The 63,006-nt window shown below is 46.0% G+C and overlaps 1 protein-coding gene across 1 annotated transcript; it reads left to right on the top strand.

The window, feature by feature from the left end:
• The first annotated feature begins 17,326 nt into the window (after nt 1-17,326).
• On the top strand, nt 17,327-54,486 carry MREG (melanoregulin). The gene is made up of 5 exons (XM_065413758.1): nt 17,327-17,415; nt 27,214-27,370; nt 50,785-50,875; nt 53,829-53,992; nt 54,352-54,486. Exons 1-5 carry the CDS (start codon nt 17,327-17,329, stop codon nt 54,484-54,486), a joined length of 636 nt encoding a protein of 211 aa, XP_065269830.1.
• The last annotated feature ends 8,520 nt before the right edge of the window (nt 54,487-63,006 follow it).

Genomic DNA, 63,006 nt, shown 5'->3' with positions numbered 1-63,006 from the left:
CAGGAAACTACAGCTGTTTGGATATTATTTCCTTGTTCCCGCCCTGTCTCAATCATCTCTCACACCTTTTCAGCAAGGTGCCATCATAGATCAAGGACAATGCCTAGATTAGAGTCCTTGGGCCAAATACTCAGCTGACGTAAATCACCATAGTTTCATTGACAGTAAATGCTATTCTGATTTACACCCACAGAGAACGTTCCTTTCGATTCTTAGGACACTACCATAAATTGAGCCAATGAATCCAAGTAGGGGGCTTGTATTGAACTGCGTAAGCTTGGCTTAGTGCATTACATTCTAGAATTTCTGTGAAGCAGACCCGCTCTATGAATGTCTGTCTTTAATCAACAACTAAATATAAAAGCCAGGTCTTTAAATTTGATCAGCAGAATGGATTGGCCCCAGGGTCCAGTATAGTTCATCTGCTGTGCACCCTCCAACCAGACATACGGCTCAATTTCTAACAACTACCAGCCATACCACTTTGTCCATTTTTATGGCTAAGACCCGCAGCAAAGATTTTTACATTAAGCTGCAGTATTCAGATTGGTCTGAACAGTGTAGAGTTCGTCAGAATTGACAGTCCACTTGGGATTTAACTGCATTTATTGCCTCTTTAATTTTAAAATGAATATATTCATGGGGTTGGACGCTCAGCTGATGTAAATTGGCATATGCCTTCCAATGAATCATGTTTACTCCTTATAAAAAGAAAATTAATTCTCATATATTGTATTTGACTATGGCTGTGCTATAAGCCCATAGGCTATCATTCTTCCGGTTTGTCAGTTACCTCATAGGGGTGCCTTAAAAGTCTTAACGAGTTTTCCATTCTCTCTAATCCTGAGACATTTAATCTTCTTCTAATCAAAGCTCTCTTTAATAAAGTTGCAGGGCCTGACTGACCACTGAGTTACAGCCGTTTATACCATTGCACCGTCACTGAGACTGAAGCATCCACTGGAGATGCACAAGTTTTATGCTAGTGTTTCTATAGATTCAAACATTCTGAGGCTAGAAGGGGCCATTTTGATTATCTGACCTCCCCTAGCATTGTCTGACCTCCGGCATCTCATAGGTCACAGAATTTCACCCAGTGATTCCTGCATTAAGCCCAACAACACAGGGCAGGACTAAAGAATGTCTTTTAGAAAGACATCAATTTTTGATTTAAAGTCTCTAAGTGATGGAGAAATGACCCATCCCTTGGAAAGGTGTTCCAATGGTTAATTACCCTCTCTGTGGTAAATCAGGCCCTTAGGTTGTATTCAGACATTGCTCTGTCTGGGTCACTTTTTCATACAAGCTTATTCAAAATGTTTCCAGTAGCCTGCTGCAGACCTAAAAAACAAATGCCAAAATTAGATACACAAGTTCTGAAACCATTTGATTAACTATGTTTTATAATGGAGACTGTTTTTATAGAAAAAAGTGTAAATGGATGAACACCATTCAACTAGTCCCCTGTACACACATGCATAAGGGCATCAAGACCTACCTTTCCAGAAGTCACCAAGAAGATGTACCAGTTCTGTTCCTCTTGGAAGAGGAAACTCAGAGGCTGTGGCCTTCATCCTCCGGTATATTCGGGCTTAAGAACATACAAACATAAGAGCGGCCCTACTGGGTCAGACCAAAGGTCTATCTAGCCCAGTATCCTGTCTTTCGACAGTGGCCAATGCCAGGTGCCCCAGAGGGAATAAACAGAACAGGTAATCATCAAGTGATCGATCCCCTGTCGCCCATTCCCAGCTTCTGGCAAACAGAGGCTAGAGACACCATCTCTGCCCTCCCTGGCCAATAGCCATTGATGGACCTATCCTCCATGAACTTATCTAGTTCTTTTTTGAACCCTGTTATAGTCTTGGCCTTCACAACATCCTCTGGCAAAGAGTTCCACAGACTGACTGTGCGTTGTGTGAAGAAATACTTCCTTTTGTTTGTTTTAAACCTGCTGCCTATTAATTTCATTTGGTGACCCCTAGTTCTTGTGTTATGAGAAGGAGGAAATAACACTTCCTTATCTACTTTCTCTATACCAGTCATGATTTTAGAGACCTCATTCATATCCCCCCTTAGTCGTCTCTTTTCCAAACTGAAAAGTCCCAATCTTATTAATCTCTCTTCAAATGGAAGCCGTTCCATACCCCTAATCATTTTTGATTCTTGGTCAACTGGATAGATAAAGAAACATTTTTCAGCGAAAGATGTTCAGAATCCATGCCTAGATTCCTCAGCTGCAGCAGAAGAGCATTTGGGGGCAGCTGAAGGGTTGTGTGCCCTAAACTATCTTTAACGGGCCTTTGCTCCTTGCCCTGATCCTAGAGGAGCTCTAACTGGACCACTGTTAAAAACTAGAGCACCCTCAAAGCTGCTCTAATTTGTGCTGGCTGCCAATATCCTCACGGGACCATTGTGCCAGCAGCAGGGATGTCAGGGCACAGAGCTGATCTGGCCATGGCCCCTGCATCAGCAACCAAAGAAGGGAAAGCGGAGTAGAAGGCATTACCTGGGAGCTGCATCACTGAGGATGCATACGACGTACCCTTAGACAGTTACCAAGAGTCACAACGACACAGCTCCTTGGTGCCTCTTATTCCCAGCGTCATCTTGTTCTACTTCTCAGGGATTTATGTTCCCAGATTAACATAACAACCAGGTCAATTTGGGCTCCTTATTTAAGATTTAATTATAAAACTGAGTTCTCTCCATGTTTTACATAGGTCCCTGTCATTTCCATTTTCTTTTCCATGACAGCAATGGATTGTTGGATAGAATCCATTGTTTTATTCATGGCAAACATATTCCTGAGAGCTTCAAAATTTCTCCACATGGCAGTGGAGCTGTCACACCAGACAATGGTTGCCTCAAGTTTCATACTTTCCCCCAGTTCCTCCAGGACAAGATGTTTAGAAGCTTGGAGCTTTGCCCTTTGTGATCAGGGCCCCAACACTGGGGAAAAGGTTGAATATAAACAATGAAAGCAAAATGAGATGAAGCTATTTTCCATCTCTGACTTCTGTGATTCTAAGTCACGGAGTACAGGGCTGTCACGCTGGCTGGAGTGGTCACAGCTGTGAGTGCCAACCTCAGGGTAGGCTGTCAAAAAGCAGGACAGATGCCCCAGTCGTTCTATAATTAGATTTCACCAACCCGGTAACAAATGTGAACTCCTGAAGCACTATAACAGTCTTACCCTGGAATCACAGACAGTCCCCTTGGGCACTCCAGTCTATTTTGCCATCCAGGCAAGCTGGACTTAGTGATAGTTGGCTGCCATACACCAAAGATCACAAAAGATTCAGATTGCTTCCAGTCCCAAGAGACCCCGGTCACTTAGCCCAGGTCAATGTGTACCTCAGATCTCCCACCAATAACAATGCTTGTAGCCAATCCTATAGTAAGCTAACTAACTGGTAACATCTATACACAAATGAGTTACAGTCTGTGGTCCCAAATGGTGACAGAGTTGCAGTAATCTGTTGGCACTGAATGTCTTTTAGGACTAACCCAGGTTGACCCTGGTGTTTCTGCTCCTGTCTCCTAGCTCCAGCCCGGTGAGAGTCCAAACAGCAAAGAAAGACCCAGTTTCTCCTCGTCAGGGATTTTTATCTTCTCCACCCCACCGTCCAAACTGATGGGATGAGTTCACATAGGTCTCTCCTTGCTGGAGGGAGTTAGGAAAGCAGTCAACGGGACCTCTGTCCTTTTATGCTACACAATGCCTTCTTTACCTTCAGTGGGCCATCCTGTGTGCAGGATGAGCACTTTACCTTAATTGATGCCTCTTTTCCTGTTTGGTAAATTACGTAATTACAGAGGTTTACAATGCAAACCCTCAGTATAACTTTATACCCTGGACTATAGAAGTTTTAATGAGATCAATACATGCCGCATTCTACAAGCATTTCATAAAGTCTAAACATTCTTATCAACTTACCATCCAATACGTATTTTGAGAATGCTAACACCCAGGGGAGCTGGTGTGGTTTCCAGCTATGAATTTGCCAGTGCTCAGCTGATGCCTACAGCCTTGGCAAGAGCTGGCACCTGGTCTGCCAGAATCACCAGGGCATACACAACTCCTTCTAAGACTCTATACTTTGTATGGGATTGGAGCAAGTAGAGATGAGCAGCAGGGTGGGATGGTGATAGGGCATGGGCGGGGGGTTGGGAGAGAGAGCTGAATCTTTGTTTTTGGTTCAGGTGATGTCTTAGTATAGCTGTAGTTTGGGCCAAACTCACTGCCAACATAAATGGGCACATCTCCATCAAAATCAATTGAGGTGCTTTAGTTTATGCCAGCTATGAATTTATCCTTAGGAAAAGTCATCTGTTTAGCCAGACATTAAAGACAAGCTCACACTATATTTCCCGAAAAGCCAGGTGACTCTGTAAATTTGTTTGACAACTGTAGCCCCTTTCACGCTTCAGGAATGATCCATGAACAGATGTGTGAGACGGGGAAATCTTTCATTACAAGAGAGCTGCCCTAATATACTTATTCATTCTTTTTTCTCTCTAATATTCTATCATTCTAGAAGACAGTGTTGACCAAAAAAAAAAAAAAGGGGTGGGGGGGAAATAATTGTGATCTCCCCTCCCCTGATTTCTTTTGAAATTCAAAATTACATTTTTTTTCTAAATGTAAAAATTTTTTGATCCTCTAATAATTGGTCAAAAAACAGGTTGGTCAAAAAAAAAACCATTGAAGGTTTAACAGAATTTTTTCAAATGATAAATCCCTCATATTGACTTCAGTGGGAGCAACGTTAGGCCAATGCTGAGTGCTTTTAACAATGCCCCTTATCATCTCTTATATTTACCAAAATGACTGGTGTGTGTCTATATTTCTCTAAGAATGTGCTGTGTGTTTTAGCTGCTGCATATGTACCCTGGGATAGAGGAGTTTTGATATTAAACAGCAAAAGGCTCTAGTAAAACCAGTTCAACTTGTTGCCCGATAAATTTTTGTTGCTTCTGGACACACCCATGTCTAAACATCCCTATCTGCCATATGATAATAAGTCTCTCTCACACACACTGCAGTGTATCTTTGCAATCAAACACAGGGATTATTCTGTGATACTACATGAGTTATAAGTGGCATTGATTGGACTAACACCTTGTTCCTTGTATTGCAATTAATTGCAAGGGGATAGGATTTGGAGACTGAGGAATGCTCTTAATCAGTGGTATTATCTCAGTTTGCCAATGCTGGAAAATATTTACGGAGGTTTTAAATGAATACACTGGCTGTATATCTCTTCCTTAATTCTCAGTCCTCAAAAATCAAGGTGAACTGAACGATCATTACTGTACAGAGGACAGTAAATCTAGGGAGAAAACCCAGTGGGACAGAATGGAAGGGCCCGGCAGTAATGCTAGACATGAACCCTTCACCTTTATAGTCCCCCACCCTTGCCGAGAATGGTTCTAGATAGCAACATGACTGGTGACTTCCATTCAGCGATCCTCTAATCAGGGGCAGCTCTATGGTTTTTGCCTCCCCAAGCACGGCAGTCAGGTGGCTTTCGGCGGCACGCCTGCGGGCGGTCCGCTGGCCAAGCGGATTCGGCAGCATGCCTGCGGGAGGTCCGCCGGTGCCGCGCCTTCAGCATACCCGCCGCTGAATTACTGCCGAAGCCGCGGGACCAACAGACCTCCCGCAGGCATGCCGCTGAAGGCAGCCTGACGGCCGCCCTCAGAGCAACCGGCGGGCCGCCCCCCGCGGCTTGCCGCCCCAGGCACGCGCTTGCTGCGCTGGTGCCTGGAGCCGCCCCTGCCTCTAATCCCCACAGCTGGACACAGGATACTGGGCTAAGTGATCTGATATACTGCGCCTATTCTAAATTCCTATATTTATATAATCTTCTCTGAGATGTTTGATTTTTTACTCCAGGGCATGTTCCTAAAAGCTTAGTTCACATTTTAGTAACGCTACTGCATATGTCACTGCCTATTTGTGCATCGGTGCATGATTCTTCAAGGCTGTGCTTTGCATGGTCTATCAAGAACGGCTATCAGCCGGTGTAAATGTGGCATCCCAGGTTTCCTATTGATTGTTTTAAAATGCACAGCACCAGAACGTTTCCACTTATTTCCCCCAACAAGAGTTAGCCTTAGTTATAAATTTCACCCCCATTCCTCCTAAAAGCCTTTAGCAAGGCTGTATAAACATTGACCAGAACTAGATAAATTCATGGAAGATAGCCACTGATGAATCCTCCTATCCTATCCTATTAGCCAGGATGGTCAGGGATGGTGTCCCTGTTTGCCAGAAGCTGAGAATGGGTGACAGGGGACGTATCACTTGATGATTACCTGTTCTGTTCATTCCCTCTGGGGCACCTGGCATTGGCCACCATCGGAAGACAGGATACTGGGCTAGATGGACCTTTGGTCTGACCCAGTATGGCCGTTCTTATGTTCTAATTGTATTTCATGGGTGGGGGGGGGGGAGTATTTCCTTTCATTAGTATTAAATTTGTGCCTCACAATTAAAATTTGCTCTTTCACTCAGGTCAATTATTCAGTGCACATGGAAGATTTGCTAGAGCATGTTGCATTTTAACGAAAGAGGTTGCAAAAGGGTTAGTGGCTTGGCATAAGGAGGTATCTGACTCTGCTCTCACTGCACCATACTGAAAGAAACAGGCAGCACACTGCTACAAGAGAAAATGTGAGGCTTGCTGCAAGAATCTTCCAGAGGGCAGTTACTATAAAATATCCGCTTGCATCTGAAGAAGTGAGGTTCTTACCCACGAAAGCTTATGCTCCCAATACTTCTGTTAGTCTTAAAGGTGCCACAGGACCCTCTGTTGCTTTATAAAATATCCATCTTCCTACAGCATGAATCACAATCCCTGCTTTCCAGATGCTTCAAGAGCCAACGCGGAGGTTACCAGCTGCATCCCTCTGCTGTTCACTGCCTCCAGACTTTGAGAACTAGTCTGGCAGCTTGAGCCACACAATTAGTTAATCAATTTACTGCTTGGTTTGGTGGGAAAAGTAAGGACCTGATCCAAAGTCAGTGGGAGTCTTACCACTGACTTCACTGGCCTTTAGAGTCGGCTCTAGTGCATCAGCACAGGAAACACTGGTTCAAGGGTGACACTGATGACTGGGCCCTTCCTATCCGCGGCCACAGAAGGTTAGAGGAGACACATTTATACTTCAGTGATATGAGGGGGGGGGGGAATGAAGAGGGTATAAACACAGCCCCCAACTGGGAAAAGGTCTCTTGAATCAGTAAAAGTATTACAAGTGTCTCTGGTCTGCGCTCTTCCTGAAAGATGAGCCATCAAAATTATTTACACTGCAAAGTGATGAGGCCATATAGCGTGCAATAAAAAGGAGGAAATGGTAAAAGTTTGTTCACCTCATGCATCATTTGCAGATGGGCAGAAGCACCCTGTGGGTCATTTACAGCATATCTTTATTATTTGCTTTTATGATCCCACTATGGCTTATACGTGGTTCTTCTGAGACCGCTACCTTTTTCTTTTGTTCTTGAACAGGGAAAAAAACAAACACCTAGGAAGATTTATTAGCATGAGAAAGCAAAGGAATTTGAAACATCTCATTTTAGTTGGGTATTTTTATATAGTTCAGTTTCCGTCTAAAGGGTTTAAATTAATAGAGAATAGATTCCCCAGGTTCCTGAGCACTGTTAAAGACTTCTGCAATGGTGGAAAGTCTCCTTGGCAGAGAAACGAATCAACAAATCAAGGATCTTTCTGTTCGCTAGAGCCCATTCAATTGTTATTATTTGTATTACAATAGTGCCCAGATGTCTGAACTGTCAAGGCTGGGTATACACACACATACTAAGAGACAGGCCCTGCCCCAATGAGTCCATAATCTAAATACACAACACACAACTGGTGTGTGTGTTGGGGGAATCAGAGGCACAGACAAGCCATGAGACTTGCCCGTGGCCACACAGCAGGTCAGTGGCCATGAACAGAACCACGGTGTCTCAAGTCCTGGTCCAGTGTCGTGTCTGTTGGACCATACTGCCTCCAATTATTCACTGCAAGTAAATTATTATTGTTCATTCTGTATATTACAGTAGCACCTAGGAGCCAAACCTGAGATAAAAGCCTCTGTACTAGGTGCTGTACAAACACTAGGTAAGAAACAGTCCCTGCCCCAAAATGGGAGGTCATATTACCTCTGTAGTTGGCACTGGTGGAGTACGGTGTCCAGTTCTGGGGTTCACAATTCAAGAAGGATGCTGATCAACTGGAGAGGGTTCAGAGAAGAGCCAGAAGAATGATTAAAGAATTGGAAAACATGCCTGATAGTGATAGGCTCCAAGAACTCATCTGGTTTAGCTTCACAAAGAGCAGATCTAAACAGGTGGTTGATCACAGTCTAAGTACCTATAATGGGAACAAATGTTTAATAACGGGGCCTTCAATCTAGCAAAGATATAACAAGATTGAATGGCTGGAAATTGAAGCTAGACAAATTCAGATGGAAATGAAGTGCCAATATTTAGCAATGAGGGTAATTAACCATTAGAACTTACCAGGGGTAGTGGTGGAGGATTTGCCATCACTGGTCATTTTAAAATGAAGATTGGAAGTTTTTTTAAAGAATATGCTCTAGTTCAAACAGGAATCAATTCAGGGAAGTTCTATGGCCTTTGTAATGGAGGTGGTCACACTCGATGATCCATGAGGTCTGTTACAGAACCAGAAATTGAGCCTAAATCTCCCAAGTTCCAGTCCTCTGCTTTAACCCTCAAGAGTAACCCTCCTCTCTGTTACCTAACACATTTAGTCTCTTTATCTGTTTATGAATGTGTCGCGAGCTGCTTACAATTTTCATTTGATATTTGAAGTTATCCGCTGAATAATTTTTGCAATTCATTGTGACTATTTGATGCCCCAAACTGGACACCTAGATCACATGTTACTGCCTCGTTTCCCTCATGGGATGAACGTGTCTCCTCGAATTATGCTTCCAGTACAAATACTCACATTTGCCTTCCTAGTCTGTCAATCTAGTACTTCTCTAGTGCTTAGCTGATTCCTGCCACTCACGCTCCAACTGTGATGCAGAAGATATTTCATTGCGTGCATATCCCTTATTGATCCCAATGGGCCAGATTCTGATACCTGTTGTATTAATTTAGATGGAATACATGGGCCCAAAGAGTCAAAATTGTTAACATGACTGTGAAACTTTAAAACATTAAACAGTTTTAAACAAAATTTGGGGTTGGGTAGACAGAGAGCTCAGCTTGCTTAGTACCAAGGCAAACTCCATTAAAAATCCTTTTTAACCTTTAATTAAATATACAGAAAAGAAAGATAAACAGCTACAGTATCTGAAGTATAAACTATTAAGTAAGGCTTTCATTGTAACAACATCCCTTGTTCCCTTTAGAAGGAAAAAAAAAACCCTTGTTTAACAGTCTTTTAGGTGGTATTGGAGATGATAATAATAAGTGTCTTTTCTGGGGAAAAGAGAAGATAGTTGAGATGGGCTGAGCTGTCGTTACCCTAACTCATGTTGGGTAGCACCATACTCAGTAGTCCAGTAACTTCAGTAGGATTATTTGTGGCACAACATCCTGTTTAACATGAGTTGGGGTATCAGAACCTGCCCCTTACACTGCAAAGAAGAGTGAATAGGACTGGCTGTTTCTTATGCTGTATGCACAGAGTATGCAGTCTATGGACGTTACCTTGGAAACGTGTGAGCTTTGAAGTTTCTCTTATGTGCGGCACTGTTTGCAGTCTTGTCACTTGAGTTTGCATAACAAGAATCCCTGTCCATAATTCCTGTCTCGGCAGCGCGGAGACAGAACTGGGTCTGTGAAGCAAGTGAAGAGCGCAGACACTGCAAAGCACTTCACGGTGACTCACAGCCCATCCATAGCTTAACAGCCATATTTTCATCTGCTTACCATAAACATTTATACTGTATTTAGAAATCCGAGCCGGCTCCGATCTTCTTGCTTAGGTTTATTCAGATGATACCCTGGATTCAGAGACTAGCCTCCCTCATTTAGGCCCTGTCTGTCACAGGGTAGCTGGTCCCTGCAGATAGACCAAGCCCAGTGCCGCTGGACCAGAGCAGGTGAATCCAATCCAGCCAATTAAAGAGGGCCAAGCTACACCTGGGCCTATAAAGGGCTGCTGGGCCAGAGGAAGGACTGAGACAGGCCAAGCCCCTGGGAGCAAAGACCACAGCAGAGCAGAGCAGAGCAGAGCGAGCTCCTGTTGTGGGTCCCTGGGGCCAGAGGCTCAGGGAAGCAGCCCTGTGGCTGCTGCTTCAGGAAGGGAACAGAGCCAGCAGAGGGCTGGGAAGCTGCCAGGAGCAGGAATGCCAGAGACTCCTGGGAGGGCTGGCCCTGAAACCTGGGGCCGAGGACGGAGTTAAGACTGTTTTCTGCTTGTTCGATAACCTCTGCTAAAGAAATAAACCTCCTTGACTGAGACTGGGTGTGGCAGTGCATGCTTTGGAGCCAGGGAGAAGCTCCAGCCCTGGTGACCGGCCCAAACCCTGTAAACTTTGAAAGCCCAGCTCTGCACCTCTTCGGGAAAACGGAACCACCTGCGCCCTCGCTGCAGCTCTGCCATGTGTTGTTAAAGAATCACCTGGCTTCATTTATACATCTTCTGGGGTCTGCCTTGTTAGTCCTCTACACAGCGCCAAGGTCATCTGGTCACCATGTCTAGCTGAACTGAAGGGCCTGTTTTCCATTCTCACCTTCTGCAGGGCCTGTCTGCTGCCTGTGAGACAGTATCACCCCTCCTTCTAGACTCTCTCTTTCCTAAGACTTCCAAGACGGTGTATTCTTCTCAGGGTCGGCTCTAGGCACCAGCGCTCCAAGCATGTGCTTGGGGCAGCACTTTCCAAGGGGCGGCACTCTGCCCCCCCCCCTTTTTTTTTTTTTGCTTGGGACGGCAAAAAGCCGGGAGCCGGCCCTGGCCAAAGCCCTGCCGCTGGAGAGCCAGAGCATCGTCCCCTGGAGCCGAGCCCAGGCTGCGGTGGCGAGAGGGGCTCCCGGAGTGTGTGAGGAGCTGGGAAGGGAGGGAAGTGGGGCCCGGGATGCAGGGAGGGAGGAGGGATCCTGCTGTCACCACCGCTGCTGCTCTGAGTCTCCCCAGGGCAGCGCGGCGTTTCCCCGCCCGAGTGGCCTGGGCAGGGCACTGCCGGGCTGGGCAGGGGGCGTGGATCCCGGCTCGCGCGCTGATGGGGTGAGTGGCTGGGCAGCCGGAGCTGCCAGGGAGCTGCCCCCGGACCCAGCCCGCTACGCACCTCCCCCACCTCAGCCCTGAGCTCTTGTCCCGGGCCCCCACAGTGCCAGGGGCGGGGAGAGGCAGAGCCCGGCTCCGAGCAGGGCAGCGGGGGATACTGCCCCGCCAGGGGACCCCCGCGGCTCGGGCACCTGGGGGTCAGTGTCTGTCCTCTCGGCTTTGCCTGCATGGGGCTGGGGAAGCAGCTGTCAGCGCCTGCCGCTCGCAGCCTCTTCACTTGTACCTCCCCCCATCGCTCCTTCGCCGCACCCCTTCCCCTTGTACTCTCCCTTCACCCGCACCTCCCCCCTTGTACCCTCCCGCACCTCCCCCTTCCCCTACACCTCTTCTCCCGCAACCTCCTGATACCCCCTTTCCTCCTCCACCCTCCTCCGCGAGTACATCACACCCCGCTTCTCTGCCAGTGTAGAGCCCCCAAGCACCCCCACACCCGCTCCTCTGCCTGAACCCTCTTTACTAGATCCCCATCCCTTTCCGGGTACAAGGTTTGAGGGTTAGTCCCTATGCCTTCCATGTGCATTTGGAGCACTAAAGATGGGGTGACGGGGTGGGGAATTTATACTAAAGTGAAATAAAAATAGGAGAAACGGTTTGATCCCCACTGAAAGTGTAAACGGGGCTTGCTGTGATGAATGAGGCGGTCACGTTTTCGGGGGGGAGCCCAGGGCTGGGGTGGCAGGGGGTGCAGGTGGGGGAGGGTACTGGTGGTGGGGGGGAGAGCCCAGGGCTGGGGTGGGGGGGCAGCCACAAATTTTTTTGCTTGGGGTGGCAAAAAACCTAGAGCCGGCCCTGATTCTTCTGATTCACCTCCTTCTTCTTCCACTATTTCTCCATTGCCTCCTTTGGGGACTCTTTCTCCACTGCTCTCCCACTCCCTGCAGGAATCCCTAAGGCTTCTGTTCCTGAGCCGGTCCTCTGCACCCTTTACACTTCATACCTCATCTGCTCCCACAGCTTTAACTATGACTTCTCTGTGGACAGTTCACAAGTCTGCATCTTCATTGTTACACAGTTCAGTCGTATGTCTCTGATAATCTCCCTGACATCTCACTCTGGATGTAACACCACCAAGTCAACTGAGCATCGAACCTAAGCCTTCCCCCTGCTCTTCACCCTGCTCCCTGGCATGTAAGCTAGCAACCTTGCTGTACCATGGTCCAATGGATAGGGCCCCAGACTGAGAGTCAGAAGACTTGGGCTCTGCCATTGACTTGCTGTGTGATCTTGGGAAAGCTTCTGAACATGTTTCCCCATCTGTAAAACGAGGCTAGAGGTACACAGCTCCCTTTGTAAATCAGGCTGAGATCCGTGAATCATATCATAACTGAGTATTAATACGGGTGCATCAAATTCCAGCGAGCTGTTACATCTGAATTTCTTTAGATGCACGAAAGCAATGTTTAGCAGCGGTGTTTTCTGTTGATTCCTTCCTTTCATCTCTTTCTTTTGGTGGAAACTGACAGAATTTTTTATGATTCTCTAACAGATAGAAATGTCTATGATTCTATAATTTGATTATCTTGTCATTACTATGAGTCATGAATTGGCACTGAAGAGTTAAAAAAACCCACACAAACACTCTGCAACGATCTGGACAATGACATGTAGCGATATGACTTGACATGTAAAATAACTATAATCAGCATGATTTATTGATTATACCCCTGTATATGACAGGAACTAAGTTTGTTGTTCATTAAAATACTGACTCAAACTGATCAACAACCGAATATATCCCGGGGAAAAATAATCCAAAGCACATATACTCATTTGGAGAGGGATGCATAGAAAGCAACTCCTGATGATAACAGGCAGTATATTAGACATGAGTTTGCAGGGTGATATGGGTAGAAAAAAGGCCAGTGCAAATTTGAGCCCAAATGGAGGAGATCAAACCTGTAGTGACTGATCATGGGAAATATAGTTTTTCAGTGCTATGACAGCAGAGAGGAGGGGTGGTCCAATGTTTAGGGCACTAACTTAGGACTCAAGATACCTGGAGTCAACTCCATGCTCTGCCACAGACTTCTCGGGTAACCTTGGGCAAGTCACTTAGCCTCTCTGTGCCTCGGTTCCCCACCTGTATAATGGGGATAATAGCGCTGCCCTACCTTACAGGGTTGTTGTTAACATATTTATCCTCATGACTGGGAGGTGCTCAGATACTACAGTAATAAGGCCATATATGTAGTAAAGGCCTGGTCTACACTACGACTTTAATTCGGATTTAGCTGCTTTAATTCAAATTAACGCTTGACCCGTCCACACAACGAAGCCATTTAATTCGAATTAAAGAGCCCTTTAATTCGATTTCTGTACTCCTCGACGAGAGGAGTAGCGTCAAAATCGGTATTGTTAATCCGAATTAAGGTTAGTGTGGCCGCAATTCGATGTTATTGGCAATTAGATGTTATTGGCTACCCACAATGCAACGCTCTGGAAATCGATGCTACTACGGTAGCTTGGACGCACACCACCGAATTAATGGTGCCTAGTGTGGCCGAATACATTCGAATTTATAAAATCGGTTTCCTAAATTCGAATTATATAAATTCGGATTAATCCTGTAGTGTAGACATACCCATAGATAGTTCAAATCCAGCACAGGGAGTGACCAATGTAGGATGGCTTTTGGGTGGCCTGTGTCAAATGACTTGGTGTACTCAGTGCAGCTCTCTGTGCTCAGGTGTCCGTACCACAAAATCCAATATATGGCCTGTGTCACGCAGATCAGACTAGATGGTAATAATGGTCCCTTCTGGCCTTAAAATCTATGAATAAACATTGCACTAGCCGGCAGCCTTAATGGCACTCAGCACTGAGGCTGCGAACAGGATGGATATGGATGTGGAGCTACTCTCCTATCCCTAGAGGTTGTCCTACCAGGTCCAGTTTGGGGCACATTAGAGGAGCACTGGGGGAAAACTTGCATTGCCACAACCTGTGTTGCACCTCTTCTGAATGGACAGCTTCAGTTTCCTGGATTGTAAACCTTTCTCCAGCATTAAATTTACCATACCACATTTTAAGTGGTGGTTATGAACTAACAAATCCTAGAATAATAGTAATAATAAATAAATTAGTGGCAAATCCTCTTTTTCCTCCCCTTTTCATTGTGCTCACGTAGTGTCTGAAAAATATATTAGATATGATATCTGCTCGCATAAGCAAAACTTAAATAGTATCAGGCAGATATAGTACTAAAGCTAAATGAGTGTTCATGCTGCATACAGCCAACTGCACTTAGTTCAATTGCTTTTGGGTTTTTTAGGTCTGACATTTGAGGATATGCTCTGAAATACAATCAAGCTGCTCCACAATGAGCTTTGTCAATTAAATTAAGAGCCAAAGATCAACTTAATTCATTTTTTTACAAGCCTTCTCTCTTCCATGCTGACTCGTGAAGAGCATATCCGTGGTAAGCAAGGAAGAAAATAAGAGTAAGTGACCGATCATTTAGGGCCTAACCCAAAGCCCACTGAAGACAATGAAAAGCCCTCCATTGCTTTCAATGGGCTTTAGATCAGGCCTTTAGTGCTTAGACTCAGCAGTCAAAGGTCCACAGCCATGGTTGCAAAGGAAGAAACCAGAATCAAGGAGTGGCACTGTTCTGCAGCTACTCTCCCCTCTCCTCTCCAAAAGCCAAAGCAGAGGAGGATGCCGGCTGGACGCTGTGCTCAGACAAGCCTGGGGCGAGAAGGTTCTACTAAACTGGAGTAAGAGCCTCATAATTAGGTCCACAGCAAAACAATTGTCTTTCAGTTTGATGCCATACATTCAGCACAGCAGCACTTCTGTAACTTGGGTGGCACGTCACCTGCATTCCAAATCCAGACATGGGTTGCTCTGTCAGGTTGACGCTCCTCCCGTCCAGTTTAAGAGTGAAATCCTGGCCCCACTGAAATCAACAACAAAGCTCCAATTGACTTAAATGGGGCCAGGACTTCTCTGTAAATATTTTCACACGTCAGTGCAATTCCTCCACGCACACAGGTCCAGTTTTACAACAATGAATGGCACACAACACAGCTCACCTCAGAAAGGAAGAGAGAAAATAAGGTAACTGTTAATCATTAGTTAACTCATTAGCTATTGAGCTGTCCATGCTCACCTCCAGTTGGCCAATGATGCCAGCTCCACTGATGACGACTTGTTTAATTGTCAAACAAGTACACTCGCCACACTGCCACAAGTACGCTCGCCACACTGCCCAACACGAGGCACTCCCTGGAAACAGCCACTACACCACCTCATGCTTGACAACAGTTAGCTGTGTGGGTGCACTGAGACCACTGCCTATCAGACTAACATCGTCGCCGTGTTTTCTTGTACGCCTGTCTGGCTTCCTCTATCCAATTATTGTCTCGTCTTACGTCTCCAGCTGCTGTATAGTTCTGACTCCCAGCTCAGGCAGACATACACGCACTAGCTCTGCTTGACCCTGCGCGCTAAAGATAGCAGTGTGACCAGCACGGCATGGGCAGATGCTCGGGCTAACCACCCAAGTACATACGTAGGATGTTGGATGGAATTGTACTTAGGCGGCCAGCCCGAGACGCCACCCATGCCACGGTGGTCACACTGCTATTTCTAGCCTACCTTGATCAGAGCTAGCTCATGAATGTCTGCATGAGCTGGGAATTCTACCCTTAGATTGTAGTCTCCTTAGCGCAGGGACCATCTTTTTGCTGTGTTTGTACAGTGCTTAGCACGATGGGGTCTTGATCCATGACTAGGGTGTCTAGGGGCTATGGTAACACACATATAAATAATAATGCTGCTGCTATGAATTAATACTGAAATGATAATTCTGTATATAGTACAGAGCCTTTTAGCAGAAAGGCTGAGAGAGCAAAGTGATTTTCACAAACATGAATTAAGGATCATAAGCCCATTTCCCTGTAAGGTAATCCAGTATTATCCCATTTTACTCAAGCAAATAAATTAAGGGCCCTTATCTTATCCTTATCTACATTGAACTCTTACTCACATGAGTAACACAATTCACTTCAGTGGGATTACTCAAGTGAGCAAGACCCAGATCCTCAATGGGAGTTGGGCAGCTAAACTCCTTTGAGGATCCAGGCCAAAGTGCTCCCCAAATGTGAATGAGGGTTGTGTAAACCGGACCCTTAACTTATGAGGAATCCAACCCGAGCCTCCTGAGTTTAAATCTTCCTCGGCACTCCCTCTCTCCTTGCATAGCTAGATATTGTCATGCTCAGCGACCCTATACATACAGCGCTGGGGTGCTCCAACATGCTGCCCGGCACCCTGTCTGTTAACAGGGAACAGCGATGCTGAGGTTTGATTCTTTTCATTATAAACCTTTTCTGCCGCTTCTTGTCTTCTCACCTGCTGTTTGTCCATTCTGTCCCGGCCTCCATGGGGCTCCTCAGGTGCTTAAATCTAGGGGCATCCTTAAGTGTTGTCCTGCATAGGGGCGGCCTCACCTTCCCAGCCCGCTGATGCTGCCAACACTGGGGAGGGGGTGTCACTGCTCACATGTGCCAGGCTAAGCGGCGCGGACTGATTTCCCCTGGCTGGTTTCCTCTCCTCCCGCTGGACTCGTGCATCGCTCGGCGAGACGGCGGCCACTGATTGCACCGAGCTAGTTATGGCCTCGCTCTCCGGCTGGCTCCCGGGCTGACACCCCAGCGTGCGCTGGCTGGGCTTGCGGGGCGGGGCCATAAAGGGGCAGGCGGGCAGGCGCCGGGAAAGGGGGGCTGGGGGTTCCCGCTCTCGTGATGCGCAGGTGATGCAAGGAGCCGGCTGGGTTTTCCCACCCCGCGTCCCCGCCCTGCGGGCGAGCGGCTGGAGCTCCCCGGGGGGCGGAGGCGGAGGCGGCGGCGGCGGCACCGGCCCATGCGCAGCGGGCCCGGGGCAGGGGAAGCCCGGGGCCGGGCAGACGCGCTTGCTATGGTAGCGCGGCCAGGCGCTAGCCCAGCCTGCGCAGAGCGGCGCTGGGCCGGGAGGGCGCCCGGGGGCTGCGCGGGGCCGGAGGCCGCCTAGGGTCGCGTCCCGCGGGGCAGAGCAGCGGCGGCTCCATGGGGCTGCGGGACTGGCTGGGCGCGCTGTGCTGCTGCTGCCGCTGCCCGGGGGATGCTGCGCGGGCAGAGAAGGAGCCGCTGGTCAGGTAAGGGCGCCCCCCCCGGGGGGTGAGGGGTCCCCCGGGAACCGGGCCCCAGCCCCGAGTCTTTGGGCTGCCCCCGCTGCCCGAGCTCCGTGCCCAAAGCCGGCTCCGGAGTGGCGGATCCGCTCCCCCGCCTCGCCTCTCCTCTCCTCGGCTGGGGATCGCTCCCTGGCTTCCCCGGGCACCTGCCGCGGCTCAAGCCGAGGAGAGCCGCAGGAGCTCGGTAGGCAGAGGGTCGGAGGAAGGGGGGTTTGTTTAGGTTCTTGGCTGATTACCTAAGTCAATGGCAGTGAATAGACTTGGCTGAGATCTAGGACAAAGATTTTAAAAATCTACCCACCCGGTTTAGTCACTGGAAGCGTTGGTTCCCGAGGATTGTGGGGCTGATTTGTGTGTAAAGCGGAGGAATCACCGATTGGAAAGAGCAGGAAGTTTTTATGACTCTTCAGAATTAAAATGTTTGGTAGCGTTTAGTTCTAGTAGTCCCGGGGATGGGGTAGGGACTGGAACACCACAACATGTAAAGGTGATAATCTTAACTCCGCAAACCCTACGGTTGATGAAGTGGGTTTTAGCGCACGAAAGCTTATGCCCAAATACATTTGTTAATCTCTAAGGTGCCACAAGGACTCCTTGTTGTTTTTGCTGATACAGACTAATACGGCTACCGCTCTGAAACCAGTTTACAAACTGACACTGGCATCACCTTCCCCCCGCCCACTGGCACATGATATGATTTAGTATTTTTCTTACATCAGATAATTTTAATGGTGGTGAGTGGGAATTACCAAGTTCATTTTATAACAAGGACGATTGCTTAATCAAGTACTTAGAAATGTGAGTGAATGCAGATGCTTGAAGGTATGATGTCCATTTATTGTCAATTTAAGTTCTACACTATAGAGAATATGCTGCAAAATCATTCCCACTGGAAATCTGGAATAAAAACAGGTATCTGTATGTGTCCTACTTTAAACAGGATCCCTATTAGGTAGAATTACTTAATTCTGTTAGAATTCCCAGAGGGAGTCAAGAAGTATATGGATAAGGGTGATCCAGTTGATATAATGTACTTGGATTTTCAGAAAGCTTTTGACAAGGCCCCTCCTCAAAGGCTCTTAAGGAAACGAAGCAGTCATGGGACAAGGGGGAAGGTCCTGTCATGGATCAATAACTGGTTAAAAGATGGGGGTGGGGGAAGGGTAGGAATAAATGGTCCATTTTCAGAATGAAGAGACGTGACAGAACTGTATTGGGACTTGTACTGTGCAATATATTCATTAATGTTCTGGAAAAATCCATGGTGTTCCCACACCTTGAATACTGTGTCCAGTTTGATCACCCCATGTCAAAAAGGATATACTGGAAAAGGTTCAGAGAAGGGCAACACAAATGATCAAGGGTATGGAACGGCTTCTGTATGAGGAGAGTCTAAAAAGATTAAACCTGTTCAGCTTAGACGAGAGACCACTAAGGGGGGTTATAATAGAGGTCTGTAAAGTCACGTGTGGTGTGGAACAGAAGTTTTTTACCATTTCACAAAAATGGTACAAAATACAAAAGCAAGGGTCACTTGATGAAATTAATAGGCAGCAGGTTTAATATGAACAAGAGGAAGTAGTTTTTCACACAAGTAACCTGTGGCACTTGTTGCTGGGGGATGTTGTGATGGCCAAAAATAGAACTGGATAAGTTCATGCAGGGTAGGTCCATCAGCGGCTATTAGCCAACATGGTCAGGGACACAACCCCATTCTTGAGGTGACCCTAAACCTCTGATTGCCAGAAGCCAGGAGTGGAAGACTGGGGTGGATCACTCCATAAGTGCCCTGTTCTGTGCATTCCCCTTGAAGCTCTGGTAAGGGCCACTGTCAAAAATGGACAAGATGGACCATGGTCTGACCCAGTATGGCAGCTTTTATGGTCTAAATAGCCAGAGTATTAAGAGGGCACATCATGAGTTTATTGGTCTCAATAAAAGCAGTAGCGGTAACTAGAACTACTATGTAAAACTTCATATAAAAGGAGCTAGTCTCCTTCTGAAATTCCTATCCCTAGTCACTAAGGCTATTCTTCCTAAAACATTTTTTTTAAAAAGGGACTCAGACTTTGTCTGAGGGGATTATCCTCTTTCATGAATACAGTATCTTTAAAATTAAATGTCCTGAAACTGACTCAAAGCTTGGTATTTCATGTCAAATGTTCTAAATATTCATGTTATGCAATCCATTTTATTAGTGGCTTCCCCAAGCATTAGTAATACAACCTGCTCCGCTCTTGTCAACTCTATCCAAATGCTGCTTCTCTAGGAGCACCATTTGGTGTTTGAATTTTAACACTGACATCCAGCTTTTATCAGGTCAGGGAGCGACACCTCTTAAACAATAGGTTTAGACTGTAAAGGTTTGGTCAGTGGAGTAAATCATTCTTAGCATGTGGATTAATTCAGTTGATTGAACCCTTATGGTATTTGTTCATCCAACAACTGACACATGCATTCCGGCCATGTTCTATGAATCCGTTACATTTTAACTGGCAATATTGATGGATGTGAGCAGTAATCAGCTCTTCTCTATGTATTTACAGTGTTTTTTTTCCCATAATACGTGTAGAATAGGAGAGGTGCTTGTATTACACTTGGAAGAGCTTGTGTTGTGGTTTGTATAGTGGTAACCACTAAACACAGCATCTGTCAGCACTCGCCATGCAGGTATTACCTCCCTATTCTAAAGGCCTGATCCTGTAATTCCTGCATATCGAACTCCTGTAGATTAGGGGATGAGCTGTGGTGTCTGTTACCATTGTGTGGTAAAGGCTAGCTTTCCGGAGACTGTTGTATATGCTAGGTCTTAAAATATTTTAATGCAATATATTTAACTAAATGAATCTACATCTGTGTCTAAGGTAGATTCTATGGTGATGAACACATTAGAAATATCCATTTTATGTATTTGTGTCCATTTCTATTTAAAATCATACACTAGGTAGGAGAGACAGAGACTTTGAACAAAAGGGGGCTCCATTCTTGCTTTCTTAAGATTTGGGTGCTAGTGGCTGTACCCCTTGCCTGTAAATACTCTGGGTCCGCTTCTCTAGTTCACTAGAACCTTAAGGCCTCAATCCTACACAAGATTTACTCCTGTACTTTAGGCACTGTGAGTCGTCCCACTGACTTCAGTGTGACTGATCACTATGTAGTTAAGCATGTGCAGTAAGGCCTGTGATCTTGTGCACCCATTGTACCATTGATGTCCAGGGGATTGTTCACACATACCAGTCAGCATAAAGCTGGCAGAATCTGGCCTTGCATTAATATGTGATACAAGAATTCTACAGCATTCCCTTGGTGATCTTTATTTTCACACTCTCTATACTAATCTCTGTGATTTCCCCCCGCCCCCCACAAATTTCATTTAAAAAAACCGACATTTTTTTTCAGTTTTATAAAAGCATCAGAGGTATATTGCACCTTCAATTTCTTCTTTTTTGTAAATGGCGCATGCATGACTTAATGCTTCAGCTCTTGTCTGAAAATGGCGAAAACAATTTCTCCCTCGGTCGTCTAAATTAGGACTTTGATCCTGCAAAGCACATGCATGACTTTGAGCGCGGTGAAGAGTCTTCTTGAAGTCCATGCAAAGTGCAGCGTTTGAATAAAATTGTTCAGGATTGGGGCGCTTAAGGTACAACTCACGGAGACTGCTGTGACTGTGCGTCGTGTGTAAGTCTCTGCAGGATCCGGGTTATGCAGTTTCTAGTACCATGTCACACACATGGACCCCTCTTTACCACTGGGCCGGTGAGTCAGAACCCAGGGTTCTGGGCAGGTTGGTCAGAATTGCCCCTCAGGTACTCCATCTACTCAAGCGGCAGTCACACCTCATGACTAGTGTAAATATACGCAGTTTCTGCAGGCATATTTCAGAGGCTTATATAAACTATGCTGTGAAGGGAGAGGAGGCGCTTCAGTCTCCAGGGCTGTCAAAGCAGCACCCAAGTGACCTCGAGGCACTTCAGCTGCAGAAGGCCCACGCAGTCGGGCTCTCTGTGGATGAACTGTGCAAGCGCGGAGGGTCGGAAATCCTTGACCCACCCTGGAGCAGGGTGCAGAGTGGCAGCCTGGTGACTGGAGTAGCAGTTGCTTGCGGCCCCTCTCCTTCCTACCCTCCTCCTAACGTCACTTGGGCTATTAGAGCCTGATCCAAAGCCCCCTGGAGTCAAAGGGAGCTATGTGGGCAAAATCTTTCCACTGACGTCACTAACTCTGGCTCTCCAGGCCTTTGCATAGGATAACAAATTCAATAGCCTTGCCCCTGCCACACATCCGTGTCCTCCTATGCACCAGTCTGCTCAGGCCTAATGCAGAGACCACCTCCCTAGAGGGGGAGAACCCCTCTATTTTTAATGAGCAAGTGCAGGACTTCACTGGCATGGACATCACAAACGAAGGTGGGGAGCAATAAGGATTTAACTGTTCTGAGTTCTTGCTTTTAAATACGCTACCTAAATAATAACACAGATAGACGTTTAATCCTGACCTTGCTGCACACCGCTACAGGAAATTCCCATTAACTTAATGAGAGTTAAGCCCCTGCATGGAGAGAGGAATAGCCCCGTATTGTTTCATTGTCTTGCAAAGCCTTGTGAGCCTTCAGTCTGTGAGCTGATTGCATGGGACACCTTTCTTTAGTAACACATTACAGTGATGATCCTGTTAGTTAATGCCGGCTTTTCACAGGAAATCCTATAGAAGCACTGTCCGTCTGACAGCCACCTTGTATCATGAGGCCCTCCTTGCTATTCGTGTCACCACGACCCAGTAGCCATTATTTGAAAGAGTTGCACTTTTGTTTAAACTGAGGACCTTGCAGCCATCTTTTTATTGTTTGGCGTTTCAGCTCCTGTAACTGGGTTTTAGAAGATTATTCTGGCAGTTCTAATTCCCGGACAAGTGAGTTTTGAATGAAAATCATTAAAACTTCCCCAAGCCCCAGCTGAAGGGTTCCAACCAAATTAAAATAACCTATTACTCAACTGGTGTTAGAGAGGGAGAGACTCGTTTCCCAATATAGTCAGGTCTTGCTCTAGACAATAGTGAAATCTAGCATGGGAAAGCTTTCAGTCTAGATGAACTGCTGAGCATTTAATGTAACCTTTGTAAATGGCAGACTGTGATTAAAAATTAGTTTGGTAGCCTCTTCCATCAAACACAAGAAACGCATGGTAATCTGTCTTGCTCTGAAGGTGAGCTCTCTGGAAGGAGGGCCTTCTCAGGAGGCAGCTGAACGGAGAGAATTGACGCTCTTAGTGTAGATAATACAGTCTCAAATATTGAAAGCTCCTTGGAGCAGTGACCTGTTTATGAAACAGTAACACTCAGCAATTGCTGGATAGAGGCCAGGCCGGGCAATGCGCCAAATGCTCTCAACTCAGCTTCTGTACCTGGGAGGGTGCGGTGATGGTGATCTAGTGCTGGCTTTTCCCCATCTCTTCCTTCTAAATGTCACGTAGGAAGATACATCACTATAGGAATAATCATCGTTGGGGTCTCTGCGAGTTATATGGTGTCCCATGTGCTTTCGGGAGTGGGGAATGCATGAAATTTTTTTTTTTTTTTTTTTTTTTTTTAAGACCAGTGTCTGGGATTGTCTTAGCATTTGGAACACAAGGTTTCCGAACCCACTAGGATGGGATCAGTCCTGTATTCTTCTACAGGAGACAAAATGAGGACTAAATGCTGTGGGCCGATAAGCGGGAACAATTCCACTGAAGGCAATATGGTTGTGGCTGCTTTATTCCAGCCGTGACTCTCTTCCTATGGGAGACTTTGTAATGATACCTTAGAAGCTGAGAACCTGTCTGGCCTGCATGAACACTTAAAACAACCCCTCCTGGCTCTAGCAGGCATTTACCCCAGCATCCCAACAATATCCCTCCTTGTACAGTCTTGTGTAGTGTGCTACATGGTGAGATGCTACTGCCCTCCACCCCAGAGGTGGCTGCATTTCAGTGACGCTGTGTGGAGCACTTCCCGGGCTGGAGAAAAGCATTGCTGCTATAAACGTATGAATAACAAAATATTTGAGGTTCACACCCGGCTTTGTTTCGACCCGACTAACTGAACTTTAAGTGACCGTGATTTAGATCTTATACTTGTCTGAAGATGGTCCAAAAAGATGATTTTTTTTGTGTGTGGCATGGGGCAGTATGAACGTGCAGAATTTCCTGAGTTGTTCATCTTACATCAGCCCAGTGAGTAAAACTTTGCTCACGCTTAAGATCAAATCAGGGTGTATCATTGAAATGCAGCTTGAAAACATATTAAAATGTAGCAAGCATGCTGATTTTGTTGATGACACCGTGGTCCTGTTGAAATTAAGAGCAAAACTCCAATTAATCTTAATGGGAGCAGGGTTGCACCTTATATGAAGTGTTTGGGATATAAAGTGGTGAAGTCCAGAAAGATTTAATTTGGAAATGGCTTTACTGAACACATGCCAGCACTAGAAATAATGGTGTTGTGCCTCTGAAGTTTCTTTCCTTGGCTTGTTCGTTAATTAGAGTTTTGCAAGAGATTAAGCAACAGGTAATGCAAGGAAAAACAGTTTCCTGGCCTAGTAGAAGCCTAAATAACCTTCCTGTATGGATATTTATGGTAAAGTATAAAAATGATTCTTCACAAGCTAGCGCTCCTATAAGTATATTTTATAAGGGGCCTTATTCACAGGTAAAATGCCTAGAGGTTGTTAATGGCTGTACTGAATACAAAATTTTTAAAGCACTAAATTTAAGGGAGCAAATAGTATAAATATTAGGTCCAGTCAGCTTGTCCCTCACAAGAAGTGAGCAGATTTACTCCTCTCCTTTCAGAATCCCCAACTGATATTATTATTTCTTTAAATTTAAGGGGTAATTTGAAAATACCTACAAAAAAGATCTAGTCACCTTGATTAAGAAAACTGAATTAGTGTTACAACATCATAACAACCATCCAGTAGGATTACACAACCCTCGCTGGACAGCGCCCACAAGTAAATTAACCAGTCCAATTGCCAGCCAGTAAATCAAAACAGGAAAAGTTCTTTGTATCACTGTAGCACTAAGGGACCCCACCTACATGGGGACCCCCACTGTGCTAGCCACTGAGCAATCACCTAGAAAGAGACATTCCCTGCCCCAAAGAGCTTGCAATCTAAACAGACCAGCCAAAGGCAGTGTTGTTATCCCCATTTTACAGATAGGGAACTGAGGCACAGAGACCAAACGACTTGCCCAGGATCATAGAGCAGGTCTGTGACAGAGCCAGGAGTGCAGTCCAGTCCTAGGCTAATGCTCCAAACACAAATCCATCCTCCCCCTAATGCTACTGAGTACCAATGACCTTACTGGTCAGGTATATGCAGGCATATGCTCTGCTGCCTTATCCAGGGTTTGTATTTATCTTGTGTCTTCACCTAGGCTTTGAGAGGTAACACTGTGTCCCTAGCCAGAATAAAGTACCATTGCATTCCAATGACTTTCCCTCATCGGAGGAATGAAGACTCTGTTCTGCTGGCCCAGGATCTGTTAGGCGGGGTAGGAGAGGCATCCTCTTAAAACCTGCCCCCTCCCAAACTCTGTGGGATCCCCTTGAGGCAATCTGCATGTGGATGGACTCCTGTGGGGGAGGGGGCATTCCCCATAGTGTCACCCCATCTCTGGAAAGCTGGGGATTTTTCTAGCCTAAGTTAATTATGTCCCTTTCTGCATTAAGCTGGGCACTTTCCTGTTCTGCCCTTTCAAATCCTATCGGGAGACAGGTGATGAGGCCAAGGCCTCTCAGGTCTTCAGCAAACTGTGCTGCCATGAGGGACGGGGAAGGATCTAGGCCTCTCTGCAGATACCCCTGCTCTCCTTAAAGGCCCTGTGATTCCTTGGGGCATTTCCCTTCAAGACTTGTGATGTCTGCTGGTTGAGACAATGACTCCCTTGCTTGTGCTGTGGGCAAGCAAACTTCCTGCTGATGGCAGGGTACCTTGGGAACTTTGTGAGTTTGGGCCTGTGGAATTATCAGAGTATCTCTTGCCTGTGATAGGCCCTTCTGGGGGAAGGGTGTAATTTGGCCCTTAGCCACTGCTATAATATGTATGGAGCATGCAGGCCATGAATAACACTTGTGAGAAGTTAATTTCTTACACTATGTGCCTAGATATATGATCTTTTGTATGCACAACTGGAATTTGTTTGATTTGGGGACTGAAATTTCCTGGCATTTAACAGGCGGAGTACTCTGGCTGTTTGCTAGTGTGAAAAATATTGATGCCACTCCATCCTCCACACCAAGCATTAGATGAAAGCAAGCAATATAAGTAAGCATGCACTGTAAAAGGTGTGACGAGAGCAGGCACAACAAGGTAAAAAAGCTCAAATGACACTATCCTCCGCTTGTGCCTTTTGCATTTAAGTAGACTGCAGGAGCTACAATACCTGGAGACAACCGGAGTTAAGTATGGAAGGCCAGGCTTCTGGAATTTCCTTGTGTTTTGGCAGTGGCATGAGGTGAAACGTGACATAAACATAGATGTTTGGATGTGTGTAAATGGTGGGTTCCACTAAATCTCCCTATAGTCCCAACCTACCATTGCATTTCTTAAGTAGCTAACTCAGAGCTCAAGTTTAGAAATTTACAGTCCCTGCCTCGATGAAGTCAGGAACTGGGTGGGGCAGGAGATCAGAGCCCCGTCTTTGAAGATGACAGGTTGGATCCTGGGCTGTGCTGTGACACAGAGTCCCATGGTGAAATCGACAAAGGGTGGGGACCCACCACCAGCCCTAAAAGGGGGAGGGGGAGCTGCTGACCGCTACCTCGGCTTGTTCTGCAAATCTGCCAAGGGACTAAGTAGAGGGGGTCTTTTGTCCCCTGAGACCCTTGCTCCTTTTCCCAGTGACAGCTGCAGGATTTACCAGCCCCTTCTGCATCACCAGTGGAAGTGGCAACAGCTGCCACGGCCAGACTCCCTCTCCTGATCGATAGTTGTGAAACCTGTCACTGGTTATCGGCCTCCTGAAATATTGGTGTCTTATCTGAAGGTGGCCTCTCTGACCTCGGCCTGTCAAAGAACAAAGACAGGTTAAGAGGCCCCTGAAGTCTTTACGTTCATGCCATGGATTGAGTGGTTACATGGGAACTGGCAGCCAACATAAAACACAAATGTGACGGTCATACTAAGAACTATACATATAATCCCCTTAATGTCGTGGGCTTTGTAATGATCTGGGTGAGCAGAGAAATCTTAGTGACGCTCATGGAAGCCATAAGCTCTGGGAGCCGGTAGAGAGCAGACTTAATTGCTGCCTCTTTTCTTTCGTTAAATATTCAATGCTCATTGCAAACGTGCTGGAGGCTTGAAATACGCAATAGCCAACACTTCAACTCTCCTGCCCCAGGGAGCTAAGTGCAATTGCTGTAGTGTCAGCATTCAGAGGATCTGACTGGGCACCAGAACAATGTTTACTTGTGATCAGTGGCTGCTGGCATTGAAGTGCCACGTGAATGCTTAAGATGAATGGGTTTCCTGTCTCGTTCAGAGTACAGCACCTTTAACAGAGCAACACCACCGGTAATGCCTAGAGTGAGAGCCGTGAGTACTAGACTAAGTGCTAGTGCCAGGCTGGCACACCTGCTTTTCGGTTTCGGGGTAAAAGTGTGATCAGCTGAGCCCTACAGACACCACTTACTGAATACACCTGACTATGGAACTTGACTGCAGTTCTCCAAACTCAGTCACTGACAACTGCACCTCAATATTTTTCCCCCTTTCAGTAATAACCCTTATGCCTCATTTGGAGCCACCTTGGCGAGGGACGAGGAGAAGAACCTGTGGAGCACCCCTCACGACATCTCCCACACTGAAGCCGATGATGACAGGATACTGTATAATCTGATTGTTGTCAGGAACCAGCTGGAGAAAGATTCTGAGGTAAGGCTAAAGGACTGTTGTTCACGGATACACAGAGTCATTGAATAAACCTTGCCACAATTACAAACCAGCCCCGAACTGCTGAACAGCCGAGAACAGATGTAATCACAAATCCTGGTGGTTGGTCATATTCGAGATAAACTTAACCAAGTGGTAAGTCTGGTCATTCTCTGGCTACCTTTCAGGTCTGTATGGAGCATTATTGCTATGGTAGCTTAGCTGAGTAGCCGTATCAAAGAAGAGGAGGTTATATATGCTGATGTTAAATGTAGTTGAGGCAGAGCAGATGTTTCTCTTCCTTTAATGAAAGGAAGTGTCCAAAGGACTACATCGAAGAGTTGCTGATGCTTGTATATCTAGGTTGGGTTGGAGGTTGTGTGTACCATATGGTAAGTATTACTCTGGAGAAAGAGAATTCTACTTATTTTTCCCCCTGTACTAAATTTGGTAAGAGGTGAAGTAGGGAAGCCTTTCTATTCCCTGGTCAAAGAGTGGTCTCGGCGATACATTTCCTATACCAGCACGCGCACTTAAGGCTCTTTCAGACATCTATTAAATTAAACCACTACATAGACCAAGTAACTTCTCTTTCTTGTCTATGCAGACATTCAGAGAGTTCCCCGCCCCAAAGAGCTTACTGTGTGTTTCTACAGTTTCTAGTACAGTGGGATCTCCATCATGGCTGAGTTCTCTAAGATGTTACTATGGGTAGGGCTACACTGGGGGTGGGGGTGGGGAAAGAGCTGTGATGCCAAATCTTAGCACCCGGGTCAACTGATTTGGGCTCGTGGGGCTCATGCTATGGGGCTAGAAATAGCAGTGCAGATGTTCAGGCTCAGGCTGGAGACTCTCCCCCCTCACTGGGTCCCAAGTCCAAATGTCTAAACTGCTGTTTCTAGCATAGGCGCCAACTTCCCCTCTTTCCCCGTGGGTGCTCGACCCTCCCTCGGCCCTGCCCCCATTCCACCCCTTCCATGAGGCCCCACCCCAACTCCGCCGCCTCCCTGCTCCTATTTCAACCCCTTCCCCAAATCCCCACCCTTGCCCCGCCTCTTCTCCGCCTCCTCCCCTGAGCGTGCCGCATTGCTGCTCCTCCCCCACCCCCCGGAGCATGCTAACGCTGCCAAACAGCTGATTGGTGGCGGCCAGGCGGGAAGCACTGGGAGTTAGGTGGAGGAGCGGGGACGCAGCGCGCTCAGGGGACGGGGAGGAGGTGGGGCGGGGCATGAGGGGAGCTTGGCTGACAGTGGGTGCAGAGCACCCACTAATTTTTTCCTGTGGGTGCTCCAGCCCCGGAGCACCCACGGAGTCGGCAGCTATGGTTTCTAGGCCTGTAGCATGAGCCTGAGTCAGTTGACCCAGATGCTGAGACACTCTGCTGTGGGAATTTCCCCTTCCCCCCCCCGAGTAGGCATACCCTATACCTTTGACATAAGCTGTGCCCCCAACCTGAACTATGATTCTCCAGAGAGCAATACTTCTGGAGGGTCACAGGGTTTAACTTCCTGCTTGATTATTCACATTGCTATTATTCGATGCTTCTATGCCTTATTTGCATATGTTGGCCTTTGCCTGTTCAATGCTGCTTTCACTATTCCCTTCCCTCGTGTTACCACCACACCACAAACTTGACTTCCACAAGAATGTTCCTGTCCTCGGGCTGAACCTTGTGCAGTAGTTTGTCAAGTCAAATATTTGTATAATCAGAATATAGTAACGATCAAGTACAAAAGAACTTGTGCAGCTGGTTAGGATAATGGAGGGGGGGGGGAATTGTCATCATTATATCAACTATATTTTATAGGCCTGATTTATTTCCCTAATGGACTTTGTGTGTGTGACATTAGTGACCTGGGGCATGGATTGAAAGCAGGCTGTACAAAATATTCTTTTAAGATGAAATTGACACATCCCTTTTGGACAGCTATTACAACTGTGAAATGTTTGCAGTAAAACTTGAGAGCATTTAATTTCATTATGATCCCATGAAAATGCAGACCTTTTAAAATAAAATTGGGTAAATGTAATGATTTTTTTTCTTTTCTAGGAATTAGGACTGCTTTTAAGTGAAAATGAGCCAGGTTTTTTTAATGATTCCTTATACTTTTGACATTTAGTTGAAATGAGAGAATATCATTTTTGACTGTATTATCATTAAGTGGGCTTTTGGGGTTATTAGTGTTAGATGTTTTGTAGGGCTGGGGGAAATTCATACTGGGGCTAAATTATGGGAAACAAAATTGCAACAAAATTCTCATGACTACACATGACCCTTATTGAAATAGAAACAACAACTTCTCTAATGCTCTTAGGTTCATGACCACTTGTTTCTTAATTGAAACTAATGGGGATCTTTTCATTGACTTCAATGGGCCACAGTTTGGATCAGTCCCTAAATGATTGTTCGGGAATGTGGGTACTTTAAGCTAATATGATATAAAGGAATGTAGCTGAGTTAGTGGCTTGTGACTTGTGTCCTCACTTGTTAAATATTTAATATATTCTGGATTAGAGCAGTCCTTTAATCTGATGATTATGAGCTAGAGCCCCCAGCTAAAACCTCTCCAGCGCATTATCCACGATCTACAACCTATCCTGGAAAATGATCCTTCACTCTCACAGACCTTGGGAGGCAGGCCAGTCCTCGCTTACAGACAACCCCCCAACCTGAAGCAAATACTCACCAGCAACTACACACCACACCACAGAAACACCAACCCAGGAACCAATCCCTGTAGCAAACCTCGTTGCCTACTCTGTCCCCATATCTACTCTGGCGACACCGTCAGAGGACCCAACCACATCAGCCACACCATCAAGGGCTCATTCACCTGCACATCCACTAATGTTATATATGCCATCATGTGCCAGCAATGCCCCTCTGCCATGTACATTGGCCAAACCGGACAGTCCCTCCGCAAAAGAATAAATGGACACAAATCGGACATCAGGAATGGTAACATACATAAGCCAGTAAGTGAACACTTCAATCTCCCTGGTCATTCTATTACAGATCTAAAGGTCACTATCATTGAACAAAAAAACTTCAGAAACAGACTTCAAAGAGAAACAGCAGAACTAAAATTCATTTGCAAATTTAACACCATTAATCTGGGCTTGAATAGGGACTGGGAGTGGCTGGCTCATTACAGAAGCAGCTTTTCCTCTCCTGGAATTGACACCTCCTCATCTATTATTGGGAGTGGACTACATCCACCCTGATTGAATTGGCCCTGTCAACACTGGTTCTCCACTTGCAAAGTAACTCCCTGCTCTCCATGTGTCAGTATATAATGCCTGCATCTGTAACTTTCACTCTATACATCCGAAGAAGTGAGGTTTTTACCCACGAAAGCTTATGCCCAAATAAATCTGTTAGTCTTTAAGGTGCCACCAGACTCCTTGTTGTTTTTTCCTGATGAAGGACTATGAAAGCCATTAGTAGTTATGTTTCAGAGTAGCAGCCGTGTTAGTCTGTATCCGCAAAAAGAACAGGAGTACTTGTGGCACCTTAGAGACTAACACATTTATTAGAGCATAAGCTTTCGTGGGCTACAGCCCACTTCTCCCGAAGAAGGGGGCTGTAGCCCACGAAAGCTTATGCTCTAATAAATTTGTTAGTCTCTAAGGTGCCACAAGTACTCCTGTTTTATTAGTAGTTATGTAACAGCATCATAAATGGGTGTGGTGCTTAAAATGTCAGGTCCCAGTCTGGAAGAACTTTGAGCCTAAATGAGACTAAACACAATAAGGGAAGACGTGTTTATTGGCACGTACATCGTGCACCCCAGCCAGTCTATCTAAGGTATTTATATGGCCCCCCCGTGACTATAATGACTCTCAGTCTTTAATGTATTGATCCTTACAACACCCTCTGTGAGGTAGGACAGAGCTGTTATCCCCGTTGTACAGATGGGAAACTGAGGCACAGAGACTAAGGTGTCACAGGAAGCCGACGGCGGAGCAGGGAATTCCCTACCTGAGCTCCTCACTGACTGGACCGCCCTTCCTCTAGTGAAAGACTCACATTTACTACAACAGATGTTGGATCAGGCTGCTTGTTAGTCTCTTGTAACACTTTGAGTATCTGGAGTGGTGGTCAGTGTTGGAAAGCTGGAGGCCTTCGCTCTAGGAGATAAACAAACCCCTGGGGAACTAGTTTTGTTGTCTTTCAATCACCAAGTGGAGTTAAGAATTGGGTATCAGATTCCCTCCTTCAACTTTCCTTTTATTAATATTTTGACTTTAATTACTCACTCTGACTGTGACTGAGGTTTTGTGAGCTGAAATCTTAATAGGTCTTTAATCTGGAGTTTTGTAACGAACATGGTTTTAAAATTTCTTTTGTAGCCTTACTTTGTTAAAGAGGAAGAACATTAATATCAAGGGTTGAAGGACAAACAGTGTTTCCTGGTCTATATGTAGGAAAGGAAAGAATTTGTAACATGAATCAGCATGAAGCCTGGTTCTCTCTCTTATCGTGACTTGTCATTGCCAACACAAAACGAGCTGGAATTCAGTGTTGTTGGAGGAGCTTCTTTCCTACAAACTAACTAAGCCCATTTGGTGCTAACGTGAAACTCCCTATTCAGTTGGTCAGAGCTATAGTGGTGTTAATGGTTTATATAATGCAGCGTTGCTTGAACTCCTCATTCCTACTGTTGCCTCTATGCCAAGTGGTAGCAGATTTGGGAGCCTTGCGGGTATCTCGATAATTTTTAAATGTAACTTACTTATTTACAGTACATGCCAGCCCTTGAACAGCGGTGGTCACAAACAGCACACTGTAAAATCTGCGCTTCAGAAATCTCAGCTCAAACAATTCTCAGGAAGCAACTCTGCCCCAAGGATTGACTCTTGTTACAGAGATTATGGCAGAGGAAACTGTCTTGCTATTTGCAACAGCTCCTCTAAAGAGAATGATTAACACAGGACAATTATTCAGACCGACTAAGAACTTGAGACTGAGTGTAACAGCACCATATGGTGACACCTACCTAACAATATGATCACTTTTTTGTTCTTTCTAAATACAAAGTTACACTGATGTCCCTGGGAGCTTTACTGACTGCTGAGTCTACCCATTTGACTATATTCATCTTTTGAATCCGTGTTCATCACACTTTGTTTTTAATCTTTATTTATGCAAACAACAACAAAAATCCTGACTGAATTCCTGTGAGGAATACAGGCACCTTCATAGATCCCAAGGCCAGAAAGGACCATTGTGATCTAGTTTGACCTACTGTACAGCACAGGCCAGAGAACTTCCCCAAGATAATTCCTAGAGCAGATCTTTTCTAAAACATCCACTCTGGATTTAAAAATGGTCAGTGATGGAGAATCCACCATGATCCCTTTTAAACTGTTCCAGTGGTTAATTACAGCCCTGTTAGGTCATTCCCAGAAGTGCATCCTTACTGAAGCAACAAGTCAGCTTCCTGGAATGTGATGTACCAAGATCGAATAATCGTTATGGAAGATCAGATATGGTGCGCTTAATCTGTGAATCGCAATATGATTCACACAAGGAGGTGTCTTTTAAAGATGGGGAAACTGAGTCACGGGGAAGTGAAATGTTTTGCCCAGCATTGTGAAGATTAGTGGCAGAGCCAGGAATAGAATTCAAAGATATGTGTATACTACAGAGACTATACTGGCACGGGTTGATCCTGGAGCCTCTGCCTGTCGAGCACGCTCTCTGGGCCGCTAAAAGTCCAGCGGCGCAGTGGGGCTCAGGCAGGCTGCCTGCCGTGTCCCCACGTCGCTCCTGGAAGCATCTGGCTGCTGTCTCTGCAGCTCCTGGGAGGGGGAAGGGGGCAGCTCCGTGCACTGCCCCCGCCCCCAGCACTGTCCCCGCAGCTCCCATTGGCTCATTCCCAGCCAATGGGAGCTGCGGGGGCGGCGCTTTCAGGCGCGGGCAGCTCTCTGGGCCACAGAGATGTGCCAGCAGCCAGACGCTTCTGGGAGTGGCGTGGGGCCACGCCTGAGCCCCGCTGTCCTGCCGGCCAGGAGCCGCCTGTGGTAAGCGCCTCCCAGCCAGAGCCTACAACTCACACCCCAGCCTGGAGCCCCCTCTGCACCAAACTGCCTCCCAGAGCCTGCACCCCCACCCCTCCTGCACCCCATCACTCTGTCCCAGCCCGGAGCCCCCTCCTGCACTAAACTCCCTCCCAGAGCCTGCACCCCCACCCCTCCTGCACTATGCCCCAGCCTGGAGCCCCCTCCTGCACCGAACTCCCTCCCAGAGTTTGCACCCCTCACTCCTGCACCCCAACCACCTGCCCCAGCTTCAGCCAATGCACACCCCACCGTTGAGAATGTGACACTGATTTGTGTCCATCCCTGAAGGATTTTAGATCTATAAACCACAAACGACACTAATAAAAAGTGAAACTCATGAACTATCCAGTGGATTCTATGAGATTAGGTGCAGTGTGACCATATGACCCCTGCACCCAAACTCACTCCCTGAGCTTGCACCCCTGCCCCAGACTCAGCCTGCAGCCCCCTCCCACACTCTGAACCCCTCAGCCCCATCCTAGAGCCTGCACCCCAACCCCCTCCCCAAGCCCGGTGAAAGTGAGTGAGGATGGGGGGAGCAAGCGACGGAGGGAGGGGGGAATGGAGGGAGCGGGGCCTCAGGGAAGGGGCGGGGTAGATCCTGGGTTGATCTTGTGCATCAAAAAGTGATCTTGTGGTGACCACTGGTGTAGATACAGACAGCAGGGGGCTTTTCCGTCGGTACAGGAATACCACCTCCTTAAACGAAGCCATCTTCTGTTGATGTAGCTGTATGTATGCTGGGAGTTACGTCTGCGTCGCTATGCTGGTCTGGGGTATGGGTTTTTCACACTCCTGACTGACGTAGCTAAGCGGATATAACGTCTCTGTAGATTGGGCATAAGTTTCTTGAGTCCCAGTCCAAAGCCTCTGTGATGTTCACATGGCGCTGTTTTGCAAACTTGGGTTCGCTCATGTGGGTTAAAACAGCAGTGAAGACCCAGCAACTTAGGTTAGCAGCTTGAGTTAAAGCCTATAGGAGAATCTGGGGTTGAACTCAAGCTGCTAATCTGTTTTGGAGTTGCCATGTCTTCCCTGCTATTGTAACAGGAGTTACGAACACACTTTTTTTTGCAGTGTAGACGTACTCTCTAAGTCCTGTATCTTAACATGCCTCTTTCTTGTTTTCATAGTTTCACTTCAGATGACCTGTTCTCTGTCAGTTTATTTCCAATGACATTTATATAACTTAGAACAAAAACGGTGCGTATGGTAACAATTGGAAACACCCTTGTTGTTGGAGTCTCTGCGGCTGCTTCTGATTCCAGCTCCTTCTGACAGACCAGAAAAACTTGGCTTGAGAACTCAACATTCCTGTGCTCTGTGCAGTAATCACATCTTACCCCAGGAAGCATTTTACAATTAGGCCAAACAGCTTCACCCTCTTCTAATGAGAGCTCAGTCCTATGAGAGAAGCAAAGGTTTGAATTGCAACATATAATGGCCTGTGAATGGTAAGCATAATCTTCTTTGGGGAGCTGTTCACTCATCTGGAGAGTTAGAATTGAATACGGCTCTGCTCTTCAGCCGCAGTCTTAGCAGAATAGTTCCCACAGAGAGAGCTTATGGAAGCTGCAAAGGAGATGATGCTGTCTCTGCTAGGAATGAACAAGGTTTGCATGCTGGACTATGTGTGATCTCTCCCATGATCTGATTGTCAGAGACTTCAGGTTTTGTGTTCTGCTGGTGTCAAATCAGTATTAATGAGAGGAGAATTCTCTTGTATTTCTAGGTTCTGATTCAGCAAAGCACTTAAACATGTGCTTATGTACCAATAACTTAACTGGATGTGCTTATGTGCTGTGCAGAACTGGACCCACGTGTCCTGTGCAGAACCATCCTGGTACCCATGTGTCCTTGTCTTCCTTAGGCCAGGTCTACACTACCGCGGTAGTTCGACGGCTGGCAATCGAAGTTCCGGGTTCGATTTATCGCGTCAGGTCTGGACGCGATAAATCGATCCCGCAAGCGCTCGCCGTCGACTGCGGTACTCCAGCTCGGCGAGAGGAGTACCGCGGAGTCGACGGGGAGCCTGCCTGCCGTGTGTGGACCGCGTCTGAACCGCGGTAAGTTCGAACTAAGGTATGTCGACTTCAGCTACGTTATTCACGTAGCTGAAGTTGCGTACCTTAGTTCGAATTTGGGGGTTAGTGTAGACCAGGCCTTAAAGACCTACTAGTACAAGTGTTTAGGGAAAGGGCCATATTCCACCACAGAGTTATTGGGCCAAATTCACATGCTTGGTATCCACATGGAACTCTGATTTTTCAGTGCAAAAAAATGTGGTGGCTTTTTTTTTTTTTTAAAGGAGCAGAGCTAACGTGCATTAGCTATCCCACCTGAACAGGGTTTCTCCCATCGACATAGTTACTGCCTCTTGGGGAGGTGGATTAACTATGGCGACGGGAGAAGCTCTCCCATGGGCGTAGCAGCATCTTCACTGAAGCGGTGCAGCTGCACGGTATGTGAAGGCAAGCACTTGGTGGTGGTGATAGCGGAAGTTCTGAATAACAGCAGGGTAAATTTATGGCCGATAATGACTTGATAAAAGAAGTATTTATAAACAGAGGAGTCTGTAGTCTCTCTTTGTTTGAGTCCACCTTTGGGATATAAATAAATTCTAAGGTTGTGACTTGTCTGAAACAAATTTTGGTACCGTTCGAGCCTTGCTACTTTGCACTCTGCTCATCAGTAACCTTGTAATTCAGGCACCAAAAGGGTTGTCTTAGCTCACTTGCCTGTAAAGTGTTTTCACTGCCAGTCTTTAAATCAAGAGTGGATGTCTTTCCAGAGGCCATGCTGTACCTCAGTCAGTTATGGTCTTGATGCCGGAACCACTGGGAGAAATTCTGTAGCCTGTGTTATGCAGGAGGTCAGGCTAGCTTATGTAATGGTCACCGCTGGTCTTAGAAGCTATGACTCTCAATGCACAGTGCTGTAAATCTTCATTCCTTTGCCGTTGTGTACTACAGATAACTTGCAGTGCTCCACAGTGTACCTGTAAATAAATAAAACTGAGGTACGTGTGCTAAAGTTCATTTTTGTGATGGATTATCTTGCAAGTTAATGAGTAATTCGTAATGAATCTCCTTGCAGTTATGGGGCAGTGTGATCTAGTGGACAGGGCCTTGGACTGGGAGGCTGGGACAGGAGTCACATTTCCAGATATGCCACTGAACTGCTGTTTGAGGGTGGGTTGGTCACGTCACTGACCTGTGTCTCCATTTCCCCACCATTAAAATAGGGGTGACGATAACTTGGCTTCCTTGGTGAAGTGCTCTGAGATCTATGACTCAGAGCACAATGATCATGTTTATTAAGTTACTGGAGAAAGCAACTGCAATGCAGAATTCAAGAGAGCTCTGCACTTCGTTCTGGCAAAAGTGGGGATTGAGAGGTATGCAGAGAAGCCGGAAGGTGGGATTAAGTTGGAAATGGTTGGCGTGTTGGGACAGAGCACCTCTTTCCTGTTATATTGTGTTAAAACATGTCTTGCATAGCATAGTCATCCAAGCTATATGAGAAGTTTACCATGTGCCTCTAAAAGATTCAGGAACAGGATCTTTCATTTGTACAACTCTAAGGGCTTGTCTCCACAGGGACATCCAGAAAATTAATCCAAGTTAGCTAAAGGTGTGAATGTAAAGTGGATTCGTTAAACTGCATTAAATCCCCATGTGGACACACTTATTCAGAATTAAAGTGGCTTTAATTTGGTTTGCCTTAATTCACTTTGGGAGTGAATTAAAATAAAAGGAATTTTTAATTCTGAGTGAGGATATTCACATGGAGTTTAATGCAGTTTAACTACTCTACTTCAAATTCACGCATTTTAGTTCATTTGGATTAACTTTCCTGGAAGTGGAGACAAGCCCATATACACTGCAAGATGAAAGGAGAAAGTTACCCTTTAAATGGCTCCAATATTGATGATTTGTAAGTGTAGTTCCTTGAGTGCTGTTGTTGCACAGATGTGAGCATGTGACATGAGCCAGCTCTCCCCCCTTTAGCCTGTCTCCAGTTGACTAATGTGGATACTTCCAGCCAAAGAACTTTCACTCAGTGGGGAATCTGCCTGCTCTCTACACCAGCAAACCCTTTTAAAAATAGACAGCGCCTAAATTTCTGCTCTTTAGTAATAATCCCTAGCTCCTATCCAGCGCTCTTCATCCATAGATCTCAAAGCATTTTTCAAAGGAGGTCAGTATCATTATCCCCATTTTACAGATGGGGAAGGTGAGGCGCATGGCGATGAAGTGACTTGCCCAAGATAACCTAGCAGGTCAGTGGCATAACAGGAAATAGAACTCGGGTCTCCTGAGTGATCTATCCACTAAGCCACACTGCCTTCAATCAAGATCATAAAACTAAGTTCTGCCAATAAATCAAACCTGCAAAACAGGCCCTGTAACTGTCCCATAAATATACCCTCAAACTTCCCCCAAGCCCTGCTTTTTGCAGCATACCTGGAAATTAATCTAATTCGGGATTATTTAGGGGTCAAGGCATAGGGAGATTTTTTTTTTCCAGAATATGGACATGGATCCAAATTTTGTATCTGATCATGTCTCCAATGGGCTGAACCACACCACTAGCTCAGAACAACCCCTGAAGGCTGGAGCAGTACAGGTCTGGATTTGTATTTTGAAGCTTGAGCCCATGTCTGATAATCTTTAGGCTGTTTGACCTAATGTCCTATGTACAACTCCTGAGAACAGCACTGCAAATTAACTTCAAGGGAATAAAGAAACAGCTCTGATGGAGGATTGCTTTGGCAGCATGAAGAAAACCGCCTACTAATTAATAAGTTTCCATATCAGGAGGGGGTATTTGATAGCATTTGTCTCTATTCTTTGGCACAACTTTTTGTTCAACTTCCAGTTCTGTGCCAGTCTGGCTCATACTGAATGCCTAGGATTTCCCCACTTCAGTCTGGCATTTAAGTGCTTACTACATTGCACTGATGATTCCGTGGAACTTTTCCAGGTAAATATTTGAACAGCTGAGTGTTCAGATCAGCAAGGCAGGCGTGTGTGTGTGTGTGTGTGTGTGTGTGTGTGTCTGCTAACACAGAACTCACACTTTCTCACAAGCCATCTGTGATACATGGAATTAAGTCATCACTTCCCTTTGTGAGCTTTCATTGGTCTGAGACTGAGATTTCCAGGAAAGCATTACCAATCTGATAATGGAACAGTTGCCGCTCAGAGGCAGCAGCATTAAACAATCAGCAGAAGGGGGTGTGTGTGTGGAGGTTTATAAACTGATTCAGATCACAGCCATCATCTGTCCCCCGCGCCACGCTGGGGAGCAGGATCTGTATGAACTGAATCTAACACAGATGGCTGTGGATGACAGGTTGGGAAGAGCTGAGTTGGCCAACTTGACAACTACTTGAATGTGACGTTTTTGCAGTTGCCCTGTCTGCTGTCTGGGTGTCCTTTGCTACAGCCTAGTGGTAGATTCTTGTGAAATTTCAGCATGCTACTACATCTCCCTATCTGGTCCCAGGGCTGCTGACAACCCTTTGGGCAACTCCTATGAAGGAACAAGTAAAGTCTGAACAAAATGGATTGGCATGTTTTGAGCAGCATCACAAAACTGCTTGTTCCTTCACTGAAGATCATTGCCAGTGGTATAGGGATGGCAGAGGTGGAGGAAGCTACATGCTTGTAGTTTGGCCACCACTAGAGCACTAGGATAGCACAGAAAATTCATGCAAGAAGCCATGGTTACTTCTTGGGGTCCTGCAGTCTTTAGAACTGTGTTTCTGTGGAAATTCTTATGCTCTCCACTGGTTCCTGTATCATCTGCTCCTTAGTCTTGCATCAAGGCTTTTCTCTAGTCTTCACTGGCATAGATGGTACCACTATATGCATGATGGAAAGGAGAAAATTATTTTGCATTTGGGGAACCAAGACTCTGAGAATAGGTAAGATCTGCCCACGATCACGTGGGAAATCTGGGTGAAGCCAGGAATAGACTCCAGATGAGTGCTTTGATCATAAATCCATCCTGCCTCTTTTGTGGTGATGTCATTTCCCTGGTTGAAGCACACTTACCACAAGTATGTACCTGTGTAGCCAAATATTAACTTGGAACATTATCTGTAAGAACAGATTGTTTAATAAATGGATTTATTGATCTCCATTATCCAACTCGGCCATTAAAGATGACCCACAAAGGGGGGAAATACTTTTTACTTCTCTAGGATTGATAAAATGTCTGCAGGGGCTTTTTAAAAATTTCCCCTGCTTATTACTTTAAACATTCAGGTTCCACCCGCCCTGGAAGCCTGACTGGAGAACTAGTAAAATGACAACGTGCTAATCACAAAAGTAAGAGCTCTGCAGCTAAGAGTGAGGATTTTTAGATTGCTTTAATATGTTTGGGTTTCTTTTGCTAACACCTTTTTAACATCAATGTCCAATTAACATTTGGGAGAAAGGACATCTGTGTTAAAGATCACCATTGATGAATATTCCATTAAGGTACGAGAGCTCTCAGCTCTGACACATCTAGGGTCAGTCCTGGTTTGGTTGATTCTATGCAAGTCAACATTCCTGATATTTCTGACTGTTCGTCTGTACCTTTTTTCTCTCCCAGTGAGGTGGTAAGTCACTCAAGGGATCAGATCTTCAGCTGGTAAATTGCCATAAATCCACTGAAGTCAACACCACGTGTCTGGATGCTGAATTTTCTCATTCAATAAGAATTTGGAAGCAAATTCTCCCCCCCCCCCCCCCCCCCCAAGTGAGACTATTTTCATTAATATGAAAGGGAGGTTTATAAACTGATTCAGATCACAGCCATCATCTGTCCCCCGCGCCTTTCTGAAGGGCTGTAGTATTATGTGAGTGGCAGAACAAGAAGGGTTTGCTTGCTGCCATTTGTGAGGTTGCCTATACCATTTTGTAGGAATACTACTACTCAGCCTGAGTAGTAGTAGGATCAGTTAGTTCAACGTGCTGCAGAAACATTGACTAAGTAGTAGAAACAGAGGCACAGAGATGAAGTTACTTGTGCAGTGTGGCACAGCTGGATGAGAACTCTCGACTTGGGAGAGCCGTGCAAAGCGTTTTCAGCTTAGGCTTGAGAATCTTCTCCTTTCAGAGCCTGTCCTCCTTTGAAGCTTCCCCATCTATCGTGGGGACAGCTGCAGTTGTGTATGGTGGCCGCAGCCTGTTGGTGGGGACTCTGAGTCAGAAAGTTACGGGGAGTAACAGCTTAAAAGGTTGGCTTTACCTAAACCCTCCTTGGAGTTTAGATGCACAGAATCCCTTGTGAGTGGCAGAAGGGTGGAGTAGGAAAGGGGACACAGTGCTAGTGACTCGTTTCTGGTTCTCTTCAAAAAGCTTCGTTAGGCCGAGCTAGGACCTCTTGCTTCTTTTGCACTATTATTTTTATTATGGTAGCACCTACAGAACTCAGTCAAGGCCTGATTTCCCCCATTGTACTAGACAATGTTCAGGAACATCCTAAGACAGTCCCTGTACCAAAGAGCTTCCAATCTGAATAGACAAGAAGTAAAAGGGGAACCAGAGGTACAAAGAAGTGAGTGACTTGCTCAATATCACGTAGCAAGTTAAAGGCAGAGCCAAGAATAGAAGCAAGCTCTCTGGACTCCCAGTCCAGTGCCCCACCCACAAGACCACGCTGCCTCTCTGCTAACTCGTGCTCTGGTACACCACTTCCTCTTCTTCCCCTTGTAGTAGCAAGTGTTGCTGCGTCCTGCCCCGAACAGCTGTACAAAGCCTCTAAAGCCACCAGCTGCGGTGTTCTAACCTAGCCAAGGGTCTTCTCCTTCCCACCTGTCACCTCCTCCCTACACCTCATTTTCAACCCTGGGAGCTGTGACTGCTATTACACAAGAGTCATAGGTTGTGGCAGGAGCTGTGACATGTTTCCATACCGATGTCACGGTTACCAGTCAAGTGTGTGTTTTCCATTCCTTGGCTCTCGCTTGAGGCTGTACAGCAGTGATGTGAATCCATCACTCTGTTAATAGTCTGCTGCTGTGTTCAACAGGTGCAGACATTAAAATGGCCCAACATTTAGGGAAGGGGGTTCAATTTATTTAATTTTCATAGAAGCAAAACCAACTTAACTTCCTAAAGGAAAGAAGCTGCTTTCTGCAAGATGGTTGGCAAAACAGGAAGTGCCCGTAGTGAGCGTTTTCCCAGGGTCTCGTCTCACTGTCATGTTTTTGTGCGTTGTTTACAAAATCTCTTCAGTCTTGTTTCAGGCCTTTGTATGCCTTCTTTATATTCAAAGAGGGATGGGACATTTATATAGATAAAAAGAATACCCAGCGTTAAAATAGTTAATGCTAACAAAAATGCTAGATGGGAGTTAAACCATATGCTTATCAGGAGTGTCACAGACAACAACCTGCAGTACATAGCAATTCCAACTAGACTGTAGGCACATGCACCCTCTAATTCATCAACGAGGGAGGTTTGATGGCTTCAAAGGTTGTAATAAGATGCGTCACCTTTCACCTTTAGGTCACTAGTTCTATCCAGCCCATATTAATATTAACTGCCTCTGTTAACCATCAAACAGTCAGAGGCTAATTTGACATAAGTTGGTCTTTGGCCTGCTCTCCGTGGACAGTCACTAAAATTGCCCTCGCCTTTGGCACCTCTGAACGCCCGGTCCAGGGAAGAAGCCAAGGAGTGATCCTCAGGGTAGGTTCATCATGAGATGGCATTGTTCGATTCTGAGACGTTAAAGGCATTAGAACACCTGGTCTGACCTTAATAACACAGGCCAGAGAGTTTGACCCAGATATCCCAGCACTGAGCCCAATAATTTGTGTTTGACCAAAGTCTATCATCCAGAAAGGCAGCCAGAGATGGAGAATCCACCCCTACCTAGCTGCACCACAGTTCGTGTTGAGCAGCAGTTTCTGCGTAAAGGTGAGATGAAGCTATTACCCAGGCAGTGGGGGGGGGGGGGGCAGGGGAGGAGAGTTTGCTGTTGCTGCCTGTGTTATAGCCTTTAAATGTTAATGGAATAATTCAGTAACTAAAGATTTTAAAAGAAAGCGGCAGCCTAGTTTCTAAACAAAACAGACAATGGAACCAATTCTGCTGTTCCGCTGGGGTAAATCAGGAGCAGCTCCTTTGACACTAATGAAATTGCTCTGGGTTTATGTTAGAGAGCAGTTTGGCCCAGTAATGCTAAGTGTAATTAAAGACAGACCTGAATGAACATTGCTTTGCTGCAGACGGGTTCTAGCAAGGTTCCTGTTAACACAAAATTCAGGTGGAGAGAGAGATCAGGGATTTCTGGGGTGATTAGTATACTGCAGTGGTTTTCAACCTTTTTACATTTGCGGACCCCTAAACAATTTCGAATGGAGGTGCAGACCCCTTTGGAAATCCTAGACATAGTTTGCAGACCCCCAGAGGTCCATGGACTGGTATAAAACAATATGGTACAAACATTTTCCACTCATCCAGGGCTCCTAATAATAGAAACTAATTATTGGATTCACCTCAAATGAGCAAATAGTTTGTATATTTAAAATTTATTTGTCTAAAGAGGAGGTCAGAGATTCACTGCTTATTTTTTGCATAGATCTTTCCTTCCTTCCTTCCTTTCTTGTTAATACTTTGGGTCATGAGGACATTGGGAGGATTCCAAGGGATCTCTGCCAAAAAAGGGCCGAGGCAGTGTGTGCCTCGCACTGGAAAGGCTGAGGTTTGGGGGTTGTTTTTGCTCTCCAGGTTGCAGTCAACTTCCCCTCGAGCTCTCACTTACAAACTGCAGTCTCCTTCAGTTAAAAAACAATCTCTTTCCCTTCTCACTGAGCCAGAGTTCACATCCTAGTGTCCAGGCTGCGTCACAAAAGAGAGGACTTCCAGGTTGTTACTGTATCCTCTCCTTTTCAGAACTTAAATGGCGTATCGGGTCATGTGCAAAACTGGAACAATGAGGCCCTTTTCAGGCTCCAAGGGAGGAGGTGGGGAAGGGAAACACCTCTGCTTTGCTTTGTGGATCAGTGAATAGCACCAGTACTTTCTTGGCTAAGAATGAAGGATTTCTTCCTACTCCCAGGCTGGGGAAAAAACCAGCATAAGCTGCTGTGTGCTGATATGAATTTCCCCTGCTCTCCTGACATAGTCCTGAATTTATCTTAACATCAGTGATCCTCTCACTCAAAATAATCTCAGAGGAGTTCCTTTGATTATATTTGAGCAATAGGGGGAAACAGATTATTCACTTGGAGCGCTGCAGTCTTTTCTTGGCTGGCTGCACACAGAAGTATAGAAATGTTCTGTCTGTAACCAGAGAAGCTGGGGGCCAACATTTTCAAACCTGATGCCTAAAGTTTGGATCCTAATCAGAGTTAGTTGCTCAAAGAGGGGCCTGATCTGTACTGGACACCCTCAAGTCAGCACCTCTAAAAACCAGGACACTTCTAATTAGGAGTCTAACCTTAGCACCTGGGTTGACATTATTTTTTGGCATAAGTATCTAATCCCATTTGTTACAAACAAATACTAATACTTGAGTCACCTCAGTGGTTTGTAGGTACAAAAGAACATTTCATTAACGTGACGTCTTAAAGTGACTTTCTTAAAGGCTGCTTTGCTAGTGTACCTCAAGGGCTGGACCCGGTTCTCAATTAAAGCAATGGAAATTTCCCCCACTGATTTGAATTACTGGATCAGGGCCTAAACTGATGTGTGCTCCTTTGAGATAGAAATCTTGCCCAGGATGCTGCATATCTGGGAAACGAGATTCTGATCTTATGGGTCTGATAGACAGCAAGAGATCAGCCAGTACTACTCGGTGAACTCATCTGATTTCGCAGTGCGATTGTGACATGCATGGATTGTGACATGCAAACAGGATTTTTAACCATCATTCAAATACAAGAATTCAGACTAGACTTAGGCCAGGAGAACACTTGAAATTGAAAATCACTCGGAACCCACCTTGGAGAACGATTGTATGACAGCAGGTGCTAGGGCTACACTCGTGTTGGTATTGGACACTGCAGTACAGAGACAAATTCTGACCTGGGGCACTGTAGATACTGCCTATGTATGATTTCAGCGGGAGATGTAGGAGTGAAAAATTGAGTGTGTGTTTTATGGCTTGGCTTCTTTATATCTTTCAGACCAATGAGGCAGGCAATAGGAGGGGTTAGTGCCTCTGTTCTTATCTAGGGTCCTGCTTCCTAGATGTGGGTCATTTTGTGCTGTCTCTTCTTCCCAGAGACCTGGTCACCGTTCCAGCGTGGTTTGTTCCCTAGTCAGTCCTTGAATCTGTTCTAAGTTCACTTCCTTTGATACTGCCTGCAGGCTACCGAGGCTCTTGCCAGATGGTGGTTGGTAGTCCTCTCACATATTATAGCTGTCCAGTTCCAGGAGTGGGGAGCTTGCAGCTCTGCTCTCATGTCCCCAACTTCATACTCTCAGGGCCGGACGTGTGACTGAGGAGCACTTAGTGCAGCTGGGTGGGCCAGTGTGTACACTTTTGCACTCCCTGATCTTAAAGACACTCTTTACCAGGCCAGTCCCTAGGGAGAAGTGAGACCAGCCTACAAAGGGGGGGCTGCCACAATCATGGGGATGGTTCTCTTGGTCCGGGTGTCCTAGTCCCAGTTCCAAACCCAGGTGTGATAGTAACTGCAGGGCTGTTTCTGTTCTTGGCCGCTTTTCTGGCTCACGCGCCCATGGGTCAGTGCTGTGCTGGTGTTCAGCTTTAGTCACACATTGGCATCGTGACAAGACGGCAACAAGGAGAAAGGGCAGCAAGGGCTGGTGATTACCAAGTAATGAGCAGAGAGAATGCACCTGCTTGATACTGTGCTGGAAACTGAGGCTGATATGTTCAAAATCAGCTAAGGGATTTCACTCCTAATTCCATGAACTTCAGTGGGAGAGGTGTGGCTAAATCCCCCTACGTGGCTAAGCTGAAAATCTCCGCCTGAAACTCTTGTGCATTAACAAGGTAAGATCTGGATTTCCCGGTCCTGTAAACCTAGTTCATCACAGATGCAAGGAGTCAGCAGCTCACACCCACCTGGCTCTGTGACGTGGCAGGGCGAGAGAGCTCATTAGTGAGTCAGGAGAAAATGAGTGAGACGTTCTTGTCTTCATCCTTTCTTGCCGGAGCCTCAATTTGATGGACCACCCCCCACCCTGCTGTAAATATGACTGGTACCCAAATGTCTTGAATCATCAGTGGAAGAACATGGTGTCCTTCTGCTCAGTGCACCTAAGGCCATTTCAGTACAGAGGTGCACACAGTAATTACTCAAAGCGCTCCAAGTATGAATGTGCTAGACGTGCAATATGGAAACATCACACCCAGTTTGTCTCCTAGTAACACGCAGGTGTTGTCACGAGTCATTTGAGGTAGAGCGGGTATTGAGGGCTATAGTGCCAGGCAAACTTCACTTCCATTATAAGACCCTGTTTACAGTTGCCTTTAGCTTTGCCAAACTGTAATAGTTCAGGCTGAAATTTCCTTTGTCAGGTGTCTGCCTCAGGCTTTTTTTCCAGAGGGGTGTGGGTGAGGGAGTTGTTCAGCTGACTCCAATTTCTTACAGTAACTTCACCGAGAAGCTCAAGCATGCCCAAGCTTTGCAGCAGGGACTTGATATTTGGCAGGAAGGTTGTCCTAGTGCCAGGGATGTGGCTTAGCCAGATTTTCACAAGCAGGGTTATACGCTTCTGAAAATCTCCGTTCCCACAAGCTCAGAAGAGAAAACGGTGGTGACCTCTCTGAAGAGTCTGTCTTCACTGAGCGCGCTCCATCACCTCCTAGCACAGCTGCTATGTGCCAGCTAGACTAGGCATGTGCCATCCCCGCTGTCGTGACTGAGCGTGCTGCATTCAAGAGCTGCTGGGCCGAGCAGGAATCTCCCTGCCATATCTCCTCCTCATTGCGGGGGCCACTGGGGCCTCTGGATCCAAACTGAGAGCATGAAGAGTCTCTGTGTTCAGTGCTGCAGGTGCCGAGGCAGCGAGGAGGAGCCGTCAGTCTGAGTGGAATTCAGAGGTGTGAGAGCCATGGGTCTGGGAAGCAAAGGTCTCGGGGGTGGGGGCAGAGAAAGCAATTTGAGGATGAGTTGGGGGCAGAAGGATCCGTAACCCCCAGAGCACACACCCTTCCAGAACTGGGACTAGAACCCAGGCTTCCTGAGTCTCAACAGTCCTGTGCAGGCTAGTAAATAGCTGTGAGACCCAGAGACAAAGAGAGTCTCATCCCCTTGTACAGGCTGCTCCACGCAGAAAATAAAAGCCTCCTACTGCTATCAGTTACTCTTTTAGCTCAGTGCTGTGGATCTAAACATCTCAACCTTGCTGATGACTCGGGGGGGAGAGGGGCGCAAAGAGAGGTGTCAATATGGTTCCATAGATTGGAATTTCTGCTTTTCAGTTTCTCTTAAAAACTCACTTCTTCTTCTGTGTTTTTGCTGCAGGACTCTTGGGGGTGGAGTGGCCTGGAGAACTAGGGATGCAATGTCCTCACAAGAGCAATAAAATCGAGTAATTGAGGGCACATGGGATTTTTGGATATTTTTGGTTTTAATTCCAAACTTTTAAAAAACACTTGAAAGGAGCATGTGTATGTGAAAGATTATAACATGTCTGAGACCTATCAATTGAGAGCAGAGACCGAGCCCGCTCCACTTGTCCAAACCTTCTGCTAACTACGATATTTCTGGGTAAAAAGCAAACAGAACCCCCCAACCCCATCCGCACTCAAACTTGATCAAAATACCTAATTGGTTTTAATTCACACCTTTCCCCCCCCTCCTTATTTCAGTGCAGGTTTGTGGGGTGGATTCCCTTTAAAAATCCCAACGTATTAAATCGAAATAGGACAGAATGTGACGTTTTTGGTTTTGTTTTTTTAACCCAAAATTAAAACCAATGTTGTTATTTTGGAGCAAATTTGAGCAAAAGCAGCCTTTAGGAAAAAACAAAAACAAATATTTAAAGTGGTTTTTAATGCCTGTTTAAATTTTAAAAAAGAGGAAATGGGACCTGATCCCAATATCTGCTGGTCACCTTTAAAAGCTAAATTAGCATTTACCTATTAGTGATTACCTATTAAAAATGACAAGTTTCTCTTGCAGACTTTCTGTGTAATTGTAGGAAAATTATCAACATAATGCATTTTACTGGCAGATCACTCTCCCTTCTTTAATTGATCCAGACGTGCTCTATAATTTTAGTTAATGGCTCTTAAATTTCTGGAAATTAGAACATATAAAAATTACTTTAATTAAAATGGCATAATAAACAAGATGTATACGAATGTGCAGGGAAAGGTACATTGTATACAGCTGTCTGTAAATCTTTATTACAATGGCGAAATGGGATTAGAAAGTCAGGCATACAATGCAGCTTTGATTGGCTGTTGGTAACATCTGTCTCCTCCATAATGGCTATTAAACATATGGATCTGATCTCACATATGTAATTTAACTGGTTTTGATTGTAATGAAATGTCCAAGTGTTTTCATCCCCCCCCCCCCCCCGCAGTTCTTCTGTAGATGGCTTTGTGCCTTTCTAAGTGAGGCGTCTGTTTTGTTTTTAGAGGAGGAAAGAAGCTGAACCATCAATGCTTAAACTTTCCAAAAGTCTTCACCCTGTGAGCAGAGGTCAGACTTGGAAATATACAGCCCAAAAGATGAAAGTTATGAGTAACTGGAACGAAGTGATTGATCACATAGGTTTACTAGTGATTTTTGACAGAGAGAACAAATACAACTAGGAAAGTGAACTGAATTCAATTCCATCTCATGAGTCAAAGGTCTGGACTACCAGTCACTTAACCTGTGCAAATCCACAGACTACACAGGTGTTGATTGCATAATTTGGAAGACACTGTGTCTGCACAGGACTTGCTGAACTTTTATTATGCTGATTTGATAAGGTGAAAAGAATCCAATTGGATTTTTAGACCCTAGGCTGAGTTCACATAGATAGGGCTGGTGGTTACTTGTAAACTGAGTGCATTAAATAGGGAAATAATTAAGAGATTAAAAAGATTGACACCTGTCCACCCCGTGATGCCATTTTTACACAGGTTCCACTCTGAAAAATGGACTAACGTTCAGGTATCCATTTAACATGTTTATATTAGTAATCAGGAGTAGCAAAGGACAGAGTGTATTTTGGATGACTAGTTACTATGTTAAATGGATACCTTAATGTATAACGGGTCCAACTCAACCTCAAATATACAACTGCATACTTGGATCGGAGGGCAGAACCGGGCCACATGCACTGTGGGAGTGCCGTGATTACTAGGGGAATCTTACTTTTGTTGCATTCCCCGTCTGGTGTGTGCACAGTTTTGATGTTGTATAAATAAGTGTTGGCATTTAATCTCTGTAATGTCAATTGAAACACTAATGCACAAATAGCTATACTAATGTCACTCTTACAGTTCCAGGGTCAAAATTTACTCAGGTGTGGGATACCAGATTAAAAGATTAGTACAAAATGACACTAAAAACCTGGATACTTTGTATTCCGCAGCACAACAAATTGCATAGTAACTGTACATTGAATGGAAATCTCATATGCAAACCTAGTTGTTCAGTCATTTTTAACAGCTAATGTTGCCCATTAGCTTGAAGACTAGTCCTCAGTACCAATAAGTCCTGGCTTGTAAAAATCAGCCATTTCTGAGTTAAGCATAGACAAAACAAAGATCTTGCTTTTTTAGCTATTTAAATAATAGTGGCCCAGGTTTTCTAAAGGGCTCAATTTCTATTGTTCTCTGAGCCCTGGTCTACACTGGGGGGGGGGGGGAAATCGATCTAAGTTGCGCAACTTCAGCTACGTGAATAATGTAGCTGAAGTCGACGTACTTAGATTGACTTACCGTGGTGTCTTCACCGCGATGAGTTGACTTCCGCCACTCCCCCGTCGACTCTGCCTGCGCCTCTCACGGCGCTGGAGTACAGGAGTCAACGGGAGAGGGCTTGGGGGTCGATTTATCATGTCTAGACTAGACGTGATAAATCGATGCCCACTGGATCGATCGCTGCCCGCCGATCCGGCAGGCAGTGTAGACATACCCTAAGCACTTCTGAAAATCTTCATTTAGATGCCTAAATGGGAGCTGAGCTCTTCTGCAAATCTGGCCCTGGCCTAATTGAAATGTGTCACTGGGTTATGCTCAAACTTTAACAACAAAACCACAAATCCTGTGGGTTGTGATCAGACACGGAAAATTGTAAGCCAAAGGTGCCATTTCTTTGGCAGTTAGAAGCCTGGGAAAATCAGAAGCTGCAATGGAAGGTCTGGTATCAGTAGATAAGAGATCATCACAGGAACAACTTTTTGTGTCTCCAAATTCCAGGAAAAGCTCTTTGATGGGAGGATATATCTAGGGCTTCAGTTGGGCTTCAGACCAACTGAGTGGGAGTGGAAATGAACCAGTTCCTTCCAGCACACCTTGTTTTGCATCCTGGGATAGCATTGCCGAATCCTGCAGAGGGCTGGGCTCTGTTTCTAGATTATTCCCCACTTTCTCTCCCCTGCCCCAAATGAGGAGTTCATTTTCAGCTATTGGACCCATAAATCATTGGCAAAGTTTTCAAAAATTATAAGCTAAATTCTGCAATACAGTACAACTTGAAGACCATGGAGTTTCTTGGGGATTATACCAGTGTAACTGAGGGCAGAATACATTCACGAGGACACCCAAGTTTAACTCGCGTTGAGTAGAGCTTGTCCATGTTTTGAGAGCGCAACCTAACTTCCGTTGAAATAAATGGGAGTTAGGTCAGTGACTTCACTGGGAAAAGAACTGGGTCCAACTGAGACTGGCTGAAATGTTCTGGTCCGTTTGTTTTTGATGGAAAAAAATGGCCTTTTCTGGGTGTGGAGGAATGGAAGTGTTCTGGTTCTTCGACAGAAATAGAAGCATTTTGTGGTTTTTAGCTTTCTGTTCTTGATTTTAAAAAAAATCTTGCTTCAGCATTTTTTCACTGACAATACTTCGCACTTTTCAACCAGCTGTAGGTCCAATGCTATGGAAAGATGAGCCCATATTTTAAAATGCAGTTACACTGGGCCTTGTGATTAGAACTTAATTATGTTGATGCTTAAGTCAAACTCATGTCCATTCTCCCATAGCTGTGGCAAGAAGGTTAAAATAGGAAAAAATGATTTTAGTTGGTAAAGTAAGCAGCTCTGGCCATAAATCCACACTGGGAACAGACCTGTGGAGTGAGCCGTTACTCTGTCATAGACCTATGAATGTGGCTGGGTCGCCAGGAGTACAAATCGCTGGAAAAGAGCCATGTGGGATGAGCTGTGCAGAGTGAAGAAGGCTGAATCTGTTCTCCCCTTGCCTTGCAGGAATGGCAAAAACTGAACTACGACATCTATACCTTGCGGCAAATCCGAAGGGAAGTGAGAAGCAGATGGAAGCGTATTTTGGAAGAATTAGGTAAACCTGAGGTCGTGGCTATTTTATTTGCAGCAGGACAGCTGTTCAGCAAAGGCTGTTACTGATGCCTTCGTATCTTGGGGTAATCTCCCCCCCGTTTCTTTTGTTTTGCATAGATGCAAAATGACGGAGCCCCCAAGGCTTCACTGAAGAGGGGTGCAGTTGGAAAGAGGTAGCGCAGAGGGACACTGGGTCCTTTCCCTCCCACCATGCAAAGGAGTGCTGTGCTGTGGCTCTCCGCAGCAGCTCATGGGCGGGCAGGCTTGGAGGAGGGGTCTGGCCACTGGCTCTGTAAACTCTGGGTGGGTCCACTAGTCAAAAAGTTGCCTAGTGTGGTTACACGGAGTGGCGGTAGGTGCTCCACGAGATAAGAAAGGGGGTGACCCCAGGGCGAGTGCAAGGATGTTTCACGCCCTAGGCGAGCTCCCCCCCCCGAGCCCTGTAGCAGCTCTCCGCCTCCCCCTCCGCCTTGTGGCGCCCCCCCGCGGCAGCTCCCCCCCGCCCGGGGAGCTGTGCGGCAGCTCCCCGCCCCAGCTCACCTCTGCTCCACCTCCTGCCCGAGCACGCTGTCGCTGCTCCACTTCTCCCACCTCCCAGGCTTGCGACGCCAATCAGCTCTTTGGCGCCTGGGAGGGAGAGAAGCAGAACGGGGCGGCGTGCTCAGGGGAGGAGGCGGAGCAGAGGTGAGCTGGGGCGGGGAGTTCCCCTGTGTGCCGCCCACTCCCTTACTTGCTGCAGGCGGCCCTTCCCGCGCCGCCCTGCCCCAGCTCCCTCCTCCTAAAGATCCGGCCGCCGCGGTTGCTGCCGAAGGACCCGAAATGCCACCCCCCAAATGCTAGCGCCCTAGGTCGCCTAATGGGTTGCACCGGCCCTGGGTGTCCCCTCTACCCTGCCACAACATGCATGGTGTTCATCTATTTAACGCCTGCATCATGATCCGGTATACAGTATACTCCCATTTATCCAAACCCCTATTATCCGAACCGCTGTGTTCTCCAGATCCATTCGCTGTCTCCCATGCATCTCAGGGCCAGGACTGGGAGGAGGAGGATGAGCCCCCATCTTTGAGCTGCAGAGGGCTCCTGGTGACACCCAATACCTGGAGGTGCAGGGGAGGGCCGAGGATCTGCAGGCCTAGCAGAGTCCTGGCCAGGGGTCTCTGCTCTGCCCCACACCTTGTGCCTGCAGGAGTCGGATGTCGCCGGCCCAGGGGCAGTGCAGGGAACCTCTGCAGTCCGGCTGTCGTGGGAGTGAGGGAGCAGGGCAGAGACTGGCCAGGACTGCAGAGGAGAAGGATGCTGAATGGCTGGCTGGGTCCAGCCTCCTTGATTAACCACATTCCGATTATCCAAATAAAATCCCTGTCCCCAGGCTCTTTGGACAGTGGGGCTGGGGATTATCCTGTCTTTTTAAGAGCAAGGCAGCTCAGAATGAAAGAGCGCTGATCTCGTTAAAACTACATTTTCCCCAAAGCTCTTTCTGATGAAAGTGATGTGAAAGTATCCATTTTTCCTCCTCTGGTTAATACTAGCAGATCTGAAGAACAGTAAAGAAATTTTAAATAGGGTTTAAATGAATCCAACTACTTGGCAATGCCCTTTTCTTTCCACTGCTTTGCCTACTTGTCCTGGAAAGAGTTAAACCCACCTTGTGATCCAAACACATCTGGCTGGTCCTCTGGAGGAAACTGCAATGATATGTGGGGCTAGAGTCCCCATGGCCTTGTGTAGTTATTGACACCTGGGGAAGACCGATGCAAAATTTCGGCAGATCAGGAAGGCAGTGATTTGCACTGCTCACGTGGAAGTCTCTCTCTGGCACAGGGGAACTGGATCCCTCGGGTGTCAGTTCCTGGGCTTTTTGCTTTTGCAAAGACGTGACCACTAAGAGCAAAGGAATTTTGTTTTCCCAAACGTGATGATGGAGGGAATCTTATGCACTGAAACTGTGAATCATTGTTAACCTTTATCAACCAGACTTGGTTAGCTTCTACACACCGCTTATTACAGATCCATAATGCACTGAGCTCCTTAGATATAAAGTACTACACTAGCACAAAATCCTTTTCAAACACTAACACCCCTGTGATGTCTAAGAAATCCTCTACCTATCTTCCCCTGGGCTGGGGAAACATGAGACACAAAGCAAGTAATTTGATGGGCCTACGCAGGAAGTCAGTAGCAAAACTAGATATAAACCACCAGATCTCCAGACTCCCAGTCCCATGTTTTAACCACAAGCCCATACAGACAGACTTTATCAGTAGAACCTTTATGACGCTGTAATCCCAGACTTCCTGGGGCCAGGGTTATGGTTAGATCACGGAGATTACATTCCAAGTCGCTTTCTTCCCACAGATGCTACTCCAGTCCCAAACAACTACCTGCACTTTTTACTCTTGCAGTGTTGCTTCTTCCCTTCAGTTGGTTGGCTTTTTAAAAAAAATTTTGGCCTGAAAGGTGCTGAATATGTTCAGTTCTATCAGCAACACTGGGGCTTGCTGGATCACGAAAAGAGCAGGGCACCCAGCCTACACGGAACGTACTCACTCTCTATGCACACGGAGCAGTCAAAGCCTGAATCGGCACAAGTAAAGGTGCCCCTTAATCAGGAAAGCACAATGCACGTGTTGCAGTTTCAAATGTTCTCTCACGGGTGGCCTCCCGTTCACCCTACAGCAAGGGTACACAGTGAAGTCTGCTCAGAGGAAATGCTAGTTCATTTTATCCAAGTGTGATTTATTTTTTCCTGTCATGGGGTATAAAATAGGAACACTAAAAGGCAAACACACAAGGCAGAGGGGGAACAGCGAACCTCCAAATATATACTGAGCTGTCTACCAGGAGAGAGCTGGATTGGGTTGGTTGGTTCTTTGCAGTAATGTTATTGCCCACTTACATCCTGCCATGTTTTGTGCCTTTCATTTAAACTGGACTGATCATCTCTGTCGTAGGGTTTCAGAAGGAAGCAGACTCCCTGTTATCGGTGACTAAACTGAGCATCGTCAGCGATTCTCAGAACATGAGCAAAGCCCGGGAGATCCTGTTAAAGCTCTCTGAGGAGACAAACATTTTCCCCAAAAGCTGGGAGCTCTGCGAGCGATACCTCTTTGTGGTGGTAGGTAGCTAAATGTTCCTATTTTCTCTAACCCGCTCTGTCTCTGCTAATGAGGTCACAAAAGTGGCATGAGTAGTGAAATGCACGGGACCAAAGCCCCATGTACCTCAGTCTCCCAGATAGGACTGTTCAGTCCAAGATTGCACTGGTGACTGGCTTGGGCACAAATAGAAACGTGTCTGAACTGTAGACCACGACCCTGATTCAGCCGAGAGTTACTCCAGTTTTATGCCATTATTTCTCTTGGAGCCAGGACACTGGCATGACACCAGGATGAGGCCTTATGTCTTTTCAAGCCTGTCTGAGAGGGCATTTTTGAATGGATACCAGCAATTCTGACGACTCCATTATTTTGACAGGATCGTCTTATTGCACTGGACGCTGCCGATGAATTCTTTAAGATGGCCAGCATCGCCTATCCAAAGAGACCCAGTGCAGCGAAAGTGGAAGACCATCAGAAAGAAATGCAGCACGTCCTTGCTCCATTGCCCTAAAGAGACTGCTTGGGCAGGAGGTGTGCTGGGTTTCCGTTCCCTCATGGGAGTTGGTTCACTCGCTGAGGTTAGCCGAAGCGACGTGATTTCTTTCCTTCGGAGGACAAGAGCAAAGTGCCCAAGTAAAATGACTGTATTGTGAGCAAGAAGCGCAAGGGTGGAACAATCAAAAAGATCCATGGTGGCTAAGAGTGGGCCTTGGTGCAGGGCTGTCTCCCGGTGGAAAGGAGCAAGTGCTGCTATGAACCTGAGTTCTGTGGGTGGAAGAATATACGAGACCAATCTCTCTGAGCAAGGACATGGGTGTGTGTTTGGGGAGGAGGGGAACCCACTGTACAAAGTGTTGTAAAGGCTGGGATGCCTTTAGTTAGAGCAGCATATAAAGTTCTGTATTTCCGGCGGCTCCCAGTGGCATCTCATAACTGGATGTTCCTACATTGTCCTTTGTAGTCAGGAGAACCTCGGAGGGACACTATTTATTTTTTTTTAACCGCCTTTGACTAGAAACGTATTAAACCTCTCTCCATGGTGGTGTCATCCCCCCTCGACTAAAATGGACTGTATTGTGCATTATGTAAATGAGACTTTATCTTCCCCCATTCCCTCAGCAGCCAACCTAAGACATGTGGGGGCTGATCACTCTAGGCAGTGGGAAGGTTCAATAGGCAGCGAGCGGGTGAGTAAGTTTGTGAGTGGATTTAGTTGCGTGTGTCAAGGACTGCACTTGTCCAATGATAAGATTTCGAGGCGGGTATGATTTCCATTTAATCAGCAGCACTTCACAAAGAGAACATTCCTTTCCTTCTTATTTATTCAGCCCTGTAGCTACTCTTGCAGGTGTGGTGGCAGAAAATCAACTCCTATTCCTCCGGCTGGCATCTCCCCTCCCGAGATTGAAAACTGCTTGTTCAGGACTGAGCTCTGTAACTCAAGCATGAAGCCAGTGCTGAGATGAAGGATCCTTATTCCAAGCTTAGCTCCCAGTGAGATTCTGTTCTAAAGACTTGTTTTGCAAAGCACGTGTGACGCTGGGTTATTGAAACCTTTTCATTGGATCTCTGTAAACAAATCGGCCACGACCTTCCAAAGTGACTAGTGATTTTGGGATGCCTCCATTGTTTGATACTCAACTTGACTCTTTAGAGGAAACTGGTTTTCAGGGTGTGCTAAGCACTAACCTGTGAAGAGCAGGCCCCTTTAAGGTACCTCTGGTTGGGCACCCAAAATCACTAGCTGCTTTTGGAAAACCTTGGTCGTCATAACTGCATTATTTTAAACGGGGGGGAAAAAAGATGAGTGTATTGCGCAAAAAAGAGCGTGCTGTTACAAAGCTTGTGACATGAGATTTTTAATAATGACCCCTAATATGTCATCTTGCTCTTATCTGGTAATAAGCAATAATTTTAAAACACTGGATGTTAAGAATAAGTAGGAGTTCTTGTTCATCAGTGGTTAACAGAACTGCAGAGGAGCCAGCTGTGAGAGTTGGTTTCATTGGCGGCTTCCCAGGAAACAATAGAACGAGAGAACTTTTATTTATTTATACCTACAGTGTTCAAATATATATGAATTGTAAATGTTTGTCAATCTTCCTGGAAATTTTTTGTCAGTTCTGTACATTGATGAAACCTTACTTTAATAAACACAAAGTTCTGTGACAGTCAGGCAAAGTTCTCATTTGAGGGGGTGTCTGCCTCCACGGGGACCTGCTCAGTGAGTCTCTCAACCAAAAAAAAGTGCAGTTTCACTACTGCTTGAGTGGCTGGGAGAATGCAGAGCATCTACTTCGTGCACCTGTATACGATGCTTGGGGAGTGTCTATGCTAGAAATGCACCAGCGGTGCGGCTGTAAAGCAGACACTTGCTACAGAGACAGAAGGAGTAGTTCTGTCACTGCAGGAAGTCTGCCTCTGAAAGGCAGTAGCTAGGTCAATCAAAGAATGTGTCACTTTGCTGCCTACACCATGGCTTAGGTCAGCTTAATTACTCAGCACTGGGAGTGACCGTTTTCACAGCCCTGAGCGATGTAGTTAAGCCAACCTAACTTTGTGTCCCTTGTGCAGTTCAGCGGGAGTTCCCCCCTCCATAAGGAGTACCGCTGAGATTTTCAAAGGAGCCTGTGAGGATTAGGCACCCCAGTCACATTGGATGTCAACACCTCACTTGCTCAAACTCCTCTGAGAATCTTGCCCTTATGGGGGAGGGGGGTGCAGTTTAAAGGCACAAACAGCAGCTAGGGGCTAGATTCGCAAAAGGATTTAGGCATCTGACTGCCACTTTAGGAGTCTAAATCCCAGAATCAGGCCCCTCTGGGATTCAGAAAGCCCCTGCTCAGCTGCTGTTGAATCCTATAGGCGCCTAAACTTGCCCAGCACCTATATTTTTGCAGTAAAAGTTCCCTAGGTGCCAATGTTTCTGCTTCTGGGCATGTGCACTGCAGCCCCACTTGAGGTGTCCAGACACCCAGAGCGATGGACGAATGAGGGAAGCTCAGCGTTCCTCCACTTAACTCGCCTGCGGGGCCCAATCCAGTAAGCGTGCTCAGAGCTCACCCACTGCATTGGGGCCCTGTGGATTCCTAGACATGCGGGACCAGAAGGGATCTCAAAAAGTCCTCAAATCTAGCCCCCTGTGCTGAAGTAGGACCAAGTAAACCTAGAGCATCCCCGACAGGTGTTTGTCCACCCTGTTCTGAAAAACCTCCAATGGGGATTCTGAAGCCTATTCCAGAATTTAACTACTCTTATAGTTAGTTTTCCCCCCCCCTAATATCTAACCTAATTTTCTTTTGCTGCAGATTAAGTCCATTACTACTTGTCATATCTTCAGTGCACACAGAGAACAATTGATCACCGTCCACATTACAACAGCCCTTTAATGTATGTCAAGATTATCAGCCCCGCCCCCACGCCTTCTCTTCTCAAGGCTAAATGTGCCCAGTTTCTTTAACCTTTCCTCAGAGGTCAGTTTTTCTAAACCTTTTATCATTTTTTATTGCTCTCCTTTGGCCTCTCTCCAATTTATCCGCATCTTTCCTAACGTGTCGCACCCAGAACTGGACACAGCACTCCAGCTGAGGTCTCACCAGTGTTAAGTAGAGCAGGACGGTTACCTCCCATGGCTTACATACAACACTCCTGTTAATACACGTCAGAATAATATTAGCCTTTTTCTTTGGGTGTGTGCGTGCAACTCTATCCCATTGTTAACTCAGATTCAGTTTGATCCACTATAACTCTCCCAGATCCCTTTCAGCAGTACTGCCACCTAGCCAGTTATTCCCCGTTTTGTAGTTGTGCATTTGAGTTTTTTCCTTCCTAAGTGTAGTACTTTGCACTTGTCTTTACTGAATTTCATCTGTTTGATTTTTTTTTTTTTTTTTTCAGACCAATTCTCTAGTTTGTCAAGATTGTCCTGAATTCTAATTCTGTTCTCCAAAGTGCTAGCAGTCATTTCCAGCCTGTGGTCATCTGCAGATTTTATAAGCATGCTGTCCACTCCATTATCCAAGTCATTAATGAAAATATTGACTAGTACTGCACCAGGAGAGACCCCCTTGGGATCCCACTAGACACCCTCCCAGTTACAGTGAGTCATTGATAACTACTGAGTTTGGTCTTTCAGCCAGCTGTGTGCTCACCTAATAGTAATTTTGTCTAGACCATATTTCCCTAGTTTGCTTAAGAGAATGCCATGTTGGACTGTGTCAAAAGCTGTAACAAAACCATGTCCACTGCTTCTCCCCATTCACTAGGCCAGTAACTCTGTCAAAGAAGGAAATTAGGTTGGTCTGGCATGATTTGTTCTTGACAAATCCATGTTGGCTCTTCCTTTTCACCCTATTCTCTTTTCGGTGCTTACAAATGGATTGTTTAATAATTGGTTCCAGTATCTTTCCTGGTATCAAAGTTAGGCTGACTGGTCTATAATTCCCTGGGTTCTATTTGTTCCCCTTTTTAAGGATAGGTGGTGGTTGCCGGTGTAGGCGATATTACACAGAACTGGGGGTGATTGTGTGTGGGTGAGGACTTTCCTCACAATTTTTAGCCCAGTGGTTAGGATAGTTCCCTGGGATGTGGAAGACCTCTGGATCAATTCCCTGCTCCACCTGAAGGGAGGGATCTGCTATCACCCAGTGCCTTTGCTACTGAGCTGTGGGATATTCTGAGGTGGGCTCCCTCATCCTCTCCCATTTGAAGCTGTTCCAATAATGGGGGGGGGGGGGACTGGATCCTGGGTCTCCCACCTCCCAGGTGAGTGCACTAACTACCAGGCTACTGTGTCATTCTCATGACTTGCTCCTTCTCTGGCTCAATGACTCTTTCATGATTTAGCCACAGTGCAATAGCTTCAACTGGAGTGTCTCCAGGAGCCCTACATCAAAATATCCCAGAGGCCTGAGAGGTGGCAGATCACAGTTCAAATCCCTTCTCCCCCTCACACAGAGGGGGCACTTGAACTGGGATGAGTACCCTAACGGCTGGGCAAGTTATGAGGGAGATGGTCCTCCTTCTCCAGGCTAAACCAGTACCAGGATATCAAGAGGATTTGCAGCTGAGAATCCCAAGCAGCGAGGGTAACCCCCCTGGAGCTGGGCGTTGAACTCTCTGCGAGGGCTGGGCTTAGGAGACGCCCTCTCCTGGGCATCTTCCATTGGCTAGCTTAGGTGAGGAGCCGCCTAGCCTGCTGGCTTTTCTGAATCCCTTTCTGCCATGCCTCTCCCTTTCCATTTGCTGTACAGTTAGCCAAGGTGCCAAACTCAGGCTTCATGAATCACAGTGATTTTTCTAGGCACCTAAAAGATAGGACTGGCGACACTGAGCATCACCACACCGAAGTTTCTTTAGGAATCCAGCCCTAGGAGTCTAACCGCCATTGAGTTTTTTTCAATAGGAGTTAGGAGCCTAACTGCCATTTGTGCCTCTGAAAATCTTCCCCTCTATCTCTTATTGCATGTTGATCAGTGCTTTAGAGCCTTCCCTTGTGAAAGTACCATTTGATTATGGGGGGATCAAATAGTTCTAGAAATTGGATGGCAGAAAGAGCATGAGGTGGAGGAACGTGCAGGGGTTATTAAACCCTTCAAATGCTAGACATGATGGAACTGGTGACTTTATTTCCATTTTGTAACAGGATTGGAAGACACCAAATGGCACCACTTCAGATGGTTTCTTTAGTTCTTTTGGATTATATGTGGCGGGCGGGGGATGCTTAGTGCTAGCTGTGGTACTGTTCCTTTCACCAGTAAAGTCTGCTGTCTACATTTCTCTTTATGAATTGTTGTTGGCTGTGGCCAATGCCTGCCAGTTATAGCTATGCTACAAATGAAATGGGGTATGTCAAAAGAAGTACAGGACAAAAGCAATCTAAAAGAGGCAATAGCCAGGATTAAAGAGTTGGTGGGAGTCTAGCTGCATAGATAAGCAGCTATAACAGGTGACAGTTTTGTGGAGACAGCCACATGAGCATGGACAGGGGTAGCAAAAATTTCAGCTTAGTAGAGTGAGTGCTCTCATTTCTCCAATGGGAAGAAATACTGCCAGGTGAAGGTCCAGTTTTATGCTAGTGCACTAGTATGTACTATCCACAACAGTGTTTGAATAGTGAAAGCTCTGCATGTTCACCATCAAAAATAGGTTATCGAAGAGAACCGCTCAAGTTGCAAAGTATAGTATGTGAAAGAGAATGTGTAAACACCACAAGGATGAAGAATGTCTAAATGTCTTTTAAACCCAGAAGCCATCAGGGCTTCTTTTCAGAGTTACTAGGAACTTAGATGGATCCATATGGTACTGTAATATCAGTGCCAATGCCATCTCTAGTGCTGTTAAGCCTGAAGCTTTCAATTAAGTATCTGATACTGCTCTTCACTTACAGATAGGGAAATAGAGATGATAATTAAACTTCTAAATATTCCTGGTCATTCCTAGGTAAATTGGAATCTTTCAGATTTTAGATTTTCTTTTAGATTCATCTGATGTAAACTTCCTGCACGTACAGGAGAGAGAGAAACGCAGTTCTCAGAGAAAATGAACAAGAGTTCATCCGTGACGAACGCTGGTGCAGAAGAGATGCAGGGACTCTCTTAAAACAGAGCAGGAATAAAGAATGGGGGGGGGGGGAATGAGAACAACATACTAGCCAGAGCTTATTCTGAGCTCCAGTGTTGGAGGGGCCAGCTTGTATTTTCTCATGCTTTGATTCTCCAATTTGATCCATAGTGTGAGACTGAGGTGGTGAGTCATTTCAGAGCAGAGTTTTTGCAAAATCGGTTGTGCATACAACTAAATCGGAATACTCAGATGAGTGCTGTCCTGCTGGAGACTCATTGTATCAAAGGCCTTCCAAGAAGCGGGATACTCCACAACCTGACCCAGCGGAACTCATTAGGGGTGCAAAACATCCCTGTGCAGAGGGGGCTGAAAGTGGTGAATGGCCGAATTTGAAGGTGTATGTGAGTGGTTCTTGAGCAGTGCCCAGGCCTTGTGCTGGCCCTCTGAACCGGAATGAGTTTTACTGGTCAAGCACCTTGATTGCACAGTTCACTACCAATCAGCCGGCATGTTTGTGTCCCCACTAGCCTCTGAACAGCCCCCTCTCTTAAAACCTAGATTGCTAGAAAGCTGACTGACCACTAGATGCCACTGTTGTCTCATCCATGCTATGCTGTGCTGGTGGAATCCAAAGGCAATAGAATTGTTCAGACCCCTTGTTGCACGCACAGGCTCTCCTTCAGTGTGCTCGAGCGACTGATTTCATTTTTAACATTTTCTCTCCGCTGGCAGTTTCTAGATGGGTTCACCCCATTCCCCTTGCAAACGACAGCAGGGCCCCGTTGCTACAGCTCCATCCTAAATACCTTTCCTCGTCAGTGATACATGAACAAATTCTGAGGGTTGTAGCTTGCTCCCTTTCCTAATTTTAGGGAGAGATTGGCTTTTTTCCCCTTGTTTTACCCTCTTACCACCAATCCTTCTTTCTCATCATTTGGGCTGTTTTTAAATACTGTGTCTCTGGGTGTATTTGGCCCTTGAATAGGAAAATAACACCCCACGTTGGCTTTGAATCCAGCCGCTACTTAAACAGGAGAAAAAAAATTGTTTTCCCCACCCCTTCAAATAAATAATGGTAGGTTCCAATTGGGTCATTTTTCTTTTTCCAAGCAGACTGGTAAGAAGTAGACACAATCTCCACACTCTGGTACAACAACCTGGGTTGGGTTTTCAGTTGGTATAAAGCGGCGGAGCTCCACCGCATTCCTCTCATTTATACCAGCTGACAAGCAGGCCATCAGTCTATTACCAACCCCTCTCAGCGCAAGTTACCGGGCGATCTTGAGCACTCAATCAGACCTGTCCAAAGTCTCTGGCTGTTGCTGGATAAATGAGTTGGTTTGACAATGTGGAAGCTGTGCATTGTCTCAAAGTGAGTATGATGGAGACATTAGGGTGTATTCCTTTGCAAATTTAATGTTAGACCTCACCCCTGCTCCATTTAGACCAACGAATTGAGAAAGAAAGGAGCTGGAGTATGTAGTTCAGAGTATTTTTACCGACGGCGTGGCTTGAACGTGCACATGTGAAGCACAAGTTCAAGAATGTGAAAAGGCTTATGTTTGTTTTCTCTAGATCACGCGCTGCAATTCATTGGCTTGCTGCTGTAATACAAAATAGCCAGAAGGTGGCAGTGTAGGTGTTCTCTTAAGGGGAATAAAATGGGGGGCGGTGGGGGAGGAAGGTGATGGCCTGTAAAAGTGCAACTTGCACTTTTATTTGCAATGGAGTGACATAAGCACCATCTGAAATTAATTCTAAGGAATAATGGGAATGGACTGTGTAGGAGAAAATGGTTTTTTCTTTTTATAAGTGCTATAAAAATGAAAATATCATTTTTGAATGAGTCAGTTTCTAGTAGTAGGGACTACAGCAGGTTGTGTACTTCTCTCTCTCTCTCTCTCTGGGGGAGAAGGTTGTACTTTTCTAATATAATGAAGACTGGTAGACTGAGTCAATTGCAAAATAGGTCTCCACAAGCACTGATCTGAGTAAGAACAGTGACCTTGCTTTGATACCACTCGCCATCCTTTTCATGCATTTCCTATGTACGTTTATCTGCAGGGTTTCTTTGCAAGACCATTTGGAAAGTGAAAGTCTTATAAACATATTCATGTCAGAAGCACGGCAGCAGCCATATTGAAATCAAATTGCCCTTCTGTCTTTAAAAGATCGGTAACCAAAAGAGCTGACTTATTTATTTAGATTTAAAATAACAAAACCCTATCCAAGGCTCTAGGTACCCTAACCTCAATATTGATGTAAATGGATTTAGATGATCAAACACCATGACTAAAGAATAGTCAAAGAGAGAATCAAAGTGTCTAGTTTGAGAATGATCCACAGGATGAAATATTTTCATGTCAGGTGTTCATTAAACAACTTTGAATGACAAATACATTTTGAAATATCAAAGTCTGTTTTCAGATAATTCATAAAGGTGGTGGTGGGGAATAAATTCACTGAT

The sequence above is a fragment of the Emys orbicularis genome, chromosome 11, assembly GCF_028017835.1.
Source record: "Emys orbicularis isolate rEmyOrb1 chromosome 11, rEmyOrb1.hap1, whole genome shotgun sequence".
Lineage (NCBI taxonomy): Eukaryota > Metazoa > Chordata > Testudines > Emydidae > Emys > Emys orbicularis.
The sequence above is the reverse complement of the archived record's forward strand: the minus strand, read 5'-3'. Positions and strand labels throughout refer to the sequence as shown.

Bases quoted from the DNA above. Each gene is read 5' to 3' on its own strand.
- MREG (XM_065413758.1), top strand. From the start codon at position 17,327: ATGGGGCTGCGGGACTGGCTGGGCGCGCTGTGCTGCTGCTGCCGCTGC. The intron at 50,876-53,828 runs GTAAACCTGAGG...TCTCTGTCGTAG, and splicing joins GCGTATTTTGGAAGAATTAG to GGTTTCAGAAGGAAGCAGAC. The intron at 53,993-54,351 runs GTAGGTAGCTAA...TTATTTTGACAG, and splicing joins AGCGATACCTCTTTGTGGTG to GATCGTCTTATTGCACTGGA.